The 72,089-nt window shown below is 42.4% G+C and overlaps 1 protein-coding gene across 3 annotated transcripts; it reads left to right on the forward strand.

Annotated features, from left to right (window-relative positions):
• The first annotated feature begins 3,502 nt into the window (after nucleotides 1-3,502).
• On the forward strand, nucleotides 3,503-38,069 carry LOC110508851 (phospholipid phosphatase-related protein type 4). 3 transcript variants are annotated; one of them, XM_090224972.1, is made up of 7 exons: nucleotides 3,503-3,721; nucleotides 10,937-11,122; nucleotides 15,727-15,856; nucleotides 16,089-16,287; nucleotides 20,869-20,926; nucleotides 22,628-22,801; nucleotides 31,420-38,069. In XM_090224972.1, exons 1-7 carry the CDS (start codon nucleotides 3,689-3,691, stop codon nucleotides 33,046-33,048), a joined length of 2,409 nt encoding a protein of 802 aa, XP_090081098.1. In that variant the 5' UTR covers nucleotides 3,503-3,688; the 3' UTR covers nucleotides 33,049-38,069. The 3 variants fall into 3 exon arrangements, with proteins under 3 accessions (XP_090081098.1, XP_036822598.2, XP_090081099.1); XM_036966703.2 differs by lacking the exon at nucleotides 3,503-3,721 and adding an exon at nucleotides 4,013-4,515; XM_090224973.1 differs by lacking the exon at nucleotides 3,503-3,721 and adding an exon at nucleotides 4,079-4,519.
• Nucleotides 38,070-72,089: the final 34,020 nt, after the last annotated feature.

The raw sequence follows: 72,089 nt of genomic DNA on the forward strand, positions 1-72,089 counted from the left end.
TGTGTGTGTGGCCTCACCTGGTGTCCACACTAATTGGCTGCAGAGTACTTTATGCTGAAAAACATGAGCAGACACAAGGACAAGCAATATAGCGTAGTTATAGAAATAATGAAGTGTCTTACTATTCTCCATGGTTAGCACTCTTGCCGTTCTTTGAAGGTGGAAGGAGCCACAGTTATACACCTGAGCCTGCTTATTGCACAACACAATCCATCAATCAGATTGATACATGAGTGTGTAGGTGTGGGTTATAGGGTGTCTAATTGTTCTACATTGTTTCAATATGGGTGACTTAAAATAGCCTGTTTTGTTTTTGTACAGACATCACACCCTTACCTACACAACACCCTCACCTGAGAAGTAGAAATCAAAGGGAGAGAAACTGGAAATTGAATAACTGCAGTTGAAATGGAAGAATACTCTTATTGCAATATGGATGGCTCTTAAAAGAGCCTTTGGTTGTGTATAGTGTAGTCTATGGTGTTGCCAGGGAACAGCATTATCTTCGAAGAAGTAGGAGGTGAAGATCTCCCGTACACGGATTGCCTATCTTGCTGCGTTGTTGGACCCCATCCTTGAAACATCCTGCTGTGCAGCAGACTTCTCCTCTGGCACACGGCGTCGAGCTGCAGATCCCCTCCTGGTCCTCGTTTCCATCCTCATGAAGTTAATGCATGCAGGACACAGGTATCAAATCAAATCAAATTGTATTAGTCACATGCACCGAATACAACAGGTGCAGACCTTACAGTGAAATTATTACTTACTTACCTAACCAACAATGCAGTAAAAAAAAATACGGATAAGAGTAAGAAATAAAAGTACCAAGTAATTAAAGAGCATCAGTAAAATAACAATAGCGAGACTATATACAGGGGGGTACCGGTACAGAGTCAATGTGCGGGGGCACCGGTTAGTTGAGGTAATATGTACATGTAGGTAGAGTTATTAAAGTGACTATGCATAGATGATAACAACAGAGAGTAGCAGCGGTGTAAAAGGAAGGGGGGCAATGCAAATAGTATGGGTAGCCATTTAATCAGGTATTCAGGAGTCTTATGGCTTGGGGGTAGAAGCTGTTAAGAAGCCTCTTGGACCTAGACTTGGTGCTCCGGTACCAAGAGAACAGAGAGAACAGTATGTGACTAGGGTTGCTGAAGTCTTTGACAGGTAACCTTCACAGGCCTGAATTCCCCCAGGAGGCAGTCCCAGATGTCCCAGGTCACCCAACCTTGCAGTGCCCTACACGGTAACTCTAGACAATCGTTTTGAAGGAATCTCCAGTTACAAGGTATCTGTAGTAACAGTGGCGGTTCTAGCTTGTATGGCTCCTGGGCTAGCCCCCCCCCCCCCCCCCCCCCCCCGACCCCCTGAATTTTGGCACCACACGGACAGGTCTGTGACCTCATCCCTATAGGCTGTCTCGTCGTTGTCGGTGATCAGGCCTACCACTGTTGTGTCATCGGCAAACTTAATTATGGTGTTGCAGTCGTTCCTGGCCGTGCAGTCAAGAGTGAACAGGGAGTACAGGAGGGTACTGAGCACGCACCCCTGAGGGGCCCCTGTGTTGAGGATCAGTGTGGCGGATGCGTTGTTACCTATCCTTACCACCTGGGGGCGGCCCGTCAGGAAGTCCAGGATCAAGTTGCAGAGGGATATGTTTAGTCCCAGGGTCCTTAGCTTATCGATGAGCTTTGAAGGCACTATGTTGTTGAACGCTGAGCTGTAGTCACTGAATATCATTCTCACATAGGTGTTACTTTTGTCCAGGTGGGAAAGGGCAGTGTGGAGTGCAATAGAGATTGCATCATCTGTGGATCTGTTAGGGTGGTATGCGAATTGGAGTGGGTCTAGGGTTTCTGGGATAATGGTGTTGATGTGAGCCATGACCAGCCTTTCAAAGCACTTCATGGCTACAGACGTGAGTGCTACGAGTTGATTTCTCCATTGTGTTATCGACTGTACGTTTGTTTATCTCATGTGTAACTCTGTGTTGTTTGTGTTGCACTGCTTTGCTTTATCTTGGCCAGATTGCAGTTGTAAATGAGGACTTGCTCTCAACTGGCCTACCTGGTTAAATAAAGGTGAAATAAAAAAATAAAAATGAGCCGTCCCACGTTCGCACCGCCCAACGGTCCCACGTCCTCTCCGCTCCTCACCGCTATCCTTCCATTGAAAATGAATGGGAAGCGGTGTTTCACTGCGCGGCATCGTTTGCTAGTGTACACGGAGAATTAGAGGGTAAGGTGGAGGTCCCACCATGTCACCACCCATCAATTCCTCTCAGATCTCCACAAATGTCTATACTCTTGGCAGTAAGGACTAGGGGTTGTTTCTGGACAGGCCATGTGTATTGTGATTGCTCAGCCAGTCAGGCAGTCTGTAATAGCTGTCAAATAAAAAAATGTAATAGCTGTCAAATACTTGCTTTTTCTGTCCTTGGAAGATTATCTCAATTACATTTCCTTGATTCGTTGCATCCTCATCTCCTCTTCTCCTTCTCATAACCCATTGGATGAGAAGGTCAGGGTTCACTCCCCTTGATGCAAATAATCAAGGAATGCAATTGAGATTCTCCCCTAACAGAGGGAGTTGAAGAGACGTGCGACTGCCTGCCTGCCTGCCTGCCTGCCTGCCTGCCTGCCTGCCTGCCTGCCTGCCTGCCTGATGTGGTTATTCTGAGCTATGAATTTGTGGGTTTTAAGGACCTTACAGGTTTTATAGCACACCATTAGCAATATTCCAGTACTATATAATAGCACTATTTCCTAGTTAATCACCGACAGTTGAAATGTCTGGAATGAATCTTTTCAATAATACTTTCAGTTAGAGCCCCTGGATTCTTCCTGACCATGTTACTTGACCAGGAAAAACTCTGTGTTATGCAGTAGTTGTACTCTATCACAAGGACAGTGTGTCTGGTCAGCTCACATGTCTCAGAAGAACTCAGGGCATTGTTTTATCAGGTCCTTGAAGATAATTGGTCGTCAAGGTACAGTACTAAGGCAGAAAGGAAAGGAAGCTTTTCAAAACAATTGGGATGCTGTCTTCCCTTCTATTGTAATATTAAAGCTCTACCATTAGATGGCAGCAGTTATCTGCTTTGACTTCTGGACACCTGAGGTGAAACACATCTCATCAAACTTTTCTGCAGCCTACACTACAGCAATGGTTAATCCCCAAGTGCTTTTTTATCTCATATCTGAAGTAATTCAAGAGAGAGTTAAACTGGAGATGAACGTGTGGGGGGTTTCCATTTCTGTCTGCATGAAGCTACTGTGGGTTATAAATAAGCTAATTGGCCAGTGTTTATTGGAAGGAGAGGGCAACTGATGGTGTGCTCTGAAATTCCCAAATGCCTTCCAGATAATGAATAAAGCTGAAATGACAGTCACAATACCATGATGATGCAACTGCCACCACCACATAAGAACATGAAGTGAACTCACTGACCACATGAAGGAGTTAACAGACACTGTGGTTGAGCTGAGAGTTTCAATCCCAGATGGGGTGACACATTTCAACTAACTGTCTCAGTATTCACTAGGTTGTCATAAGAAGAGGTGGAAGATGGCAGGATTCTCACACTTAAAGACATGTGTGGAATAACACAGAGAGCAAGAGAAAACCAGCAAAACTGGATTGGAAAGCATTCTGTAAAAAGGGGAAAACCAGAGGGAAGTTGAGGATGTGTTTGTGTTGTACAGCAATGAAGTTGGAGGTGGGTATGTGTGTGTGTGTGTGTGTGTGTGTGTGTGTGTGTGTGTGTGTGTGTGTGTGTGTGTGTGTGTGTGTGTGTGTGTGTGTGTGTGTGTGTGTGTGTCCTCTGCATCCAGCTCTCTGCCTGCAGCTCTCTGATCTAGACACTTAGGCTACAAAGGCAAAATGGATTTTGTGTTGACATGAAAATTAACAATTAGTGGTGCAACACTAGAGTGTCGACTCTACAATAGTTATATGTGTAACACATACAAACACTTGTCATGCACCCAGTATTCATTCGGGTATGCGCGTACTCTAATGCGCGCCACCCGTACGAAAAATAGGTTTTAAGTACATTTGTTCTGACGTCACTTGTATCGATCTTTTTAGCATTTTCCTTCTCGAGTCGTTCCACATCGTTGTCACCTGCAAATACTAAATACTCACAAGGAATGTAATGTAATATTTGGAACATGTTTCTGCCCTCTAGATATCTAAATACGCACAATGTTTTGAATTGTATCATTTGGTTTTGTGGCTGGTTTCGATACAGTGATTTTTTGCGCGAGTGACTGACTGCAGTGGAGCGGTTCCTTCAACACAAGCGCGACACTTGGCGATGGAGCAGAAACCACCAGCTACAGAAGCATAATCTCTTACATTGCCAAAATTACGGGCGGAATTAAATACAACTCTCTGTCTCCGGCCTCTCAAAGGAGAGACAGGAGGTTCATCATGTCTGCAAAAGAGAGATTAAAAGGGAAGATGACCAAAGACAGCGTTACCTTACTGCCATGTTTCTATTTCGTTGAGGTAGGTGAGTTAATACAATTAGGAATTAGAACACTATAATAATAATATAATTTAATAGAATATCTATGGTTTTGAATGAATATGCGGTCACTGACAGCGGAAATGCAACAAAATGCAGCTGTATCTTATTGTATGCATCTCATTGCCTACAGGTAGCCGCGCAAAATGTGCGTAATTTTCAGTCACGGCGCTGTGCATGGCAGTCACGATCAAAGCTAGGATTAATGATGAGGTTGCCATAAAGCTACTTATTCAAGGTTAACGAGCTCTCCTCATGTCTTTCTGTCATTTGTGTCATATCACAGATTCATACAGTAGCGATGATGTAAAGTGGTGAACATGATAGAGAATAAATCATTTTAATCTTGTGACTCGAATAGTCACATCTCTCTTGTTTAATCTCTATTTTATCGATCATATAACTCAACACCCACATAATTTAGAGAATGTTCGTCCAAAACTAGTTGGATTATGCAAAAATGACTCCCAAGGGTGCGTTCAAGAAAAAACAGGAAGGAAAAAATATTTAGCCCTGTTAGTTTTCTCCCACGCAGTGATTATAATGAAACTGCAAATCATGAATATTGATATGCCATGCTAGTTTATGCAGGATTACTCTGTTATACAGCATGTGACGCCTATGTAAAATGACATAAGCCTATACAGCCAATGGATTAATACATGCATTAGCATTTTTTGTGACTAGAGGCCTAACTGACAAAGACAGTAATGTCATCTGCTGAATCTGGGAGCTCTCCATAGTACTGAAGACTGCTGCGTGGTTTCAATGCATTATTATGAGTTTGATGATGCTCCAACAAATATGTAGGTTTTATCATTCATTATAGATCAAGTGGAGATTAACCATAGATGATTACCTGAAAGAGCATCGGGTGGGTCTAATGTTTTCCCCTACATAGGCTACATTTATACAGGCAGCCCAATTCTGATATTTTTTTACACAAATTGATCTTTTGACCAATCAGCTCTGAAAAAGATCTGAATTGGGCTGCCTGTGTAAATGCAGCCATTGAAGGCTGTATGGCCTGGTTCTTGGATGTACACATGGGAGAGGGGCACGATGCCCATATTAAGTAGGACAAGCATTCTCATGGGGCTTCTATAGTGCAGGTAAGGAGGGTTGCAATGCAAACCTATGTCATTGACAAGCAGAGGTCCTCTCTTCTTTGTCTGTTAACGCTGACTCTTTTGGTTTTACATTTACATTTTTTGTCATTTAGCAGACGCTCTTATCCAGAGAGACTTACAGTTTGTGCATTCATTTTACGGTACAGTTGAAGTCAGAAGTTTACATTCACCTTAGCCAAATACATTTAAACTCAGTTTTTCATAATTCCTGACATTTGATCCTCGTAAAAATTCCCTGTCTTAGGTCAGTTAGGATCACCACTCTATTTTAAGAATGTGAAATGTCAGGTTTGTAGGCCTCCTTGCTCGCACCTGCTTTTTCAGTTCTGCCCACACATTTTCTATAGGATTGAGGTCAGGGCTTTGTGATGGCCACTCCAATACCTTGACTTTGTTGTCCTTCAGCCATTTTCCATGACGTTGGAAGTATGCTTGGGCACATTGTCCATTTGGAAGACCCATTTGCGACCAAGCTTTAACTTCCTGACTGAAGCTTCAATTTATCCACATAATTTTCCTCCCTCATGATGCAATCTATTTTGTGAAGTGCACCGGTCCCTCTTGCAGCAAAGCACCCCCAGAACATGATGCTGCCACCCCCGTGCTTCATGGTTGGGAAGGTGTTTCCTCCAGCATCTTCACAAGGTCCTTTGCTGTTGTTCTGGGATTGATTTGCACTTTTCGCACCAAAGTACGTTAATCTCTAGGAGACATAATAAGTCTCCTTTCTGGAGCGGTATGACGGCTGCGTGGTCCCATGGTGTTTATACTTGCGTACTATTGTTTGTACAGGTGAACATAGTACCTTCAGGCGTTTGGAAATTGCTCCCAAGGATGAACCAGACTTGTGGAGGTCTACAATTATTTTTCAGAGGTCTTGGCTGATTTCTTTTGATTGTCTTATTATGTCAAGCAAAGAGGCACTGAGTTTGAAGGTAGTCCTTGAAATACATCCATAGGTACACCTCCAATTAACTCAAATTATGTCAATTAGCCTATCAGAAGCTTCTAAAGCCATGACATCATTTTCTGGAATTTTCCAAGCTGTTTAAAGGCACAGTCAACTTAGTGTATGTTAACTTCTGACCCACTGGAATTGTGATACAGTGAATTATAAGTGAAATAATCTGTATGTTAACAATTGTTAGAAAAATTACTTGTGTCATGCACAAAGTAGATGTCCTAAACGACTTGCCAAAACTATTGTTTGTTAACAAGGAACTTGTGGAAAAACGAGTATAAATAACTCCAACCTAAGTGTATGTAAACTTCCCACTTCAACTGTAGCTAGGTAAGACAACAAGATATCAGTCATAGTAAGTATAACTGTTCATCAATAAAGCAGCTATCAGCAAGGTCAATGCTGCTCGATAACAACACAAATGTCCTGCTAACTTGTGAGTGAGAGGAAAACAAGATACGAGTAATGAAAATGGAGAAACCACACAGTGGTGCACGATGTCTAATTTGAGCACCAAGCAGCGTTCTCTGCTCCATCCTCTACTTCTTCCTCTACCCTCTTTAGCTGAATATGTCGAGTGTGTTTGCTATGCTTCAGTAAACATAAAGAACCTCAACAGGACATGAATGCAGGCTAACTCTCTGTCTAAGTGTGACATCAACAAGAAGGATGGCCCTTGGTAGACAATGGATCTGCTCCCTGAGAGAGAGAGAGAGAGAGAGATAGAGAGAGAGAGAGAGAGAGAGAGAGAGACTCCATCTAGGGAGAGTATGAGGGATCATTGGATTATAAAAGTGTCAAACCCTGGGACCTAAATCACTGGCCTCGCTAGCCACTTGATCTTGCGAGCTGCCCTGGTGGCCCAGTCTCTTCTATCATAGGATTGCAATGAAATACAAAACATTATCTCTGGAAACAATGAACTCAAGTTATGTTGAATAACTTAAAAATAGTGTATGGTCATAGAAATAGGATCGCTAGAATGCCATCCATCATGGCGTTATTGACTTGAATGGGGATTCCTATTTCTATGGTTATGGTTAGTATTCGACTTTTGCTACATAACTACAGCAGCAGTGGCTAAAAACAATGGTTGCTCAAACAGAGCCTTCCAGATTTATTGGAATTGCATTTTTGTAATTTTCCCTTTGGTGGGGGACAACCTACTGTTCCTCCTTACCTTCAGCCTATTCAGATAGATGTTCCTTTACAACTGCTTAGTGACAGGCAAGATGGTCGTGCAGATCATCATTCAGTTATTTGCTTCATGGAGCTCAATTATATAGTAAATTAACTGGTGTCATCACAACAAGCAGTAAGCCTACACATAACCTGGATGTCAGTAATCAAACAGATGCAGGAACAGACTTGCATGATAAGCTCTTATTAAACGAGCACAAGGTTGCAAAGTGCTATCAGTGTGGTGGGCAACCAGGCAGCATCCATGTAGCACAGCTTCTAAGGTGTTTGTTTGTGATTAGGTTCATACCAATAGTTTGCTAGGCATTATTTTGATGCCATTGTTTATGTCCGTTTATTCTTTTGCTCATAAATAGTAGGTCAAAATTCTGGTTTTGGTTGTTTTAGTAGTAGTAGTAGTAGTAGTGGTATAGTAGTAGCAGTAGTATAGTATAGTAGTAGTAGTAGTAGTAGTATAGTAGTAGCATTATTAGCATCAGTAGTAGTATTAGTAGTAGTATAGTAGTTGTAGTAGTATAGTATTAATAGTACTAGTAGTAGTATAGTAGTAGTAGTAGCATTGTCAGCTGTTGTGGTCATTAGTTGAACCAGTTATTGTAGCATTATATCGATCATGATGATCCTCTTCATTATTTTGTTAATGCCAGTATAATTTTAAGCAAGACCTTATCGTTTATAGCGCTGGTATATTAGCAGGTTGGAAACTGCATGAAGAAATAACCCATTGACCCATACTGGGTTGGCTCCAAATTCCTTCTGGTTGGAGTCTTAAATGACCTGAATTAGTCTAATTTAGAACTAGTGATTCAATCAGATCAAAAGTTAACGGGCAGTAGGCGACACCTACATAGCTGATGTTTTGGCGGTGTCAGAGGTGTAACTGCAAATCGGGGAACAGCTGCTTGTCACGAACCTACACCCGTCCCATTCGCGTTACAAGTTCAGAAAGAGAAAGTTTAGGCTATATAGAAATAGTTATTTATTTAACCTTTATTTAACTAGGCAAGTCAGTTAAGAACAAATGCTTATTTACAATGACGACCTACTCCGGCCAAACCCGGACGACGCTGGGCCAATTGTGCGCTGCCCTATGGGACTTCCAATCACGATGGGATGTGAAACAGCCTGGATTCAAACCAGGGACTGTAGTGACACCCCTTGCATTGAGATGCATGAGATGCAGTGCCTTAGACCGGTACGCCACTCGGGAGCCCTAATAACGAAGATCAAATCATTCAATGAAATAATTAGGATTTCTATCAGCCTATTGGAAGTGTAGAATACATCTCAAATTCTAGTTTGCCGAGAGCCCCTTGTGGATTTGACATCTCTAACGCAGTTCCACCTCCGACATGTGGATATCGGCTAAAGCAGATCTGATTGAATTGAACCCTTAGTCTCCATCATTCAGTGCATGATGGAGAAAGCCTCAGGAGGGAGGAGTTGTATAGGGCCAGGAGTTTTTCCTTACCTTGTGACCTGGTGCGAGAAACTCCTGGTGCGAGAAAGTCCCATTTGTGTACATTTACTTTAAAGAGTTCCGTACTGTAACCCCCGTCCCCAACAGAGAACATTGATCTCACTCATGTAAGATCTGTAAATGTAGCTCCTGAAGATGCCTTTGGTCAGCTGTAGTAAGATAACCTTTCCCTTCAAATGTTACATTTCCATCGTTTTTGATCGCTTGCCCATACTGATCCTCAACAGATCGTATGCTATCCCGTTCTGTTGCTGTTGTAATCATTTGTAATCACCATTGGCAAGAGGCATATGGAAACTGTCTGTGTAATTGCTGTAGAAATTCAGTTCTCACAGAACACTCAGATAATTGCTTTTCTTTGCTGAGGTAGAGAGAACTATAAATGGAGAATGAATGGAAAATCCACCCTGTGTAACCACTGTGCTTTTATAAGCCACTGTAAGCCATTGTATGTTCTCTATGTTCAGGTCATATTTTTGTGCTTGGGTAACAGTTTCAAGTTTCAAGTTGTATTAGTGGTATGTACTTGATACACATGGTATACACCGTCCAATGAAATGCTTACTTGCAGGTTCCTTCTCGACAATGCAACAACAATAAGAAAAGATAAGAGTACAAACATTAAGTAACTCAGTTGGTCATCAACAGGTGCTAGGGGTAAATCTTTTATATAGAGACTTCCATTCTGTTATGTTAGCCATTACAAGTATAATTGGGGTCCAATCACTCTTACCACAATTGTGTATAATATAGAACCACTTATTCCTATTGTATCCTTTATGTTTTTTAGTTTGCCAAATTAAATTGTAGTTCAAGTTATTAAGTCACTGAATGGAAGCATTTTCTGATCCTTTGAGGCCCTGTCTGGAAAGAGAATTATAGTTTAAAAGTCCTCAGCACTCAGGAAGGATGAGGATCACTCAGGAAGGATGAGGATTACCCAGAAAGGATGAGAATAACTCAGGAAAGATTATGATCACTCAAGAAGGATGAGGATTACTCAGGGAGAATGAGGATTACTCAGGAAGGATGAGGATCACTCAGGAAGGATGAGGATTACTGAGGAAGGATGAGGATTACTCAGGAAGGATGAGGATTACTCAGAAAGGATGAGGATAACTCAGGAAAGATTATGATCACTCAAGAAGGATGAGGATTACTCAGGGAGAATGAGGATTACTCAGGAAGGATGAGGATCACTCAGGAAGGATGAGGATTACTGAGGAAGGATGAGGATTACTCAGGAAGGATGAGAATTACCCAGGAAGGGTGAGTATCATTCTGGAAGGATTAAGATTACTCAGGTTAAGATAAGGATCAATCAGGAAGGATGAAGATTACTCAGGAAGGATGAGGATTACTCAGGAAGGATGAGGATCACTCAGGAAGGATGAGAGTTACACAGGAAGGATGTAATTTTGAAGAATAGTGGGTTGTCTTTTGGATGGCTTGTCTGACAGTGCTCTAATGTTAGTCTGTTTTCGGTCTGCTGCTTGCCATATGTTCTTAAGACAGCTTCTAACCTTTCCCCCTCTTTGTCTCTCATCTCTCTCTCTCTCTCTCTCTCTCTCTCTCTCTCTCTCATCTCTCTCTCTCTCTCTCTCTCTCTCTCTCTCTCTCTCTCTCTCTAGCTTCCCATCCTGGCCTCCTCTGTGGTCAGTCTGTATTTTCTGGAGCTGACAGATGTGTTCAAACCGGTGCGGTCAGGTTACAGCTGCAATGACCGAAGTCTGAGCATGCCCTACATCGAGCCCGCTCAGGAGGCCATCCCCTTCTTCATTCTCTTCAGTCTGGCCTTCGCTGGACCTGCAGCCACGGTCAGTGTAACCACAAACCTCATTCCTGTGGTGGAATTATTGTAATCAAAAGGAGAGACTTTTAGATTTCTTCAAAACAATCAAACTTTATTATTTAATTAGTGCAGTAATGGAGCTGGTCGGTAAACACCCCTGGAGGTGATCACTGAGAACTCAACGATGGGATTTGAGCCACAGCATTTTATAGCAAAATCCATCCTCCTGGATGTTCATGACAAACAACAGATGTATGGAATGGATTTAAGAATTTTAACTCACATGTAGAAAATGCATACATTCTTCATAAAACAAGAAGCATAAAAGCAATAACTCATTGCATGTGTTCCTGCATGTGACCAGCTGCTATAGCACTGGCTCAGCCTCCTCCCAAGAAATGTAGCACTGTCCCCCATTTCAACCTCCAACACATATTCTAACTATTCTACCAATTTGTCTGGGGAGGTCATGATGCACAGTCCCCTGCACGAACCCATGAAGAAAAACATAAGATGCATACAGATTATGAGGTTCAAAGCTATATCTTCATAGACAGTGAAAAGCACATATTTAATGCATAATGCAGTGCATGCAACAATGGAGTTTAATAAAATAAGCTTTAGTTATCTAGCACACTCCAATGGATCAGCATGGTGGAAATAGCTATTTCCATCCCAGAAACAGAAATTAGCATATCTTGTTGGACAAATCCAGATAGTGACTCCTGGTTTAAGTTAAATGTATTCCGTTGGTGCCAAATGAACATGACCCAAGACAAGCATCATGATTCCAATAGATCAAATAGATTAGGATCAGTTTTACTCTCCGGATCAGAGTTCACGCTCTCCATTCACCAGAGCATGCTGAGAATAGTGTCAACATCTTAAATTCATAACAGCAGTGTGCTCTTACTCTTAAGGGACCCTAATTGCACTACCAAGGGATCACATCTAAGGCTTTAGGGCCTGTTTGCTGGCAAACTCACTCAGTCCTGGTTTACTCTCTGTGAGTGTGGATAGTCCCCCTCTAAGGGTTCTATATTTAGTGTACCAGCAAAATTCACTCTTCATATTTCACTTCTAAGGGTTACTCACGGCCAGCATGTCCTTATACTCAGTGTGTTCCTTCCAAAGGGTTCATCCACTTATCAGTGCTCACATCTTATGGTTTATTCATGCTGAATGAGAGTTCACTCCTAAGGGTCCAGGGAGAATCCAAAGGGTTTGCTTACAATGTCTGGGGTTCATTCCAAAAAGTATCACATTTAATAATTTAGCATTCTCATTTTCCTGGATTAATCAGAAGGGTTTTCTCCCTAAAGTATGCTCAGATGTGTTTACTCATGCAGATGAATTCGCTCATAGGCAATGGGATCACTTCTAAGGGAAGTGTATGCTCCCTAGAGTTTTTTCTTGTAGAGTGGTTCCGCTTTTAGGGTCTAGTTAAGAATATGTTTTCATTGTTTTAATATTTAATATCTCACTCTTCCAGAAGTGTTCTGCTCTTGGGTGTAGGGGTCAAGTGTCATCATTTTGCTAAAGGTCATGGTTTTGTAATAGTATCTTCTATAAAGATAACATCTCTATGTTGTTCTGTCTATGGTGTCTTCTGTATTCTAAACACTAGTAATGTGAGAAAACAGCTAAGGTGTCTGCGAGACAGTTTCCCATGGACTTTTATGAAAAGTGTTGGCCTAAAATATAATGTCCTGATTTTGCTGATTGATGATCACCCCAAATTTTCATTAATTTGACATGTTATATTCATACAATTCTCCATTAATTTGACGTGTTATATTCATACAATTATCCATTAATTGGACATGTTATATTTGTACAATTCTTAGCATCACTCTGTTGCTGCTCTCTCTCAATGCTCCTCAGCAAATATTCCCCTGACTGCGTCTCGCTCCGCGACACATTCTCTTTCTCTCCTTCGACTGTTATCACCTAGGCAACCTGCGGGTTGGTGCTTCTTGCAGTGTCATGCCTTGTCTTTCAGGCCCGTACAGTTTGGCTGGCGCTGTCAGCTTCAATCGGACTGCCGCCCACCTAGGGCCACTGTCAGAACATCAACACAGGCAGACAGAGGGACAGACAGACAGAAAGACAGACAGACAGATTTTATGACTAATAAAACAGCTTCCCAGTGAAGGGTTTTCTTGTTTTTGTTTATGCTTGAATGACTTGGTTTTGATGTTTGGTCGAAACACACAGATTACACTTGGTTTCTCTATGTTGCTTTCTTTGACTTTTGCTATGACAACGTTATCGCACTATGACACTGGCTTCGCAGGCAACTTGGATACGGTTAAGATATTTAGCTGCAACTTGTAATCTAATTCCTTTTGTTGAGAAGAAATAGGTCACTAGGTCATCTTTAGTATTACACACAAAAACTACAGACAGCCATATAATACAAAGCCATACTAAAAACCTTTCAGTATAATGGCTTTGCCCCTAGCAACATGTTCTATGATGGTTAATGCAACTTCAATCGCTCTCCTTGAGTCATTAACTTCATATTGGGTCCCTTCTTTAAGAAATGCAGTATCATCTATATAACATCACTACACTGCAGCAGGAGATATGATTGCCTTGACTATATACACTGCCTGTTTAATTTGTTCCCACTCACTGATCCTCTCATCATTAAAGTAAATGCAGGCAATGCCCTATTAAATGTCATGTGCCTCATACTGTGCCGAACGCACATATTTTTCTGTACAGTATAGGCTATACAGTAGTAATTTATCCTAGAATCAAAATAAAAACATAGGCTGTTAAAGAACAGTAACAAAATTTGACAATGAATACTAAGTTGTTCAGCAAGGGCGTGCCTATGTGTACCTTCTGTATACTTCTGGCCCTTCCTTGGACACTGTGTTAACTAAGCTCTAAACGAGCTTAAATGCCATACAACACTCCTTCCGTGGCCTCCAACTGCTCTTAAACGCTAGTAAAACCAAATGCATGCTTTTCAACCGTTCGCTGCCTGCGCCCTGCCCGACTAGCATCACCACCCATGGACGGTTCCGACCTAGAATATGTGGACAACTATAAATACCTAGGTGTCTGGCTAGACTGTAAACTGTCCTTCCAGACTCATATTAAACATCTCCAATCAAAAATCAAATCTAGAATCTGCTTTCTATTGCACAACAAAGCCTCCTTCACTCACGCCGCCAAACTTACCCTTGTAAAACTGACTATCCTACAGATCCACGACTTCGGCAATGTCACTCTACTCAGCAAACTGGATGCAGTCTATCACAATGCCATCTGTTTTGTTACCAAATCACCTTATACCACCCACCACTGCGACCTGTATGCTCTAGTCGGCTTGCCCTCGCTACATATTCGTCGCCAGACTCACTGGCTCCAGGTCATCTATAAGTCTATGCTGTACTGCAGCGCCAGCTGTGCCACCAGAGACTCTGGGTTCGCGCCCAGGCTCTGTCGTAACCGGCCGCGACCGGGAGGTCCGTGGGGCGACTCACAATTGGCCTAGCGTTGTCCGGGTTAGGGAGGGTTTGGCCAGTAGGGAAATCCTTGTCTCATCGTGCACCAGCGACTCCTGTGGCGGGCCGGGCGCAGTGCACGCTAACCAAGGTTGCCAGGGGCACGGTGTTTCCTCCGACACATTGGGGCGGCTGGCTTCCAGGTTGGATACGCGCTGTGTTAAGAAGCAGTGCGGCTTGGTTGGGTTGGGTTGTGTATCAGAGGACGCATGAATTTCAACTTTCGTCTCTCCCGAGCCCGTACGGGAGTTGTAGCGATGAGACAAGATAGTAGCCACTAAACAATTGGATACCACGAAATTGGGGAGAAAAAGGGGTAAAAATGTAAAAAAATATATATATAAAAAAAGTCTATGCTAGGTACAGCTACGCCTTATCTCAATTCACTGGTCATGAAAACAACACCCACGTTCCAGCAGGTATATCTCACTGATCATCCTCAAAGCCAACACCTCATTTGGCCGCCTTTCTGGTTAAATAAAGGTGAAATGAAAAAAGATATACATAAAGAAATGTGCCAAGGGAAATCTCACACGCTGGTTAGATGGTTCGACCGAGATGTTTAGTGTTTCCACACAGGTCAGTTGTTTCTCCCCAGCAGGTGAGATGGTACGTGCTAGCTGTCTAAGGTTTGTCGCAGCTTCCGTCCTGTTGTAACAGATCTCTACCTCAGCATGGCGTCAGGTGTCACAGGCAGACAGTTAGTGTAGCTGCCCCACAGGCAGACAGTTAGTGTAGCTGCCCCACAGGCAGGCAGTTAGCGTAGCTGCCCCACATGCAGGCAGTTAGTGTAGCTGCCTCATTGTCAGGCTGTCATAGGCACATACTGTAGTTGTTTTAGCTGATTCACAACAGAAGGCTTAAGTGGTGGAGCAGCCCTGCATTGACTTTAGCTATCTCTTCTTCCCTAACAGCTGCTGCTATCCACAGGCAACTCATAACTGAGATTATGAATAACTTATCTGTCAGTTAGTGTCATTGCCATTTAAATTCCAGTCAATTCAGGAAGGGAATTGCACTCCTATTAATAAATTATTTGGTCCAATTATTCAACATACAGGAATTAAACCCTCACTCTGTCTGCCCTTTCTGTCAAATCTCTCCATAGATAATGATAGGAGAAGGTATCCTGTATTGCTGTCTGTCCAGGAAAAAGAGTGGGGTCAAAACAGAGGCCAATATCAACGCAGCCGGCTGCAATTTCAACTCGTATATACGGCGAGCTGTTCGGTTTGTTGGTAAGTTTTGATATTTTCTCAATCATGACAATTTGAAAACATATGGTGTATCTCACTTCACAAAACATAAACTATGTGGGACCTAGCTGTGTAGTGAACAGCCACATGTTTTGTATAGTCTTTTGTCTTGTCTTTTGGTGATTAGCTGAGTAATATCTCCCTTGCTCTCCCTCTTTCTGTCCCCACCTTTGCGGGTTGTCTCTCCCCTCTTCCTCCCATCTCTCTCTACCAGGGGTTCATGTATTTGGCTTATGCATCACGGCTCTCATCACTGACATCATCCAGCTGTCGACGGGTTACCACGCCCCCTACTTCCTGACAGTGTGTAAACCAAACTACACCATACTCAACATGACCTGTGACGACAGCTCCTTCATCATAGAGGACATCTGTTCTGATGGAGCAGACCCAGCCGTCATCAACTCTGGCAGGTTAGAGTGCTGATCTAGGATCATTTTTACGTTAATAAACAAGTAATAATAAATAAGATTACATGGACAGAGAAAATCTGATCCTAGATCAGAATTCCTACCCTGGGACAGTTTATGGATACGGGCCCAGTAACTGAGACTGTTCTGAAAATGTATTTAAAATATGCATAGAGGTTTGAATGACGCATGCACCATCACCCTCAGGAGAAACTAGATGGTTGGTAGAACATGTGGTTGACCATGGCAGTCAGCATTTATGAATAATCTCCACTGTGTCTGTGGAAACAGGTGTAGGGTGAAGTTGCACCTACGGCCCGCGGGAAGTATGACTATTTTTATTTGAAGGGGGAGGTATTATTAGAAAAACACTCCAGGCCACTCTTGAATGTCTAAAACTTGACAGAAATTATAATGGACCTGTATATTTTAAAATAACTGCCCTTTTTCTGGCACGCAAATTGCTTTTGATGAACAAATCAGCCCAAATATAAATCTGTGCGGCCCTCCTCTAAATTTTGAAATCCTGATGTGGCCTCTTCAGCCAAAACATTTGCCCACCCCTGCCCTAGACAGTTTTGCATTTTCCCCACTAATGGTTACGATTAGGACTAGTGGAGGGGAAGCTGATCCTAGATTAGAACCTAGGGCAAACTTAACCTTGGAGCTTGGCCTGCAAGGTCATCTCTAGTGGGTTACCACATATGGTCATTAGCATACCTCTGTAATGTAGTAAAGTTTGAAACAGTATACAGTGCCTTCAGAAAGTAAAAAATATTGTAGTAGTATACAGAAACTGTAGTATACGGTAGGATACTTTACTACATACTGTAGTATCCCTCGATCATGTGTTGTACTCATTATAGAATGTTGTATTATACTGTGAAATACTAAACACTACAGTATTATCCACAAAATAAAATATCTGCAAAAACACTACAGTCCACAAAAACACTGAAAGACTATAGTAAATACTAGTATTTAATTTGCATATACCATGCTCATTCCACTCTCCCATATCCCAATTTGTGCCATCCGTAGATGAGAAGCCTGCATGCCAAGTATAGACAATATATTGTGTTCCCTACAGGTTATAGAAAAGAGCAGAAGCTATGAACTATCCATTCAGAACAATTGTTTATGGAAGATTTGCTCTTTTTGTATTTCTTCACTAGGTTTCCTCAAGGAGAAAGCACCCCCCTCACTTCTATGCCGAAGATAATAAAACAAAAACACTAGTAAATACTACAGTAATGTCCCCAAAAACACTAAAGTAAATAGCACAGTATACTGTACTACAGTCCGCAAAAACACAACAATAAATACTACAGCATACTACAGTCCGCAAAACACTATAGTAAATATTACAGTATACTAAAGTGTGCAAAAACACGACAGTCATTTCTATAACATACACTACAATTTCTTTAACTACAGTACTTATACTATAGTAAACTGTAATACTACAGTATACTACAGTAAATATTGTAGACTTCATTCTGCAAAAAAAACTAAAGTGAATACTAAAGCATGAGGGGTGACGTGGAAACGACGTTGATTCAACCAATTTTTGCCCGGTGGGATGTTACAAAATGCTCATTAGCAATGTTAACAACAGCGTAATGTTAACAACAGCGTAATGTTAACAACAGTGTAATGTTAACAACAGTGTAATGTTAATAACAGTGTAATATTAACAACAGTGTAATGTTAACAACAGCGTAATGTTAACAACAGTGTAATGTTAATAACAGTGTAATGTTAATAACAGCGTAATGTTAATAACAGCGTAATGTTAATAACAGCGTAATGTTAATAACAGTGTAATGTTAACAACAGCGTAATGTTACTAACAGCGTAATGTTAATAACAGCGTAATGTTAACAACAGTGTAATGTTAACAACAGCGTAATGTTAACAACAGTGTAATGTTAATAACAGCGTAATGTTAACAGCGGCGTAATGTTAATAGCAGTGTAATGTTAACAACAGCGTAATGTTAACAACATCGTAATGTTAACAACAGTGTAATGTTAACAACAGTGTAATGTTAACAACAGTGTAATGTTAATAACAGCGTAATGTTAATAGCCGTGTAATGTTAACAACAGTATAGTACTTATACTATAGTAAACTGTAATACTACAGTATACTACAGTAAATATTGTAGACTTCATTCTGCAAAAAAAACTAAAGTGAATACTAAAGCATGAGGGGTGACGTGGAAACGACGTTGATTCAACCAATTTTTGCCCGGTGGGATGTTACAAAATGCTCATTAGCAATGTTAACAACAGCGTAATGTTAACAACAGCGTAATGTTAACAACAGCGTAATGTTAACAACAGCGTAATGTTAACAACAGTGTAATGTTAACAACAGAGTAATGTTAACAACAGTGTAATGTTAACAACATCGTAATGTTAACAACAGTGTAATGTTAACAACAGTGTAATGTTAACAACAGCATAATGTTAATAGCAGTGTAATGTTAACAACAGTGTAATGTTAACAACAGCGTAATGTTAGCAAAAGCGTAATGTTAATAACAGCGTAATGTTAATAGCAGTGTAATTTTAACAACAGTGTAATGTTAATAACAGTGTAATGTTAACAGCAGCGTAATGTTAATAGCAGTGTAATGTTAACAACAGCGTAATGTTAACAACATCGTAATGTTAACAACAGTGTAATGTTAACAACAGCGTAATGTTAACAACATTGTAATGTTAATAACAGCGTAATGTTAATAGCCGTGTAATGTTAACAACAGTGTAATGTTAACAACAGTGTAATGTTAATAACAGCGTAATGTTAACAACAGCGTAATGTTAACAACAGTGTAATGTTAATAACAGTGTAATGTTAATAACAGCGTAATGTTAACAACAGCATAATGTTAACAACAGTGTAATGTTAATAACAGTGTAATGTTAACAACAGCGTAATGTTAACAACAGTGTAATGTTACTAATAGTGTAATGTTAACAACAGTGTAATGTTAATAACATTGTAATGTTAACAACAGCGTAATGTTAACAACAACGTAATGTTAACAGCAGTGTAATGTTAATAACAGTGTAATGTTAACAACAGTGTAATGTTAATAACAGTGTAATGTTAATAACAGCGTAATGTTAATAACAGTGTAATGTTAACAACAGCGTAATGTTAACAACAGCATAATGTTAACAACAGTGTAATGTTAATAACAGTGTAATGTTAACAACAGTGTAATGTTAACAACAGCGTAATGTTAACAACAGTGTAATGTTAATAACAGTGTAATGTTAACAACAGCGTAATGTTACTAACAGCGTAATGTTAATAACAGCGTAATGTTAACAACAGTGTAATGTTAACAACAGCGTAATGTTAACAACAGTGTAATGTTAATAACAGTGTAATGTTAATAACAGCGTAATGTTAATAACAGCGTAATGTTAATAACAGCGTAATGTTAACAACAGTGTAATGTTAACAACAGCGTAATGTTAACAACAGTGTAATGTTAATAACAGTGTAATGTTAATAACAGCGTAATGTTACTAACAGCATAATGTTAATAACAGCGTAATGTTAATAACAGTGTAATGTTAATAACAGTGTAATGTTAATAACAGTGTAATGTTAACAACAGTGTCATGTTAATAACAGCGCTAGCTTGCAGAAAAACACCCAGAGTAGCCTCTACCTCAGGAGTGACTCACTACCAGTCTCAGAGACATTAGTTTGTTAAAGGCACTTAATGTCTCCACTCTCTACCAAGTCACTGGCTTAACCTAATGAATACTGTGTCTGACTCACTGAACAATGTAGCAGTCCTAGCTACGGTCTGCTGGTACCGCAATGAGAAGAGAGCGAGGAAAACTGAAGATGGTGTTTCTACAACCCACTCAGTTCATCCCCCGTGCACTTACGAAACAGGGAATGTTGTGGCAGACCTGCCTGCACCCACACACAGCCCAGGCAGCTGAGCGTTTCACAGCTATCATTTTCAGATCTTACCACGGCTGTCACTTCCTGTTACTCATCAATATGTGGAAAATGTACTGTGTGTCTTCTATTCTGTCCAGCCTCTCATGAAGGGAAGTTGGCCTGTTAACATTTGCCCTAACTACGGCATCGATATTAGAAAGTCCCTCAGTTGTCAGACAAAACTCGCTTTTAAGTTCTTTAAGGGTGCTGTTTTTGTATTGTACAAATGATGTAGGGTTTGGAAAACTCTAGTAGACAAGTGGGTCTGGACCATAGACAAATGGTGGCTACAGCACAGCCCTGAAATCAGATTGGCTGTCATTTTATTATTAAAGTACATAAAGGGCTATTTGTTGACTTTATTCCTTGCTGGAAAGCTAGCTCAGGCTTGGTATATAACAAAAGCCTGCTATGCGCCTGCTATGCGTATGTGCTAAAACTGCTTATAATATGGTCAGTGATTTCAGGGGCAAATAAAAACCAACTCACTGCTGTGGCAATGCGATCATGGGTTGTACCCTTTACGGTGGATTTCCTTTCAGAGTCTGTCTCACTATCTCTCAAGCAGAAGATTAAAATGTCTGTCTCCCTCCACTGTCGTTCTAGGAAGTCCTTTCCCTCGCAGCATGCTACTCTGGCTGCCTTCGCTGCTGTCTATATCTCTGTAAGTAATCCAGCTACAAGCACACACACACACACACACACACATACTGTAGGGGTACACACGCATACACACACACAGAAACACACACACACACATACCTCCTCTGTCTACTGCCTCACAGCAATCTGGTATAACTGGTTCTCATCAAGTGCACTGGATGCTGCTCTATGATGATTTTCACTGTGCTTCCTGCAGTCAAATAACAAAATCACCCTCTAGAGGCCTCATGGGCATAATTTCAGAATTAAATAACATTATAAAAATAAGAAAACGCAGGAAATCCGGTGTTTATGTCAAACGGTTTTGTTATATTTAATTATTCTGTGATGTACACTACATGGCCAAAAGTATGTGGACACCTGCTCGTCTCATTTCAAAATCATAGGCATTAATATGGAGTTGGTCCCCCTTTTGCTGCTTTAACAGCCTCCACGCTTCTGGGAAGGTTTTCCTCTAGATGTTGGAACATTGCTGCGGGGACTTGCTTCCATTCAGCCACAAGAGCATTAGTGAGGTCGGGCACTGATGTTGGCCGATTAGACCTGGCTCGCAGTCTGCGTTCCAATTCATCCCGAAGGTGTTCGATGAGGTTGAGGTCAGGACTCTGTAGAGGCCAGTCAAGTTCTTCCACACCGATCTCAACAAACCATTTCTATATGGACCTCTCTTTGCGCATTGTCATGCTGAAACAGCAAAGCACCTTCCCCAAACTGTTGCCACAAAGTTGGAAGCACAGAATTGTCTAGAATGTAATTGTATGCTGTAGCGTTAAGATTTCTCTTCGCTTGAATTAAGGGGCCTAGCCCGATCAATGGAAAACAGCTCAAGACCATTGTTCCTCCTCCACCAAATGTTACAGTTGCCACTATGCATTGAGGCAGGTAGCACTCTCCGGTTGAGCCAATGTTGCTTTGAGACGTTTCCACTTCACAATAACAGCACCTAGAGTTGACAGGGGCCATTCTCTAGCAGGGCAGAAATTTGAGAAACTGACTTGCTGGAAAGGTGGCATCCAATGACGAGGCCACGTTGAACGTCACTGAGCTCTTCAGTAAGGCCATTCTACTGCCAATGTTTGTCTATGGAGATTGCATGGCGGTGTGCTCGCTTGTCAGCAATGGGTGTGGCTGAAATAGCCAAATCCACTCATTTGAAGGGGTGTCTACATACATACATTTTATATATATGGTGTATATAAAGTGTAATATTGGGATGCAAACTCAAAATAGAGTACATTTCAACTCTATATCTGACATGGTACAAGCCCATTACCATGTGTGTGAGGTCTATACTTTTTTTTCAAAGTAGATTGGTTTAAGACTACCAAGAAACACTCCATGTGACGCTGATTCAGCCCACTGCAGTAAAAGGTTGTAATGTTTTCCAAAACATGAGTCATCCTTGTAATGATTGAATTGGACTGCAGTCGTAATCCAAATCAAGTTTCGAACAAGGGGCTACCTCCGTTTGAAGTTAAAAGTCCTTTGTTTATAGTATATTGATTCCAGGCCTCTCTACAGACAAGAACAATTTGTTCAGAGTAGAATCCTTAATTAAACTGGATGTACAGTGTCTATAGATAACTGTATAGAAGACAGCTGAATTATTAGCTGTATGCAATCCATACTAGGAAGTCTTTAGTTAGTTAGTTGGTGACTTCCTGATATGGATACCGGAGTGTATCGCTCCTCTCTTCTCCAGATGTACTTCAACGCGACGTTGACAGAATCCTCCAAGCTGCTGAAGCCCCTGTTGGTCTTCTCCTTCATCATGGGTGGCATCATCTGTGGGCTGACCCGCATCATCCAGTTCAAGAACCACGCCATCGACGTCTACTGTGGCTTCCTCATCGGAGGAGGGATCGCCGTCTACCTGGTGAGATGCTCCAGTAGATCTCTAGTAGAGCTACAGATGTCGTATTTAATTTGATCATGCTGTTGTTTCAGGAATTTACCTGAACAGCAGGAAATGCAAATTTGTAGTCCATTTGAGATATAAAAGGCTAATTTTCCCTTAAAAATGTCAGACTTGGCCTCCCGGGTGGTCTAAGGCACCAGAGACTCTGGGTTCGAGCCCAGGCTCAGTCGCAGCCGGCCGCGACCGGGAGATCTATGGGGCGACACACGGCCTAGCGTTGTCCGGGTTAGGGAGGGTTTGGCCGGTAGGGACATCCTTGTCTCATAGCGCACTAGCGACTCATGTGGCGGGCCGGGCGCAGTGCACACTGACCAGGTCGCCAGGTGTACGGTGTTTCCTCCTACACATTGGTGCGGCTGGCTTCCGGGTTGGATGCGCGCTGTGTTAAGCAGCAGTGCGGTTGGGTTGTGTTTCGGAGGACTCTTGACCTGTTGTAGCGATGAGACAAGACAGTAACTCCTAACAATTGGATACCACGAAATTGGGTAATCAGACTTGATTAGCCCTAACAAATATTTTATCAACCCCCCCCAAAAAATTTCCATTAATTATAATTAATTTATAATCTACAGGATTATTTTCCTTTTGTGAGAAACTGGGTAGAGTTTAAGGTACAGCATCTGCAGTACATCTCAAGTAAATCTAGCATATCTCTATTAGATCACTGATCTTCTAGGTCTTGGTCCATGGACACTACCTGGTGATACTATTGTACTATTGTAGATATAGGATGCTCTGCCAGTAGCACCGTAGCCCCTATAAAGGGCACTATGTTTTCTGGTCAAAAGAAGTGCACTATATAGGGGAAATGGTGCCATTTTGGACACATCCCTAGGTTCTTCAGTCCTGGTCCTGGAGACCGACAGGAGGTGCAGGTTTTTGTTCTACTCCATGTTGTAACATACCTCGCTGATTCATCTAGTCAATGAAATAACAGGTCAAATTGATTAATTGAATTAGGTGTGTTAGTACTGGGATAGAACAAAAGCCTGCATACCCAATAGGTTACTAGGACCAGGATTGGAGAGCACTAATCTAAACATTAATCTTATTGAAACCATTCAAACGAAGGAGCTGATCGTGGACTTCGGGAGACAGCAGAGGAAGAACACCCCTATATACATCCACGGGGCCACAGTGCAGTAGGTGAAAAGCTTCAAGTTACTCTGTGTACACTTCACTGACAATCTTAAATGGTCCACCCACAAAGACAGTGTGGTGAAGAAGGTACAACAGCGGCTCTTCAACCTCAGGAGGCTGAAGAAATTCGGCTTGGCCCCTAAGACCCTCACAAACTTCTACTGATGCACCATTGAGAACATCCTGTCGGGCTGAATCACTGCCTGGTACGGCAGCTGCACAGCCTGCATGTGCTGGGCTCTCCAGAGGGTAGTACGGTCTTCCCAACGCATCACCGGGGGCACACTACCTACCCTCCAGGACATCTACAGCACCCGATGTCACAGGAAGGTCAAAAAGATCATCAAGGACATCAACCACCCGAGTCACTGCCTGTTCACCGCGTCATCATCCAGAAGGCGAGGTCAGTACAGGTGCATCAATGTTGGGACCGAGAGACTGAAAAACAGCTTCTATCTCAAGGCCATCAGATTGTTAGATAGACATCAGAACGTGTCTCCTTCCTGAGTGGTATGACATCTGCGTGGTCCCATGGTGTTTATACTTGCATACTATTGTTTGTACTGATGAACGTAGTACCTCCAGGTGTTGGGAAATTGCTCCCAAGGATGAACCAGACTTGTGGAGGTCTACAATATTTTTTCTGAGGTCTTGGCTGATTTCTTTAGATTTTCCCATGATGTCAATCAAAGAGGCACTGAGTTTGAAGGTAGGTGTCACGGTTGTTAGAAGAGACGGACCAAGGCGCAGAGTGATTTGAGTTCCACATATTTTATTTGCAGTGAAACTTAACTAAACAATAAACAAACAACGAAACTTGACTTATGTGGTGCAACAAGCACAAACACAAACAATATCCCACAAATGCAGGTAGGTACAGGGAGACCTTAAGTATGATCCCCAATTAGAGACAACGATAATCAACTGCCTCTAATTGGGAACCATACTAAAACCCAAACATATAAATAATTGACACCCCCTAGTCACGCCCTGACCTACAACACCATAGAGAACCAAGGGCTCTCTATGGTCAGGGCGTGACAGTAGGCCTTGAAATACATCCACAGGTACACCTCCAATTGACTCAAATACTGTCAATTAGCCTTTCAGAAGCTTCTAAAGCCATGACATAATTTTCTGGAATTGTCTAAGCTTTTTAAAGGCACAGTCATCTTAGTGTATGTAAACCTCTGACCCACTGGAATTGTGATATAGTGGATAAGTGAAATAATCTGTCTGTAAACAATTGTTGGAAAAATTACTTGTGTCATGCACAAAGTAGATGTCCTATCCGACTTGCAAAAACTATAGTTTGTTAACAAGGAGGTTGTGGAGTGGTTGAATTTTTTTTTGAATGACTCCAACCTAAGTGTATGTATACTTCCGACTTCAACTGTATATACTGTATTTATACTCCGGACTCCGACATTGCTTGTCCTAATATTATATATTTCTTAATTCCATTTGTGTGTATTGTTGTGAATTGTTAGGTATTACTGCAATTTCGGAGCTAGGAACACAAGCATTTTGCTACACCTGCAATTACATCTGCTAAATTACATTTGATTTGATTTGATTATTCTCTGACATAAGGTGATATAAAATTGTCTGTCTGTATATTGATGGATGTAATGAATAGTGACATGTTTCGCTATCTTGTTTGTTGAGTCCTGTTGCACTTTTGTATAGGGTGTTAGAGATATTCAATTATCTGTATGAATGAGAACAGGATGCTCTAGTTTTGAGCAATATGTTTCATGCTATTATAAACTCAGTAAAAGTCAACTGCGTTTATTTTCAGCAAACTTAACATGTGTAAAATTTGTATGAACATAACAATATTCAACAACTGAGACAAACTGAACAAGTTCCACAGACATGTGACTAACAGAAATGAAATAATGTGTCCCTGAACAAAGGGGGGTTCAAAATCAAAAGTAACAGTCAGTATCTGGTGTGGCCACCAGCTGCATTAAGTACTGCAGTGGATTTCCTCCTCATGGACTGCACCAGATTTGCCAGTTTTTGCTGTGCGATGTTACACCACACTTCCACCAAGGCACCTGCAAGTTCCTGGACATTTCTGGGGGGAATGGCCCTAGCCCTCACCCTCCGATCCAACAGGTCCCAGACGTACTCAATGGGATTGAGATCTGGGCTCTCTCAGTGGCAGAACACTGACATTCCTGTCTTGCAGGAAATCACGTACAGAACGAGCAGTATGGATGGTGGCATTGTCATGCTGGAGGGTCATGTCAGGATGATCCTGCAGGAAGGGTACCACATGAGGGAGGAGGATGTCTTCCCTGTAACGCACAGTGTTGAGATTGCTGTTACACGTGGTCTGCCACTGCGAGGACGATCAGTTGTCCGCCCTGTCTGCCTGTAGCGCTGTCTTAGGCGTCTCACAGTACACACATTGTAATTTATTGCCCTGGCAACATCTGCAGTCCTCATGCCTCGCAGCATGTCTAAGGCACGTTCAGACAGGTGAGAAGGGACCCTGGGCATCTTTCTTTCTGTGTTTTTCGGAGTCAGTAGAAAGGCCTCTTTAGTGTCCTAAGTTTTCATAACTGTGACCTTAATTGCCTACCGTCTGTAAGCTGTTAGTGTCTTAACAATGTTCATTAATTGTTTATGGTTCATTGAACAAGCGTGGGAAACCCTTTATAACAAACCCTTTATAATGAAGATCTGTGAAGTTATTTGGATTTTTACGAATTATCTTTGAAAGACAGGGTCCTGAAAAAGGGACGTTTCTTTTTTTGCTGAGTTTATGACTTTATCAATGTTTGAACATTATTTCAATATTGTAGGCTATATGGTAAGTAGGCAATACGGTAATGGATATGTGAGAAAATGAAATGTGCATTGAATTAGCTTAATGTGCAGATACATAACATGATTACGATTGGGAAAGATACTGTCCATTTCAGCAATGTGCTGTAAAATCCACTTCCATCTTTGACTGTACTGAATCATAGCAAGTTATAAATATCACAGATGCACATCCCACACACACACACCGCCTACACAAACCCATGCAATATCCTCACATTTAATATTCTTCAATCAGAGGTGCTTGAGGCTATGATCGTGCTACTGGTAATTTACCCCAACAGTAATGCAGTTTAGTTTGGACTGCTGCATTCTATCTGACTCAATGACCAAGACAAATCCACTGTCACAATCTTGCAGTCCTCCTGTTGAACTGTCACGACTGCTGCCGAAGTCGTTGCCTCTCCTTGTTCGGGCGGTGCTCGGCGTTCGACGTCACCGGTCTTCTAGCCATCATTGATCCTTTTTTCATTTTCCATTGGTTTTGTCTTGTCTTCCCATACACCTGTTTTCAATCCCATTCATTACCTGTTGTGTATTTAACCCTCTGTTTCCCCTCATGTCTTTGTCAGAGATTGTTTTATTGTCAGTGTAGTGTGATTGTTGTATAGGTGTGCGTCGGGTCCTTGTACCCATGTTTATGTACATTTAGTGTTATGGAGCATACTCCGTGGACTTTATTAAAAGACTCCATTTTACACTCCATTTGACTCTCCTGCGCCTGACTTCCCTGCCACCTATTACATCTACGCTTGACAGAATCTCTGACCCTAATATATGAAGTCAGCAGGAGAGGACACTATGCCCATGGAGCTGGAGGAACGCGTTCAGGTACAAGCTAGGGAGATTGACGTTATCAGCTCCGTCATGGATCACATTGCCATGACAATGGATCGCTGGGAGAGACAGGGAGTTTCTCCAGCGCCACCACCACCACAACCGGAATCTCCCGTGAACGATTTTTCCTCTCCGGAATCGAGGATCCATTTATCCCTACCTACGGGATACAACGGAGATACTGCCGGCTGCCAGGGTTTCCTCCTTAAACTGAACTTGTATCTAGCCACGGCCTCCCCAGTACCATCTGACCGTGAGAAGAGTTACGCCCTCGTCTCATGCCTCACCGGGAAAGCCCTGGAATGGGCCAGCGCTGTGTGTAGTAGGGAGGTTGCGGCGCTGGACCATTTTGAGGAGTTCACCCGCCAATTCCGGATAGTATTCGATCACCCACCTGAAGGCAAAGGAGCGGGTGAGCTTCTCTATCATCTGAGGCAGGAGACGAGGAGTGCACAGGATTTTGCCTTGGAGTTTAGGACCTTGGCTGCCGGCGCTGGATGGAGCGACAGGGCCCTGATCGACCATTACCGTTGTAGTCTACGCGAGGACGTCCGTCGGGAGCTGGCCTGTAGAGACACCACCTCAGGTCATTATGAGTACCTGGTCATGCCATATGGGTTGATGAATGCTCCATCAGTTTTCCAATCATTTGTAGATGAGATCTTCAGGGACCTGCACGGGCAGGGTGTAGTGGTGTATATCGATGATATTCTGATATACTCTGCTACACGCGCCGAGCATGTGTCCCTGGTGCGCAGGGTGCTTGGTCGCCTGTTGGAGCATGATCTATATGTCAAGTCTGAGAAATGCTTGTTTTTCCAACAATCCATCTCCTTCCTAGGGCATCGGATTTCCACTTCAGGAGTGGAGATGGAGAGCGACCGCATTACAGCCGTGCGTAATTGGCCGACTCCAACCACAGTAAAGGAGTTGCAGCGTTTTTTGGGGTTTTCCAATTACTACCGGAGGTTTATCCGGGGTTTTGGTCAGGTGGCAGCTCCCATTACCTCACTGCTAAAGGGGGGCCCGGTGCGCTTGCAGTGGTCGGCTGAGGCGAACAGGGCTTTTGAGCACCTGAAGACTCTATTTACTTCTGCGCCTGTGCTGGCTCATCCGGATCCCTCTTTGCCATTCATAGTGGAGGTGGACGCATCCGAAGCTGGGATAGGAGCAGTGCTCTCTCAGCGTTCGGGTACGCCACTGAAGCTTCGCCCCTGTGCTTTCTTTTCTAAGAAGCTCAGCCCGGCGGAGCGAAACTATGATGTGGGGAACCGGGAGCTGTTAGCTGTCGTAGAAGCTTTGAAGGTGTGGAGGCATTGGCTTGAGGGGGCTAAACACCCTTTTCTCATCTGGACTGACCACCGCAATCTGGAGTATATCCGGCAGGCAAAGAGATTGAATCCTCGCCAGGCAAGGTGGGCCATGTTTTTCACTCGTTTTGTGTTTACTCTTTCTTACAGACCAGGCTCCCAGAACGTTAAGGCAGACGCATTGTCTCGGCTGTATGACACAGAGGAGCGGTCCATGGATCCCACTCCCATACTCCCAGCTTCGTGTTTGGTGGCGCCAGTAGTGTGGGAGCTGGACGCGGACATTGAGCGGGCGTCACGTGCAGAGCCTTCTCCCCCTGAGTGTCCAGCTGGTCGTCTGTACGTTCCGTCTGCTGTACGCGACCGATTGATATATTGGGCTCACACGTCACCCTCCTCTGGTCATCCTGGGATAGGTCGGACGATGCGCTGTCTTGACGGGAGATACTGGTGGCCCACTTTAGCTAAGGACGTGAGGATTTATGTTTCTTCCTGCTCGGTGTGCGCCCAGTGCAAGGCTCCTAGACACCTGCCCAGAGGTAAGCTACAACCTCTACCCGTTCCTCAACGGCCGTGGTCACACCTGTCGGTGGATTTTTTGACCGATCTTCCACCTTCACAGGGTTACACCACGATCCTGGTCGTTGTGGATCGGTTTTCTAAGTCCTGTCGTCTCCTCCCTTTGCCCGGTCTCCCTACGGCCTTACAAACTGCAGAGGCCCTGTTTACACACGTTTTCCGGCACTATGGGGTGCCTGAGGATATAGTGTCTGATCGGGGTCCCCAGTTCACATCAAGGGTCTGGAAGGCGTTCATGGAGCGTCTGGGGATCTCGGTTAGTCTTACCTCAGGTTTTCACCCCGAGAGTAATGGGCAGGTGGAGAGAGTTAACCAGGATGTGGGTAGGTTTCTGCGGTCTTATTGCCAGGATCGGCCGGGGGAGTGGGCGAAGTTCGTGCCCTGGGCAGAGATGGCTCAGAACTCGCTACGTCACTCCTCCACTAACCTTACTCCCTTTCAATGTGTATTAGGGTATCAGCCGGTTCTGGCTCCTTGGCATCAGAGCCAGACCGAGGCCCCTGCGGTGGACAATTGGTTTCGGCACGCTGAGGAGACCTGGGAGGCAGCCCACGTCCACCTTCAGCGTGCAATAAGGCGCCAGAAAATTGGCGCAGACCGTCGCCGCAGTGAGGCCCCAGTGTTCGCACCAGGGGACAGGGTCTGGCTCTCGACCCGAAACCTGCCCCTTCGCCTTCTCTGCCGGAAGCTGGGTCCGCGGTTTGTGGGGCCGTTTAAAGTCCTGAGGAGAGTGAACGAGGTATGTTATAGGTTACAACTACCCACTCATTACCGTATTAACCCCTCGTTCCATGTGTCTCTCCTCAGGCCGATGGTGGCTGGCCCGCTCCAGGAGGCTGAAGTGCGTAATGTTCCTCCGCCTCCTCTAGACATCGAGGGGGTTCCGGCGTACTCTGTTCGATCCATTTTGGATTCGAGACGTCGGGCGAGGGGCCTTCAGTACCTCGTGGACTGGGAGGGGTACGGGCCGGAGGAGAGATGCTGGGTTCCGGTGGAGGACGTGTTAGATCCTTCCATGTTATCAGAATTCCACCGTCTCCATCCGGATCGCCCTGCACCTCGCCTTCCGGGTCGTCCCCGAGGCCGGTGTCGACGCGCAGCTGGAGCCGCGCGTCAGGGGGGGGGTACTGTCACGACTGCTGCCGAAGTCGTTGCCTCTCCTTGTTCGGGCGGTGCTCGGCGTTCGACGTCACCGGTCTTCTAGCCATCATTGATCCTTTTTTCATTTTCCATTGGTTTTGTCTTGTCTTCCCATACACCTGTTTTCAATCCCATTCATTACCTGTTGTGTATTTAACCCTCTGTTTCCCCTCATGTCTTTGTCAGAGATTGTTTTATTGTCAGTGTAGTGTGATTGTTGTATAGGTGTGCGTCGGGTCCTTGTACCCATGTTTATGTACATTTAGTGTTATGGAGCATACTCCGTGGACTTTATTAAAAGACTCCATTTTACACTCCATTTGACTCTCCTGCGCCTGACTTCCCTGCCACCTATTACATCTACGCATGACATGAACAAATGTCTCTTGGCTCTTGGTTAGGCTATTTATGTCTTATTGTGTCAGATACTGTATATTCACTGTGCTTCAATAGTGCTTGAAAAAACGTCATGGAATCCTGGAATGTTATACTAATGTCTGTCTTGAGACGCCTAAGACCATTTTGTTATAGGTAGATATAGACATAGTAGGAATGGAAAGGTAGGTAGAGGTAGTTCAGGATAGGTCATTCAACCTATAATGAATGCTGTCTTCCCAAAAGAGACTTATTTTAGACAGTTGTAGGTAGATAGATACAGTAGGTAGAGGTAGATTTAGGTTATAGATAAGTTGAACCAATAATGAATGCTGTCATGGTCTCTCCTCTTCTCAGGGTCTGAATGCAGTGGGTAACTTCCAGCCCAGTGAGGACACATCCAGACAGCAGCCCCAGCCTCCCCCGCTCCGAGAGCCCCCCAGGAGCAACACTGTGCCCAACGTCAGCCAGAATGCAGGTCGCCACCTGCAGCCCAACAGCCTCAACAGCATGAACAGCCTAAATAGCGTGAGCACAGCGGACGGCCTCACCGCGGCCCACCCCGAGACCATCCTGACCCGGGTGCCCTCCTGCCGCGAGTCCAGCTCCCTGAATAATCTGAAGAGGGCCAGCGCCGATTTGGAGTGCATCACCCCGCCGAGTCCCATGGGGAAACAGGACTGTCTGGTGACCTTTAACAGTAGCACGTTACCCAGGTCACATGGTGGCTCACTACCCGAGGAGCACCGCGTCCCTCGCCGCCACGCCAGCATCCACTCCTCCATGGACTCCACGCGCTCCAAGCAGCTGCTGTCTCAGTGGAAGAGCAAGAACGAGAACCGGAAGCTCTCTCTTCAGGTGATGGACAGCGGGGTGGTTGTGGGACGCCACCATTCAACATCCTCCTCCTCCTCGCCTCAGAGGACCATGGAGCTGAGGTGCAGCTCTGAGCCATCCGCCATGGGCCTGGAGGCAGAGCTTCGTGCTCAGGGACACATCCCCGCCCAGTACATGAAGCTGGCAGCCAGCACCGTGCCACTGTCCAACCACCTCCCCCACAACGGGGGCAGCAGTGGCCTGGCAGGGGGGGCCCGCGTGTCCATCCAGTCCCGGCCAGGCTCCTCCCAGCTCGTCCACATCCCAGAGGAGACGCAGGAGCACGTCAACAGCGGCACCTCCAGTAGGGAGGACGAGGATGATGACGACAGGGAGGATAACTATGGCGGCGGTGGGATTCCTGGTGGGGGAGGCTCGGTTCGCTCCAAGTGGCTGAAGGAGGGCGCCCCCTGCAGGACTAACAGTCTAACTAACCAGCCACGCATCATGCAGGTCATCACCATGTCCAAGCAGCAGGGTCTGCTCCAGCACGGCAGCCCCAAGAGCTCCGAGGACGGCAGCGTGGTCAGCTGCACAGGCTCCATCCAGTACAAGGCCCTGATGGACCAGGAGGCCGGCCAGGGGATCGTGAGGGTGGAGGCCCATCCAGAGAACAAGCCTGTGATCAAGCCTCCGGACGGCAGTGGCTCCTGGAGGTGGAAGCCCCAGGAGCAGCGTGGCAGCATCCGCCAGGCCTTCGAGCTCAACGACCTCAACCGTGACACGGAGAGCTGCGACTCGCTCAAGGACGGCTACGGCTCCTTCGATGGCAGGAGGAGCCAGACAGGCACCGACACCGGCAGCGAGCATGGCGGTGGCAGTGGGGGAGGCGGTCACCCACACGTGCACCACCCTCACTACCACCACCACCACCACCCCCACCAAGGCATCACCACCATCCGTGTGACCCCTGTGGAGGGACTAGGAGGAGGAAGTGAGGCCGCCTCCGAGACCCTCTCCATCGCCTCCAGCAGGGAGTCCACCCTGCGGAGAAAAGGCAACATCATCCTGCTCCCGGATAGAGGTCAGAGTCCAGACAACTCCAGGAACTATTTCAAAGGGACCTCCCCCACACCGCCCCCCACCCTGGGACTGGCCTATAGAGAGTGAACAGCTGCCCCAGTCATCCCTTACCCTTACCATTCCCCCTTACCGCCCATGTGGTGGCCTATCTGTCCCCCCATGAGTGGCCTTCTACACTGGGTCTAGTCTGGAACCCACAATAGGACCATTGAACACATTCAGCTACGACTGTATATTATCAAACCCATCATGGATTCAGTGGTGTTAACTGGGCTGGCTTACCTTTTCCAGTGCCATTCTGAAGGTCATAATTCATTAGCTAGCTCAGTGTGTCTAGTACAGGAAGGCCACTACAGTGTTTTTCCATTCTGCAAAAATCTGTTTTTTTTTTTTGTTTTCAGCAGTTTGTTGTTAGACTTGGTTTGATAGGACCGGATTAAATGTATGTGTGTGTTCTTTGAGAAATGCAGTAAAAATATATATATTTTAATGAAGTAAGCTTTATGTGACAGATTTTTGAGTGCAGACCCATTTCACCTCGTTGTTTGTCTGAATTCGTGGTTTTTACGCACCAGCCAAGCACCATGGTTCTTTTTTGATTTGAAAATGAAACTCTATCACACACAATGGTCCTTTAAGAATGCAGGAGATGCTGGAATAATCGCCACAAAGTCATTTTGCGCACACCTTTCAAACCTTATTTCATTACATAAACTTCCATTTGACAAGCACAAGTACTAACTCTTTTAATACAATGGCTATAGTGGTTTTAACTTCGAATTTGATACTATTTGTTATCAAATTGCAAGAGGCTTTGATGGCAATGAACCATGCAGGTTATGTATTAAGTTGATGGACATGATGTTTTGTAGGCCTTTTCCATTGATGTACTGTGCGCTTTCTCAGCAACATATAAATGTCCTTGTGTAATGTGACCATGATTGGGTGTTGCACTGCATAGCAACACTGGAGGGGCTTTTCATAAGACGACGAACCATGACAATTGTGAAAATACATTTTTATATTTTTTGCTATGTACATATTTATAGTTCCCCCGATTGATCTGCAACAATATTCAGATGTCTTCATTGGCTTATTACTAATTATTGATAGTCTATTTTAACAAATATGGGTTTATTCAATGTTGTTGTTTTTAGAACTTTTGCGGGATATGAATTTGTTTGGCAGGTGATTTACAACAGAGCAATGTTTTAAGAAATCACCAAATATTATCCATGGGTTGCAAAATTCCGTTAACTTTCCACAAATTTCCTGGTTGTCCAGAAATCCTGGTTGAATTCCCTCACGACTCCAGGGTTCTTCCAACTGGGATTTCTGTAAAACCTGGGAATTTTGGGGAAATGAACATCATTTTGCAACCCTAATTATCGCTGTGAACACACCAGTCTTTCCCTGTGCTTTAGCCACACATTGTATCCCTCGAACAGTATAACATGCTTTTCTTAGCTTACAAGGGCAGCAAATGAAGTATGTTAATAGGGGCAGTGGATACAGTATGTAAGACAATATATTTCTAGGAGCAGTGGATTAACTATGTAAGATAATTACTTACCAGGAGCAGTGGATACAGTACCTTAATCAAATTAGTTTTGCTTAAAGACTGGAAATTCAAGAGGGACTTTACACTTTGCATCCTGTATTGCCTTTGACGAAGTATACTAACAAGTATTCGCTGTTTTTTGATACATACAGTGACCTTTTTCCTATTAGCAACCTGTATGGTAGTTTAAGAAAATGTTTGTTTTTTTCTGCAAAATGTTTAACAGCTGTACAAGTTTTTAATGCTACTCAAATATGTTTTAAGTAAATGTATCTATTGATGAGTGACATAAAAGGGAAACCACTCTCGGTAGAGGCTGCTCTTCCTGGTACATTGATATGTGCACAATAATTGATTTAATTGTCCAGTTTGATTTTCCCGATTGGACAATGTGGCAGCAGAGCCTGTGCTGGGAACTTTGGTTATGCTGTTAGATTAAAATCAATCATACATTAGTGTTCCTTGGGCGATAATGAACCATGCACGATTCAGGACTGAGGAGAGGTTGTATAATGGCAATAGCATCCCTCTCCCTCCCACAAGAGAACAGTAAACAAGTGAGTCATACTCAGTATCCAAACTATGTAAGTGCAAAAATAACATTACAAACACTACCATTGATTAGTGGCACTGTAATTCTAACATTACTCTATGTGTGTTATATGCTGCCATTGAACAATATAATTGTTCAATGAAAACCTTTCAATGATTTTTATCCCGTTTGTTGTGCAAAGGTAGGGCCAATCAACAATACATGAATGAAAGTGTGGCTTTTACAGTACATATTTATTTATTTTTTATTTATTTCACCTTTATTTAACCAGGTAGGCAAGTTGAGAACAAGTTCTAATTTACAATTGCGACCTGTATAGTATACTATGCTGCAGAGGAAGCTGGTGGGAGGAGCTATAGGAGGATGTGCTCATTGTAATGACTGGAATAGAATAAATGGAATGGTATCAAACACATCAAACATACGGAAGCATATGGAAACCATTTTTTTCATTCCAGCCATTACAATGAGCCCGTCCTCATATAGCTCCTCCCACCAGCCTCTGATACGCTGATACCTTTATAAAACTGCCAATAACTTACTGTTCATATACATCAGGGGTCTCAAAGACATTTCACCCAGGTCCACATTCTGTCTTTAATGAGGCCTGCGGGCCGTCAGTTTGAGATCCCTGATATACAGTGCTATGTGCATAGAACACTAGCTTTACTCATGACACCTGAGATAGCTACAATAGTGTTTACACTCGTTTTTACAGTGGTCATAATATGCCAGTTGCATTTGGATTACCAATATAATTCATGTATTGAGCTTGTTTGTGTTTGTACCAGAGGTTGGAACTGAAATTCTTTTCCAATCGTTTCGTTCTGAACAGTACCAACCATTCTTTTTTTGTTGTTCCTTTATACTGTTCCGACCAGCTAAATAAAGTTCTGAAACGGTTCGAACCCCAAAAATGGTTAATATCGTTTCTGTTCCTTTTTAAACCTTTTAAAATATATATATATTTAAATGACTTAATCAATCAGTGGATAGAGCAGCTTGCTATGGAGCTATAGGTGTTTACATTGGACAAACAACTGTAGGTTGTGAGATGTGACAGAAATTTTGCGGGTGGGGAGAGAACAAGAGAGGGTGGAGGTGGCTTGGCTTGAAACACTGGGCATCTTGTTAAGACATGCATGATCTCAATTAGGCCTACAGAATTGTAGGAGGGGCTTCTATGGAGGAACATTGAATGTCTTTGAACTTCCGAGAGTTGGTTTAACGTTGGACCAGAGCTAGCTTGTAAGCTTGTGTGTGCAGATCGGCACCAGAATAATAAATAACAAACACGTCCTACCTTTTTGTAGTTAATAAATCCAATGTGAAACGTAATTACTATAGTATCCTTAACAAGCATTGAAATAGTGAATCCATTCTTCTCCAATTAAAAATGTTTCTCCCTAATTTATGAATCACTCTAGTAATGTAAGTAGGCTGCAGTAGCCTATGCTTCAGATGGGAGGGGCAGGTAGCCTACACACGTACACACACAGGCAAAGATTTTCATCTGTGTCTCCCGATGGCATGGTGGTCTAAGGCACTGCAGTGCTAGCTGTGCCACTAGAGATTCTGAGTTTGAGTCCAGGCTCCAGACCCATAGGGCGGTGCACAATTGGCCCAGCGTCGTCCGGGTTAGGGAAGGGTTTGGCCGGGATATCCTTGTCCCATCACGCACTAGCAACTCCTGTGGCGGGCCGGGCGCAGTGCACGCTGACACAGTCACCAGGTGTACGGTGTTTCCTCCGACACATTGGTGCGGCTGGCTTCCGGGTTAAGTGGGCATTGTGTCAAGAAGCAGTGCGGCTTTGTTGTGTTTCGGAGGACGCACGGCTCTCGACCTTCGCCTCTTTCGAGTCCGTACAAGAGTTGCAGCGATGAGACAAGACTGTAACTACTAATTGGATACCACAAAGTAAAAAAATAATAATTTAAGACTTTCAGCTGGCAGTCAGGCAGACACTGGAATGTGTTTCTGAGTGACAGAGTGAGGGCTTTGTATAGGCACTTTGTAGCATTTTTTGGTGGGACAGAAAAAAACATGCCTGGAGCATAAAATAACGTTATTAAATGGTTCCCATCCTTTTAAAATAAGAGTTATGTTCCGGAACCATATAAATCACTTTCATTCCCGGTTCTGATTCTGTTCCTTGAAAAATGTTGTTTATTTCCAGTTTTTGGTTCTGTTCCCTGAGCTGGTTCCAACTCCTGGTTTGTACACAATAATACAAAAGTAAGACTGGATGTATACATTTTAGATATTGTTGAACATTTCTATCAATAATCAAGGTTTTCTTTTTTTTCCATTGAAACTGAATTGATATTATATAAATATTACACATATTTTTTACTTCTCAAAGGGTATATTAGCAGCGACAACTGAAGGGAAAAATTGGTATATTTTCCTGTATACTTGTACCTTCGATGATGGCTTTAAACTGTGGTCATATCTGCATGGTAATTTTATATGTACTGTATCTAAAGGCTTATTTTCTGTATATGACACCTTTTGAAAGTTATGGCTGGTACCTTGATTTATACCTACTCAATTCATCAATCAATCAACCAATTGATTAACTCTTCATTCTTTCTATCACTGTAAATACAATCTTTGTAACTTTGCCATGCAGACAATGCTGTTACAGTGTAGAGTAGGTAGGACAACATATCTACAGAAAGAAATCAGGTTTGGCAGAAGAAGATGTTTGACGTTTAGGCAGAGGATGTATTTATATAGACTTGAGAGCATAGAAATAGAATTTATAGAAATATAATCTAGTCATTATATTTCCATGGTTGCTAGGTCAGTTGGCTTCATTATACATCTGTAAGATTGGCCTGTGTGCATTCAGAATAGACGTGGTGATTGGTGGATAGCGTGGTTGCTAACGAAACAGACGTCTCCGTCAGAAGTCACTCTGTATTTCACCATTCTATGAGGTCGACTATGTCTAAATATTGAAATAAATGTTTGATATCAAACTAGAGAAAGGTTTGTTAATGGTGATGTATTTTTCTGTCTCCCTCTGTGTCACAGAGATGCATAGTGATATAATATACTTTTGTCTCACAGGTATACATTGTGGTGTAATGGTATATCTCTGCATCACAGTAACATTTTGTGATGTACATTTTCTGTGTCACAGAATCAAATTCTTTGTGATGTGATTTCTTTGTGTAACAGCAGGACCAAATTATGACATCACTGTGTCATGGTACATTGTGATATGATGTCTCTGTGTCGCAGAGGCACATCATAATGTAATGTATCTCTGTCACGCAGGCATTTCAAACTTTCAGGTCCCTGTGACACAGAAGCACAGACAGTATGTTGACATGTAAGGCCTTTTCACACTGCATTGTTCTTAGCCCCAGGCTAAGACTGGTCCTGGGCTAGCTTATCCTGTGTTCACACAAGCATTTGTTAACCTGGCACTAAGCTTTAGCCCTAGGCTAAGGATTCACACTTGTATTCCAAAGCCCTGGGCTAACGGACAAACACAATATGCGACCAACAATCTATCTCTGCCATGCGACCAATGTTATAAGTAAGGCATTTATTAACAAATGATGTCCTCTTGCTTCTAGCCGAGCATTTTATTTCCAACAGTGAAGGTTTGTAAACCTTGCTGTCTGCCTTTCTGACCTCGGAAACAATTTCTCACTTTTGAAATGCGGTCTTGCCCATCTACGGAGAATGCTGTGCACGGACGAGACAAACTTTTCTTATCCAGACAAAATCATGCAACAATATCATTATCATGGATAGCTATATCTAATTAAATGGCAATAGAAAAGCAATGAAAATATACACTTATTTTGCTGCCCTTCCAACTGTAGAGTTTGTGGCTTCAGTTGACTAGTGTATTTGCACAGATGAAAGTATTGTGTTTTTAGTAAATAGTAAATAGTAAATAGTATAGCTACATTTACTTATCAAAATGGCTGCAGAACGCATCACAATCATATTAAAATTAAGTGAAAGTGGAGTTTTTGTGATTGGACAGTGAAAATGATATGCGTTGTTCTTGACCCCGTTTCACACTGCTTCATCCATAAACAATGGTGATCCTCTTCACTGCCATGACTTGTTCAAGCCTCTGCATCTCCATGACCCCACAGTCAATATTGACTGTTCACCCCTTAACATCCTATTGTCAACTCTTTATAATGACTAATTCATAGCATTGCTGTATATATGAAACACATGCGCGTGCGGACATGTGATGGTGGAAATGGACCTTGTTATCACGGCACAGAGAGAGAGAAAGAGAGAGGGAGTAATAATCATCAGGAGGTCTTAAGTAGGGCAAGGAGTTGACCTAAATTGAAAGAGAGATATCCTGCTCGTCTCCAGCTTAAACAGCATCCCTGAAGACCAAATGGAATGCGCTGAGGGAGAGAGGAAAGAGAAAGAGAGAGAGAAGGGGAGAGAGCGAGAGAGCGAGAGAGAGAGAGAGAGAGAGAGGGAGGGAGTGTAACGGTTGTCGTCTTCCTCTTCTGAGGAGGAGTAGGAAATATCGGACCAATATGCAGCGTGGTAAGGAAACAAACGAACACGCGAATAAAGAAAAAACGAAACAGTCCTGAATGGTGAAAAACACTAAAACGGAAAATTAACACCCACCACCAAAGTGGGGAAAACCGGCTACCTAAGTATGGTCCTCAATCAGAGACAACGAACGACACCTGCCTCTGATTGAGAACCATACTAGGCCAAACACATAGAAATATAACAACCTAGAAAAAAGAACATAGACTACCCACCCCAACTCACGCCCTGACCAACCTAACACAAAGACATAGAAAAGGAACTAAGGTCAGAACGTGACAGGGAGAGAGAGAGAGAGAGTGAGAGAGCCTGGTGATAGACAACTATGGGAAAAAGAGAGACAGCGTGGAACAGATGCGCATGCATTTGAGAAGCTTTAGGTGGGAACTAAGGAGTCCAAGAGTTGACACTGAGTTAGAGACTGGCCACTACAGCTTTAGAAGAGATGCAGAAATCTACCGATTTAGAGACTGGCCACTACAACTTCAAAAGAGATGCAGAAATCAAAAGAATTAGAGACTGGCCACAACAGCTTTAGAAGAGAAGCATAAATCTATGTCCACCTCTCAAGACAGGTAGCGGGCTCTGAAACGGCGCTTGGGGACAAGGAGTGGGTTCTGTGGTGGAACAATAAAATAAAATAAAACTACTTCACCTTGATTTAACCAGGTAGGCTAGTTGAGAACAACTTCTCATTTACAACTGCGACCTGGCCAAGATAAAGCAAAGCAGTGTGACACAAACAACAACACAGAGTTACACATGGAATAATATGGAATAAACAAGCCAATAACACAATAAACAAGTCAATGACACAGTACAAAAAAGAAAGTCTATATACAGTGTGTGCAAAAGGCATGAGGAGGTAGGCAATAAATAGGCCATAGTAGCAAATAATTACAATTTAGCAGATTAACACTGAAGTGATAAATGAGCAGATGATGATGTGCAAGTAGAGATACTGGTGTTCAAAAGAGCAGAAAAGTAAATAAAAACAGTATGGGGATGAGGTAGGTAGATTGGGTGGGCTATTTACAGATGGACTATGTACAGCTGCAGCGATCGGTTAGCTGCTCAGATAGCTGATGTTTAAAGTTGGTGAGGGAAATATAAGTCTCCAGCTTCAGCAATTTTTGCAATTCGTTCCAGTCACTGGCAGCAGAGAACTGGAAGGAAAGGCGGCCAAATGAGGTGTTGGCTTTGGGGATGATCAGTGAGATATACCTGCTGGAACGTGTGCTACGGGTGGGGGTTGTTATCGTGACCAGTGAACTGAGATAAGGCAGAGCTTTACCTAGCATAGACTTATAGATGACCTGGAGCCAGTGGGTCTGGCGACGAAATTGTAGCGAGGGCCAGCCGACTAGAGCATACAGGTCGCAGTGGTGTGTGGTATCAGGTGATTTGGTGGCACTGTGATAGACTGCATCCAGTTTGCTGAGTAGAGTATTGGAAGCTATTTTGTAGATGACATCGCCGAAGTCGAGGATAGGTAGGACAGTCAGTTTTACTTGGGTAAGTTTGGCGGCATGAGTGAAGGAGGCTTTGTTACGAATAGAAAGCCAATTCTAGATTTGATTTGGATTGGAGATGTTTAATATGAGTCTGGAAGGAGAGTTTACAGTCTAACCAGACATCTAGGAATTTATAGTTGTCCACATATTCTAGGTCAGAACCGCCCAGGATGGTGATTCTAGTCGGGCCGGCGGGCAGCGAACGGTTGAAAAGCATGCATTTGGTTTTACTTGCTTTTAAGAGCAGTTGGAAGCCATGGAAGGAGTGTTGTATGGCATTGAAGCTCGTTTGGAGGTTAGTTAGCACAGTGTCCAAGGAAGGGCCAGAAGTATACAGAATAGTGTCGTCTGCGTAGAGGTGGATTAGAGAATCACCCGCAGCAAGAGCAACATCATTGATATATACAGAGAAAAGAGTCGGCCCGATAGCATGCCTTGTGATGGAACTATGTAATAGAGCAATAGTATGTCCTCTCATGGAACTCTGTGACAGAGCAATAGTAGGTCCTCTCATGGAACTCTGTGACAGAGCAATAGCAGGTCCTCTCATGGAACTCTGTGACAGAGCAATAGCAGGTCCTCTCATGGAACCAAAGACAGTGATAACTGCCCTTGTGTGTTAGAACCCTAAAACCATTATGCCATCTGAGATTGGAAAATGATCAATTATTTTCCACTGTGAGTGTGAACGGCCTTCAGTTTGATAAAAACATTTTTGCCATCTTTTTTCCTCAGGCACATTAAATGGCGTAGCAACAGGACAATTGCAAAGAGCATACGGTATATCCTCTCAACACATCAACATCATATAACATAGATGAATGCTTTATTATTTCAAATCTGTTGTAGGTGCAACGTTCGTCGGAAGAAGTGGACCAAGGTGCAGCGTGGTACGTGTTCATGGTTCTTTATTTAACCCGAACACCAAACAAAACAACAAAAGACCAACGAACTTCACGTTCTGAAGGCTACACAGAGCTAACAAAAAACAACATCCCACAACCTAAGGTGGCAAAACAGGCTGCCTAAGTATGATTCCCAATCAGAGACAACGATAAACAGCTGTCCCTTATTGAGAACCATACCCGGCCAAAACATAGAAACACAAAACCTAGAAATAAAGAACATAGACTGCCCACCCAAATCACACCCTGACCAAACCAAATAGAGACATAAAAAGGCTCTCTAAGGTCAGGGCGTGACAGTAGGGATTCCATGATTGCAGCAACATTGCAATAGACACAACCCACTGGGCACAGATGTCAATTCAACGTCTATTCCACATTGGTTCAACATAATTTCAATGAAATGACACTGGAACAACGTTGATTCAACCAGTGTCCCCAGTGGGAGGGTATTGTGTCTAAATCATGCATTCATATTTCAGATCGATTTCAAATGGGTTATTCTGTCAGGACCAGTACATGATTAGTTGGCTCCAGTATCTGAATCAGCCGTGTGGAACAATTTAGTCCTGTCTACATCATAGAGGTACAAGAAAAACCATGAATGTAATAATGTACAACATTAATACCCAATCTACAGTACATGGAGCTCCATTGGACAGGACTCTTCTTCACTGCATTGTGTGCTTTCTTTTTTCTCTCCCCAGCAGAGCACACACACACACACACACACACACACACACACACACACACACACACACACACACACACACACACACACACACACACGCTGGTGTCCTATTTAACCATCACCAGCAGCCTCTGAATCTGTGCAGAGAGAAGTACCGCAACTTTGCTGTCTCACCCGCGTTGCCATGGTAATTCCGGAGAGGCGAGAGCGGGAGCTCTAGTCCCTGTTCTCCAGATAGAAGAGAGTAAGCGTTACCAATCAATGCTTTTTGTCAAAAGATGGGCATGAGTGTTCAGCATTGTGGACTAGACACACACACACATCCAAAAGCAAAACAATCTGACAGTAGATCATGTTTCATTACATCCTTGTGATTAAAGCTGGATGCCCGTCAACACACAGTATTAAAACACCAAGACTATCTTGTTGTTTGTAGTTCAAGATGGGGGAGCTGTCAGTCTCTCTGTGTTGCTATGTGTGTTTGAGCTGATGTCACCAAGAAATAGAACCAGACAGTCATCCCTGTATTAGCCTGATCCATCTGTGGCTTATTATTCTCCAACTCTATGTGCTTTTCAAAATCAGAGGCAGGGAGGGAAGGGAGGGAAAAGAGAAAAACAACCCAAGAGCTCTAATGTGCTCTCTGGCCCTGAGGTGGAAAACAAAATGAAAACCCATGTCCAATATCTCTCCTGAGGGGATATGTTGTTTAGTTTCTGAATTTTTGACAAGCCGCTACAAAGTACTGTATAATGTTGGAGCCTAGGGAGGTATATAAACAGAAGGATATTGGTGCGTAGACAAGTCATAAAAGCATAATAGTGATGGCTAGATCAAGGCCAGGGGCGTCGATATGACAACCTACTCTAATTAGTTTGTTTCATTCACTGCTTTTATGTGTCTGGGGCATTCCTTTGAATGTTGAATTAATGGTTGATACGACACTGCAGGGCTTCACTTTATCTTTCTATCTACCTCTCTCTCTCTAGCTTTTTATTTTCTCTCTCTCTCTCTCTCTGGGGTATTCCCAAATGGAGCACTAAGGCAAATGTTCCAATTAGTCGACATGTTGGAACTGCTAATGTGGGTGGGTCTGCTAATGCACCCAATAATTTATAAATTTCTCTTAATATTTATTTATTTATCCCTATATTTAGCCACCCACGACCTCTGAGCCAAACAAATGTGGTCAGGAAAATCTAGCCACTCATTTCTCAATGAGACTTCTCTTCCCAGGTAGAGAGTTGGCACTAATATTGAAATACTATGCTCCACTGACAAAATAATTTTCCAATATATCTAGTGTTCTCCTCAAGGTAATTTGATGGAGGTCGGCCACAAACATACAAAACATAGCCTAACAAAATATCTCAGCATTCACTGTCAGTATCGTATAACTTGTTCCTTAACGCTTGTGAATAATGTATCATTTTTTTCATTGCTAAGTGATCAGTAGGAATATAAATGTACAGGGAAATGGTGAGAACCTTCTTTCGATTAAAGCCAGTGCACAAGTGTGATATTTCTCTCTCATACATGACACACTGTAGTGGAATCAGTTTACTACAGTGTAGGAGACGCAGTTATGACCTTGCCATTGCACTTATGAGATGCTGAACAGCTGAGTGAAATCATCCGAGCTCTGCAATAGGGGTCATTCTATGGGTGTGACCTGGGTGCAACACAGAACCATTAAAATATTTTTTCCTGTCAGAGAGTTGAAGACACTGTACTGGAAGGTCTTTAGGTTCAACTCTATGGTCGTTAATTACTCACTCGCTTTCGACAGTTTTATGTTAGCACACATGTTGCTCTGAATTTAAAGAACTGGATTAAGCCTATCCTTGACTAAAAACCAATGGAGAATCTCCAATAAAATCACTTTTTGGTCCAGGATTAGGTTTATGAGTCCAGGATTAGGTTTATGAGTCCAGGATTAGGTTTATGAGTCCAGGATTAGGTTTATGAGTCCAGGATTAGGTTTATGAGTCCAAGATTAGGTTTATGAGTCCAGGAACCCCAAAATGGTCCAAATGTAATTCAACATGTTAGGATAAAGCACGTTGTCTTGGTGAATAGGTTTTAACAGCCGTATTTAAGTAATGCATGTCCTTGTTAGATTTTTACTGCTAATTTTAAATTATGCTGCAACTTTGATGCACCACTGCATCATCCGTTCAGTCTGTCTCTCCTCTTAGCTTAGCTCAGACCTTACTCAGCTATCGCTTAGCTATGTAGCTTTTATTAATTTTTTTTATATTGTTTTATCCTTTTTAGTTTTTACTCTCTTGCTGTAGAGTGTCCTTGGGTTTCTAGAAAGGCTCTTTAAATCCCATGTATCAACTCTGTTTATTGGGCTTTTAACTCTGCACTATTGAGTGATTGTTAACTGCTCCAGGTTTGGAAATCTTATAATAAAGTTGTTATTTGAAGAATCTACAGTATCTCTTCCTTTTGGTTAGAATTTCCAAGACATGACTTGAATTGGTTTTGGATTTGGGGACTGTGAAGAGACCCCTGGTGGCATGTCTGGTGGGGTATTTACGGGTGAATGTTATTTGATTATGCATCTGTAATTTTTATCACAGTAATATTTATCATAAAAACTAGAAGAGAAGCAGTTCATCTCTCGTCAATCCTCAATCAGGAAAGACTGGCATGTTGTTGATGTTAGTTCTATATGTGCAGTTAAGGGAAAGATGTGCTGCTTTGTTTTGAGCTTTCTTTGCTGCTCTTGGCTATATGCTTTTCATTTTAGATGTATTTAAGACCAGTTTGTTATTAATCACCTATTCTGATACTGACTGTTACTTCTTACTTAGAATTTCAGTGAGCTCATTGGCTTTGGGTGCTGACATGTAGAGTGTGGAATCCTCCGCATGCGTAGTCATTCTAGCTTCTTGTAAGACCAGGCTTGTTATTCCCCTCTCAGTGTGAGGTCATCAACACAGACATGACTGAGAATATGATCCTTCCACTTCCAAGATGGCTCCCCTCTGGGCAGATGTGTGGCACCATGTCTGCCACCTCTTAACCCCCAATCCACAATACAAATCTACAGAAGGCAGGTGTCTGCTGACCCCCAAATACAGTCCACTCTGCATGCATTCTACAGAAACACACACACACACACACGCACACACACACACACACACACTACATCATTGCCTGAACTTGTCTGACACTTTATGTGGAGCCATTTCAGTCTCAGAGTCCAGTCCTCTGTTGTTTAGTGAGGTCTATAAGAGATAAGGGCCTCAGAGTCCAGTCCTCTGTTGTTTAGTGAGGTCTATAAGAGATAAGGGCCTCAGAGTCCAGTCCTCTGTTGTTTAGCCTCAGACTGAGTCAGTAATGAAGTGGCACACTCTATCAGACGTCAATCAAGCTCAACTCTGACTTGATGGAGAGAGAGAATGCAGAGCAACAGGCCCAACCCATACTATTACACCCGCCCAAGCCCTATCCTGCGACCTAAGAGGTATGTATCAGATGCTCAACATGCTCTGCTCACACCTACTGTGATGGTCCAGGCCTAAAGAACACAAAAACAACACTAGACACTATGGAACACAACGTTTTTATCTTTGGCCTAAAGAGCAGGAACCCAGACGTCATCAAAAAAATTGGAAATACAGACATTGTCATCCTACAAGAAACATGGTATAAAGGAGACGGACCCACAGGATGCCCTCTAGGTTACAGAGAGCTGGTAGTCCCATCCACCAAACTATCAGGTGTGAAACAGGGAAGAGACTCAGGGGCCTGTATGCTAATTTGGTATAGAGCAGACCTAACTCAATCCATTAAATGAATCAAAACAGGAACATTTTACATTTGGTTAGAAAATCAAAAGTCTGCTGTACAAACTGATAGAAAGTGGTGTTGGGGGAAAAACAAACATTATAAAATCCTTGTACACAAACACACATTTGTGTGGTTAAAATAGGCAAAATAGGCACAAACATTTCTTCTAAATGGTGTTTGTTCTTCTCTGGTTGCCCTTTTCTTGTGGCAACAGGTCACAAATCTTGCTTCTGTGATGGCACACTGTGGTATTTCACCCAGTAGATATGGGAGTTTAGTCAAATTCGATTTGTTTTCGAATTCTTTGTTGATCTGTGTAATCTGAGGAAATATGTGTCTCTAATATGGTCATACATTTGGCAGCAGGTTAGGAAGTGCAGCTCAGTTTCCATCTCATTTTGTGGGCAGTGTGCACATATCCTGTCTTCTCTTGAGAGCCAGATCTGCCTACTTTCTCAATAGCAAGGCTATGCTCACTGAGTCTGTACATAGTCAAAGCTTTCCTTAACTTTGGGTCAGTCACAGTGGGCAGGTATTCTGCCACTGTGTAGTCTCTGTTTAGGGCCAAATAGCATTCTAGTTTGCTCAGTTTTTTTTGTTAATTCTTTCCAATGTGTTAAGTAATTATCCTTTTGTTTTCTCATGATTTGGTTGGGTCTAATTGTGTTGCTGTGCTGGGGATCTGTGTGGTCTGTTTGTGTTTGTGAACAGAGCCCCAGGACCAGCTTGCTTAGGGGACTCTTCTCCATGTTAATCTCTCTGTAGGTGATGGCTTTGTTATGGAAGGTTTGGGAATTGCTTCATTTTAGGTGGTTGTAGAATTTAATGGCTTTTTTCTGGATTTTGATAATTAGAGGGGATTCGCCTAATTCTGCTCTGCATGCATTTGGTATTTGGTGTTTTACGTGGTACACGGAGGATTTTCTGCATGCAGAGCCTGCATGCAGAGTCTCAATTTGGTGAATTGTTGGTTGGTGAGCAGACCTCAGACCCCAGACCTCACAACCGTAAAGGGCAATGGGTTCTATAACTGATTCAAGTATTTTTTGCCAGATCCTAATTGATATGTCGAATTACATGTTCCCTTTGATGGCATAAAACACCCTTCTTACCTTGTCTCTCAGATCGTTCACAGCTTTGTGGAAGATAACTGTGGCGCTGATGGTTAGGGCAGGGCATGTATCGTTTAACTGTGTCTAGATGGAATTTGTATTTGTGGTCTTGGTGACTGGACCTTTTTTGGAACACCATTATTTTGGTCTTACTGAGATGTACTGTCAGAATCTGTGCAGAAGATCTAGGTGCTGCTGTAGGGCCTCCTTGGTTGGTGACAGAAGCACAAGATCATCAGCAAACAGTAGACATTTGGTGATGCCGGGTGCTGCAGAGTTTTCTAGTGCCCTCGCCAATTCATTGATACATATGTTGGAGAGGGTGGGGGTTAAGCTGCATCCCTATATCACCCCACGGCCCTGTGGGAAGATACAACCCATATTTATGTTTATATATTTTCCCTTTTATACTTTAACCATTTGCACATCGTTACAACACTGTATATATATACATAATTGGACATTTGTAATGTCTTCTTTTGGAACTTCTATAAGTGTAATGTTTACTGTTCATTTTTATTGCTTATTTCACTTTTGTATATTATCTACTTCACTTGCTTTGGAAATGTTAACATGTGTTTCCCATGCCAATGGAGCCCCTTGAATTGAATTGAGAGAGAGACAGAAAAAGAGAGAGACAGAAAAAGAGAGAGAAAGAGAGAGAAAGAGAAAGAGAAAGAGAGAAAGAGAGAGAAAGAGAAAGAGAAAGAGAAAGAGAGAAAGAGAGACACAAAAAGAGAGAGACAGTAAAAGAGAGAGACAGTAAAAGAGACAGAAAGAGAGAAAGAGAGAGAAAGAGAGAAAGAGAAAGAAAGGGAAAGAGAGAGAGAGAGAGAAAGAGAGAGAAAGAGAGGGAGAGAAAGAGAGAAAGAGAGGGAGAGAAAGAGAGAGAGAAAGAGAGGGAGAGAAAGAGAGGGAGAGAAAGAGAAAGGAAGGAAGAAAGAAAGAAAGAGAAGGGTTGCTCTCTACCAATAAAGACTGAGACAGACACGATAGATCATCGCTGCATTGTGAGCTATAGCCTAATTTTGTCAAAGGTAGGGAGGAGTGTTATGGGTGCTATAACCGAGATGTTGTGTTACTGGTGTCTATATTCAGTATTGGTGGAATAAAACAGCAATCGTTATAAGCAATTGTTGTGACAAACATATTTTCTATTGCCCTGAAGCACCCCCCCATAGACTTCAGTTCTCCATAAAATAAATGGAAAACTATTCCTATTGAGATCTCTATTATAGCGCTATCATGTCTTATTCTGGCAGAGAAATTCACGGGGGCTTATTCTCTCTGAAACGAAGAAGAGGGTTGGTCTAGAGAATGTAGGTCAGGCCATGAGAGAGAGATCCTGTGAATGAGTAGAGAAAGAAGGAAAAATCTGCACATCCGTTAACTGATCTTCAATTACCGCTAATATAGCCATTACAATCATTGTTCCTGGTCCCTTTGTGGGTTAAATTACTGAGTGTTTGTCTGTTCTTGTTCCCACTGGTTATTCCACTCAGAGAACAGAGAGAGAATGTGAACCATTTTGATTTTGAGCACAGTACAATGATACATGCTACCCAGAAGCAGGAAGACCTTACTTTATTGCCCTTATGTAATACAATAAAACATCTCAACAACTATGAAACAGCATTGTTACTACATAGTATAACAACCATCAGTGGTGTAAAATACTTAAGTAAAAATACTTTCAAGTACTACTTAAGTAGTTGTTTGGGGGTATCTGTACTTTACTATTTATATTTTTGACAACTTTTACTTTTACTACACTACATCTTTAAAGAAAACAATGTACTTTTTACTCCATACATTTTCCCTGACACCCAAAAGTACTTGTTCCATGTTGACAGGAAAATGGTCCAATTCACACACTCATCAAGAGAACATCCCTGGTCATCCCTACTGCCTCTGATCTGGTGGACTCACTAAACACAAGCGCTTCATTGGTAAGTTATGTCTGAGTGTTCGAGTGTGCCCCTGGCTATCCATCAATAAAAAAAAAAACTGTGGTTTGCTTAATATACCGAATTTTAAATGATTTATACTTTTACTTTTGATAAGTACATTTTAGCAATTCCATTTACTTTTGATCCTTAAAAGTATATTTAAGACCAAATACTTTTAGACTTTTACTCAAGTAATGTTTTACTGGGTGACTTTCACTTTTACTTGAGTCATTTTCTATTAAGTTATCTTTACCTTTACTCAAGTAGGACAATTGAGAACTTTTTCCACCACTGACATCAATATCAAACATCACCGGTGACAATACAGGTTAGGAAAGGTGACAAGTGAAATGTGACCACACATCAATGTCAAATGTACTGTGTATATCGAGTGACATGTTCTGCCGATAGCAGTCACAAGACACCAGTGACGACATAATGCGCTCGGGTTCATGTACGGTTCAGCGCTCAGCCAGGTTTTACCGCAGACATGAAATTAACACAAATGCTCCCACGGCTATAGAATGTCTTTTGCCCGCAGTAATGCAACGTGACTTTCTCAACAGCCCCTCACAAACTAATACCTCAGCTGAATTTCATCCCACAGGGCAAAATGAAGGTTCGATGCTCAAGCTTCATTACATATAAGGCTGGCAGAGATTCAAACACTACCCTGTGGAGCTGCTTCTGGGGATCTGTGGGACGAAGTTGCATCGGGACGGATTGAAGTGAAAGTGAAGTTCTGTCCCAATGCAGGAGTGCTAGAATAATACTGTAAGAGGAAAAAGAGAATGTAAGTGATAGGGGTAAGTGAGTAGTAGCAGTTTCCCACACTGTCACTATAAATAGGTATGTCGGCGTTACTACTAACCCTGGTTTCGTCCCAGTCAAACTGCATGGCCAGGTTGGAAGTAGGAAAAGTGAGGAAAACTAAAGAAATGGCTTACGGGTTGACTATAAACAGCCAGGTCAGCATTTGTGTTCAGTAATCAGGTGATCTCCACAGGATGAGCTCCATTGCAGGAGTTCCTCAGGGGGAGGTGCATTGGTGGAATCCCCATGGAGAGGCGCCCCTAGGCAGGTAACCGAGGCTGAAGGTGATGGAGATGACAGGGGATTGATTGAACATGTCAGGACCCTGGTGCTCTACAGGATACAGTATATGTTACAGGAATTAATCAGATATGATGCAATATGCTTCAATATGTTTTATGTCATTTTTTGGCATTGAGTGATTTCAAAATGCAATAATTTGTATATACACCATCTACTGATACAGAAACAGTAGCAATGCTAGTCAACCCTGTTTTCTGCATTTGGCCACAGCTTCTCATCCACATCACATCTTATGGCAATACTCCTAGGAAATAATCTTTTGGCATACCTGGTCCGTCCCTGACAATCTTCTGCAGATATGTCCAGGTATCCAGCGATCATTGCATCCAGGAGGGACATTTGATCATGTGGATGGTGGTCATAAACCTTCCACCTCCATGAGGAAAATAATTACTCTATGAGGTTGAGGAATGGAGAGTAAGGTGTAAGGAGGATGGAGTAAGGAGGATGGAGGAAAAGTGACACCATCCTGGGATCGGTAGCAAACCCTGTGACTGCATGGGAGTGGTGAAATGCCACATTGTCCCATTCGATTACAAACTTTGGCCAATTTTGCCTCGCTGCAACCCTTTCCTCACCTGGCACAACCCTTCGATAGAGGTCATCCAGGAATGAAATGCGCTCGGTGTTGTATGGCACAACCCTTCCATAGAGGTCATCCAGGAATGAAATGCGCTCGGTGTTGTATGGCACAACCCTTCCATAGAGGTCATCCAGGAATGAAATGCGCTCGGTGTTGTACGGCCCAATTAGCGGTTTGTGTAACAGCCATCCATCAGAGGATATTGCTGCATACATTGTGATGTTGTCCCCTCTGACCCGGGACATCCACTGTGGCTCTTTTCCCAATCACATTCCTCGCCACCGTGTTTTGGCCAAGCTGAAACCAGCCTCATCCGCAAAGATAAATATGTGGGGTGTTTCCCTGGCTTCAATCTCCATGACTCTCTAAAATAAATCCACAAGGCAACATAAGAGTTAGGCTATTACGGTAGTTTACATTATACCTAAAAACATCCATTGTGTTTCTCTGCCCTGTTTGGTTTTGTTTAAAACCAGTTCTGTATTTTACAGTCAACTTGCCTGGACATATTGAGTTGCTTGACTCGTTCAGAGTTCCTCTCAAAGGGGCCAGTGTATGCCATTGTTTCTGATGACCATATCAATGATTGCACGGCAGTGAAAATCCTACCTCTCCTGCCTGTGGGATGTAACCGTTGGGTCATAAGCAGAAATACAAAAACAATTACACACATTACACAAGTGGGTTTGGAGGCTTTGCTCAATTTACTTCTGTAATGTGCAGTTCAGTCAGATGTCCTTGCAGAATGCACATATTACCTGTTGTTTTGCCGGAAATGTCTCACAATAGATGCCACTGTTGAGCATTGCAAATTTGGCTGCACTCTCAGACCAGCCTCTCTCAATGATTGATCATGTAATAAATCATGGTCTATTATAGTAGTGCTAATCTCATCTGACACTACAGCTCTTGATCTTCCTCTCAGTCTTCTTCCACCACGAATACTGTACATTCTCCTCTCCCTCTCCCACTCCCAGCCACTCTTCTTACTCTGTCAGCCACTTCTCTATCTCTGGCTGGGTCCATGTTTACATTACAGTACAGAATTATTCCTAAGATGTCCCCTTTTGTATAGATGGTAATGGCATTGAAAGACTACCTGTGTAGGTGTTCAGCTACAATGGGAATCAGCTGTGGTTGGTCTAATTGTTTTGATAGTATTTAATTTTTTAGATTTGGAATATATTTCAATACGGTATTACTGTAGAAATGTAGCAAATTGCTGTCTTATTCAATTTTGTGTTATGTTAGGTTCTGAACTTAAGTTTAACAGTTTTGAAAAGAGTATGTAAACATGTGCAAATTGGCCTGTAGGTACATAGAGTTTTGGTGGTGGTTGTGTCTGAGTGAGAAAATAATTCATGAAATTTGTAAGATGTAGTCATTGAATGCATTTTGAGCCAAAGCAATGAAAAATGATCCACCGTTTATCCCACATAGACTGCTGTTGTGCTCACTGTGTGGAGAGTTTTGAAAAAGTGACATAAAAGAAAGCGAGAAAGAAAGAGAGTTTGTGTCAGACGAGACATCGTAATAAACACTCATATGCAATAATTACTCCAACAGTGTAGAGGAACATTGGGTACGTAGCAAACAGCATGTTGCTTGGGAATATTTCATGTATAGCTAAATGAATGTTTTCAAACATCTGACACATCTTTCCACAATAAGTACAACACTATCAAAGCCACATTAAACCTCCGTTTGATATAAATGCATATGTGATTGAAGACAATCCCACGTGGATCTAAGTCACTGTGGAGTTTCACTGAGCAGAAGCTGGTCTCAGGAAGACCTGTGTGTTTCGATACTCTCCGTCAGCTCAGCCAGGCATTATTACTACCACACACACACACACACACACACACACACACACACACACACACACACACACACACACACACACACAAACAAACACAGTCCTCCAGAGGGAGAGTCACTTTAATTTCTTTAATCAATTGATTGTGGGGACTTTTGGAGGTCTGGAGGCTGAGTTAAAGATGACACATAGAAACACTGATGTGCTAAACTGACATTTTGGGCAAACGTTTTAAAGATGTCTTGACCTGCTGTACTAGAGAGTTTTCTCAAGCTCAAAGAGCCTACGCCTTTTAGAGTCTCAGAGTAGGAGTGCTTATCTAAGATCAGTTTTATCTTCTAGATAAAAACATTTTAACGCTATATGGACAAAGGGGGACCTGATTCTAGCTCATCACTCTTACTATCAGACTTTATTACATTTTTTTTCGATTGCTAAACGACAGTGGGCACAACTGGAGTCACATGTGCAAAACTCTAACTACAGTCTGCACTACCAACAGTCACCTGAGCTAAACAGTTCACATCACCTGCAAAACTCATTCCAAGCAACACAACTCTTAACACATGGCTCAAAACACGCTCAGTGCAGCCAAACACTATGCACAACCCTCACTGAGATAACACACACTGTCACTCAGAACACACTGAGAGTAAAAACACTAGCATCAAACACCAATACAGAAAATACAAACTTTTCATCTTTACAGTTTGAACAATTTCAGTGACTTCATACAAAGTAATATTTTCTTCAAAGAAAAGAGTGACATTCTTTCACATGATTTATTAACATTTTTAGAACATAACAATTCTTTAAGGTAAATTAAAATTATCAGTTTGCTTCATTAGTCTGTTGTAATTTACGGAATTACAGTAATGAGAAAAAAAGGTAGAAACTAAAAGTACATACTGTAATTCGAACAAATAATTGAGGGGCTAATCCTGCCTCTCTCTAGCATCAGGCCACAGGTTTTCTTCAACATCACATCTGTTTTCTCTTGCCATGCACCTGGGGAAGAACCTTCTGGAGTGCCTTATCCATCCCTGGCAGTCCTCTGGACTCGTGTCCTCACATCCGGCACGCATGGCTTCCAAAAGAGACATTTGGTCATGTGGGTGGTGACCAAACACTTTCCACCTCCAGGCAGAGAAAAACTTCTCTATTGGGTTGAGGAAGGGTGAATATGCAGGCAGGTACAAAACCATAAATCTGTGATGTGCTGCAAACCAATCTGTGACAGCTGCAGAGTGGTGAAAAGCAACGTTATCGCAAACTATGACAAAAACTTGGGGGTTTCTTACTGGCTCCCCCTGTTCTGCTGGCACTAGCTGAGCATAGAGCTGTTCTAGGAAAGCTATAAGCCTTTCTGTGTTGTATGGGCCAATGAGTGGTGTGTTGAGAAGCAAACCATCATTGGCCATTGCAGCACACATGGTGATATTTCCCCCCCTTTGGCCTGGAACCTCCACAGTGGCCCTTTGACCTATAACATTCCTTCTTCTGCGCCGTGTTTTGGCAAGGTTAAATCCAGCTTCATCGATAAATACAAATGAATGTGGTCTTTCCAGCTGTGTACGTAACCTCAGACGTCTTACCTGGACATATTGGTATCTTTGCTCTTTTACCCGTTCACTGTTTCTCTCGAACGGTACAGTGTATAACTGTTTCATTGTAACTTGGTGTTTCTTTAGGATTCGAGCAATAGTTGTTGTGCTGACATAATTAATATTTTCAAATATATCATTATCAGCCAGCACTCTATCTTGAATCTCCCGCAGTTTTATTGCATTGTTGACAACAACCATGTCAACAATAGCATTTTCCTGCGCATCTGAAAATATTTTTCCTCTTCCCCCTGTTGGGGGCAGCCTTTGGGTCCTGTTGTAAAAATATATTTTAATATACTGTAATATATATCTGTGTAAATATTCTATAATTGCAATACAAAATAGATTCCTGTAATGTTTTCATTTACTGTAAGGATGTAACTCTCACCTGTTTGCATGATGGAAAATTCGCATTACAGATGCCACTGTGGATCTTTGCAGATTTAGTTGCACCCTCAACCCTGCCTCTCTCAATGAGAGACCATGGTTCACGACATGGTCTATAAGTGTAGCCCTTATTTCATCTGAAATAACAGCTCTTTGTCTTCTTTGTCTTCCTCCACGCATCCGCCCTCTCCCTGCCACCCTTCTCCCTCCACGAACCCATCTTCCTTGTTCCATTTCCAAAATGAGTCTTTCTGAGCTCTACCTATATATACTGTAATATGTGTGTGTGTTCACTAACAAGTCTAAAACAAGACACCTGCTTAGCCTTTCAGCTGAAATTGCAATCAGCAGTGTTTGAAAGGCACACAAGGCTGAAATCTATTCCGTTTTGAATGTGTGGTTCACAGTTTTGACAGCAGTGTGTTAGCATTTGAACAAAGTGCTGTAAATCCACAGTGTTGTGCAGGTTGTGGTTAAAGTCATGGGATAAGTGTGTAGAGTTTTGAAAACTGTGTTCAAGCAATGAAAAACGAACTAGAGTTTGGTCCACATGAACTACTGCTGTGCAGACTGTAGTTAGAGTTTTGCACATATGACTCCAGTTGTGTCCACTGTCGTTTAGCAATCGAAAAAAACTGTAATACAAGCCCGATAGTAACAAGAACAAAAACACTTCTGCTTTATTACGGTTTTTCCCAATGGTTTACACACTAAAACTAGCCCATGAGGCACAATGACCTGAATCTGTAACTCATTTGGTAGAACCAGACACCAAATCTGCAATACTACTGGCAAATGTTTTGCTTTACACTCAGATTGTAATTCTGTAACAAACATTTGGCAAAACACAAGACACAATTATTTACCTTTGGCACAACCTAAAATATATTGTGTGTGAAAAGCAACACTGTTCAACAAGCTAAACTCAATTACCAATAGATCCCTTACACTCTTCATATGTGCAAACACTATTTGCGTAAATGTTCACTTTGAAATCAGACTTTTGGTATGGATTACAGTTTTTCTCAATTGCTAAAACACTAAAATCCATTGGCTGAACAAAGTTCTCAGTTGCCTGGACTCATTTAGCTAATTATGCAGTCTGTTGTCAATACCTTAAACCATTTCACATGGTAAAACACAATTTGCAGATCTCACTTAGACTTTTCAGCAAAACTCTAAACACATTCTCATTCTCAAAACACATTCTGCACTCTAATGCACATGTCATCCATACTGGTAAGCACAAGTGGCAACAATCAAATACAAATAGAGAAGACTTGTCATTGATTGAACACAACCACTCAAAATTGATATAACCTGTTTTAAATTATGCAACACAACCACTATAAGCCAGTTCAGAGAGCAAACAGGTTGTTGAAGGTGGGAAGGAGAAAGTCTGAAAATGGATAGAAGAAACAATGTGAGAGGACGAGGACGAGTGCGTATGCAAGGTGGGTGACTAGGAGGAAGAGGAGGAGGAGGGCAAGAAAGAGGAAGAGGACGAGGAGGAAGAGGAAGACAAAGAGTGGAAATATCTGATGAAATTCGAGCAACAGTTATAGACCATGTTCTTGTCCACGGACTGACAATGAGGGAAGCAGGACTTAGAGTGCAACCCAATTTGAGCCGATTTTCTGTGTCCACCATAGTAAGGACATTCAGAGAAGAGAACAGGTACAGTATACTACTGTATTTTTGTAATTGCAAATTTACTGTACTACACTATATGCAGCTGTTTCAATAGACATTTGTAAAGTTAATCACTGTATGTATTGTACTGCATGAATATGTTTTGTAACTGCACTACTACGTTTTGTAGAATTGCAAGGCTGCCACATGCAGGTGGAAGGACAGCTATATTCACTCAGGAGCAAGAGGCCGTTATAGTTGGCATGGTCCTTCAAGATAATGCAATACGACTCAGAGAACTCCAGGAACGAGTGATACAAGACAACACACACTTCCAGGGAATCGACAGTGTGAGCATTTCCACAATTGACCGTGTCCTCCATTGTCGAGAAAGCAGCCTTCAATCTAACAAAGAGGAGAAGGGGAGGCCGAAACATGATTGGACAGCGGGCCATTGTTGAAGTCCCTGGTCAAGTCCCTGGTCAACGAGGTGGCAATGTCACAATCTGTGCTGCTATCAGCAACCATGGTGTTCTACATCACCATGTTACATGGTACACACAGCACCTTCTAACATTTATTGCCAATCTAAGAGATATTTTATTTGAGCAGCAGGTTCAAGAGCAGCAGGGTCAAGAGCTAAATGAGAATCCCATTCCCACCTATGTGATAGTGTGGGACAATGTCAGTTTCCACCAAGCTGCTCAGGTAAGGGAATGGTTTAACATCAATGGGCAGTTTATGAACTTGTACCTCCCTCCATACTCACCTTTCCTGAATCCGATTGAGGAGTTTTTCTCCTCTTGGAGATGGAAAGTGTATGATAGACAACCCTACACCAGAGTGAACCTGCTGCAAGCCATGGATTTAGCCTGTGGCGATATAGGTGAGGAATCATGTCAGGGCTGGATACGGCACACAAGAGGCTTCTTCCCCCGTTGCTTCAGGAGGGACAATATAGCTTGTGATGTCGACAAAGTGCTCTGGCCTGACCCAGCCCAAAGACAAGAAGAAGCACATTGATTACATGTTTACTCCTTTGATTTTTGTCCCTTTTAGTATTGTATACTGTAGTACAGTGCATTGTGGGCTGTATACTGTACAATGGACAAATTGTATGGCCCTGAACATTGTGCTTTCCATTTATTAACAGTACTGACTGCGCAATAGATTTGTACTGGTTGCAGGTTCATATCAACAAAGAACAAGAATTACAGTATCACAGAGACAAAGGACAAGTTTGTGAGATGCAGGGTACAGTACTGTAAAAATAGGGGTACAAGGAGGAGGAAGAACAAAAAACAAAATTGCAAAGAGCAAAGCAGAGTAGTAATTTCTGATAAATTTTGAGCTACTATGACTCATCAAAAGACATTTTATAAAAAATGTACTTCTCCCTGAGAATTGTATGTTTTGAACAATGTGTTTTCTATTTTTCGCTGTATTGTTTACTGACTGCTTGAGAGTGTATATCATTTTGATCACTTTGTTTATGATTTGAGAGCAGTGTTTGATTTTGAACACAGGTAAAACTGTTTTGAGGCGAATGTTTCACTTTGCGAGAGGAGTCAGAGGTTATGGAAATAGTGCTTGAAGATGAGGTTTTGTGTTTAATGTTTTCAGGAAATGGAGCAAGGTTTCAGAAATGGTGTTTTAGCAATTGAGAAAAACTGTAAAAGGTTATAGGTGAGGACTCCTGTGTTTGGAGAACAATGGAAGCAAACTTAGCAGGGAGAAGTTGATGTGGAGATAGAGATAGAGATAGAGGTAGAGGTAGAGGTGGTAGAGATGGAGGTGGAGGTAGAGGTAGAGGTAGAGGTAGAGGTAGAGGTAGAGGTAGAGGTCGAGATAGAGGTGGAGGTTGAGGTAGAGGTGGTGGAGGAAGACCAAGATGTGGTGGACCATGTGGTCAATCATGGTTTGACCTTGAGAGAGGTTGGGCAGTGAGTGCAGCCCAATCTTAGCCGCTTCATCGTAGCATCCATTATTAGCTTCCGGACGTTCCTAAATGATAATAGGTATGTACTGCAGACATTGGACCTATCTACTTCTTTTACTACCTGAAAGTAGTACACCATAAAACATAGTAAAGACTGTAGATTCCAATTCATACTTTAAGGGGAAACAAAGTAAATGTTTCAAGTATAACTGTATGTATGAAATTGTAGGTATACTATTTTGTAACATGTATATCTTGTATACCGTATTACTGTAGTGTTTACTGTACTGTATGCTATTTTGTTTTTGTAGAACTGAAAGACGACCACCACGTGGTGGTACAACATATTTACAAGCAAACAGGAGGCTGCCATTGTGCAAATGGTAGTGGAAAATAATGTCATAAAACTGCAGGAAATCCAAAGACAGATTATTGAAATCCCTGCAATCTTCCATAACATCAGAGTGAGCTTATCAACCGTAGCCCACACCCTTAGGAAATACCATCTCCAGATGAAGCAAATCTGCGGAGTCCCATTTGAAAGGAATTCAACCCCATTAAGGAGGTTTTTTCAGCATGGCAGTGGAAGGTGTATGATCGCAAACACTGTAACGTTCTGGGTGTAGTGGGTGAGAAGTCAGGCGCAGGAAGCAGACAGTTCAGGGTAATGCTAATTTAATGCACAAAACGGCGAACATAAGCCAACCCCACGAAAACACAGGGCGTAAAACAAAACAAACGCCCCAAACACGGGGACTTAAACTGTCCAGCAAAACCCACGAAATGGGAAACACGTAACCCACAGATGTGCACACAAGTTACACAAAACAATCCCGCACAAAGAGCAGGCGGGCCGGCTGGCTAATAAAGCCCAACTAATCAGCAAATATACAACAGGTGTAACCAATAAACAGACAAGGAGGGGGAGAAAAGAATCAGTGGCAGCTAGTAGGCCGGTGACGACGACGACGAACGGGAAGGGGAGCCACCTTCGGTAGGAGTCGTGACAAACACCATGAATGTCTTACCCTTCTCCAGGCAATGGAGGAGGCCTGTGGTGACATTCCAGCAGGGGTGGATGCGTCATGCCAGAAGATATTTCCCCTTCTGTCTGGCCAGGGAGAATTTCACCTGTGATGTTGATGAAAATCTGTAGCCGGACCAAAACAACAGACCTAACTGATTTTGTTGAAGCAATAGAGTATTTTTTTTCTGTGACTTACGATTTTGATTTTACTGTATTTTGACCGTTTTTTTAATCTATTCCATACAATTGATCTAACGTGCAGTACAGTAGTACAAATAGGTCTATTTTTCTTCCTTTGCATATGCAAAATATTGTAGCAACCGGGGGATTGGGCAGGGGGATAGAGCATTGGAAGTTAAGACCATGTTAAGCCATTGAGCTCTCTCTTACGTCTGGTCTTCACAAGAGAAGGTCAAGGTTGTTTTACAGGATATATTTCATTTATTTGGCGTGGGCTACAGCCAGTAGCCTGTGTGGAGTTGGGTTAATAAACCATACATTCGTAAACTCCCCTGTGTGGACAATTGTTTCTTTATGATCTAGCCAGGTCATTACAATGCATTTACTGTATGTGTGCTAACAGTATGCTGTGTGGCATGTATTGAGTCATGTTGAAATACAAAACTAAAATGTTTACATTTGTGTTCCTTTCTGGTTTGAGTACACAAACAATATACGGTATAACAACAAAAACTTAGTCTACACTGAAATAGGTTCTGATAGTAGTGTTTAGAATATGTCACATTAGTGTGATCTCGGTTGTCACTAAGTTAGATTCATTCATAGTGTGTGTATGTCTCATTTGTTTGCAGAGTTTAATTTTGAGCAGGGAGTACATGATTTTGATTGCTGTGTTTCATTTTGCTAGATGTCTGTGGGGTTTGGCAAAAATTGGTAACTGTTTTGAGTTTTGAGTACTTGAGATGTAGTTTCAGCAAACGTGTGTTAACAATTGGGAAAAACTGTCATTAAAACCTGGAGTCGATGTTCACCAGCCTATGAAAATGGAATTAGCATAATACTACGTTTTTCTTTTTAATCGCCTTTTTTTTTACCTCCTGCTGTGTTTAACCCTCCTGTTCTGTTTAACCCTCCTGTTCTGTTTAATCATCCTGTTCTGTTCAACCCTCCTGTTGTGTTTAACCTCCTGTTGTGTTTAACCCTCCTGTTCTGTTTAACCCTCCTGTTCTGTTTAACCCTCCTGTTGTGTTTAACCTCCTGCTGTGTTTAACCCTCCTGTTCTGTTTAACCCTCCTGTTCTGTTTAATCATCCTGTTCTGTTCAACCCTCCTGTTGTGTTTAACCTCCTGTTGTGTTTAACCCTCCTGTTCTGTTTAATCCTCCTGTTGTGTTTAACCTCCTGTTGTGTTTAACCTCCTGTTGTGTTTAACCTCCTGTTGTGTTTAACCTCCTGTTGTGTTTAACCTCCTGTTGTGTTTAACCCTCCTGTTCTGTTTAACCCTCCTGTTCTGTTCAACCCTCCTGTTGTGTTTAACCTCCTGTTGTGTTTAATCCTCCTGTTCTGTTTACCCTCCTGTTCTGTTCAACCTCCTGTTGTGTTTAACCCTCCTGTTGTGTTTAACCCTCCTGTTCTGTTCAACCTCCTGTTGTGTTTAACCCTCCTGTTGTGTTTAACCCTCCTGTTGTGTTTAACCCTCCTGTTCTGTTTAACCCTCCTGTTCTGATTAACCCTCCTGTTCTGATTAACCATCCTGTTCTGTTTAACCCTCCTGTTCTGTTTAACCCTCCTGTTCTGTTTAACCCTCCTGTTGTGTTCCTTTCATGTTAATTCATTCTGTGTTCCCGGTCCAAAATGACCGCCACCATTATAGCTGATTGAAAATCTATAATAATACATATATTATCATCTAATGTTGTGTTAGATCTTTTTATCAACTTAAGTTCTTGTGAACATTACACGTTTTGAACTTCTATTTGCTATTTATGGCCTGTAGGCCTCATTGACCTGAGCTCATAAAAATCGCTTTTGAGTTTAAAAAAGCATAATGTATGGATTATTTTGACAATAACAAATACTCAGATGAAACATATTGTGCTATTTATCACAGACTACTTTGAGTTAAAGTTTAACAAGGACTCTCTCCTCCTCACCAGTGTCATGATCAAAGGTATGATCAACAGCCTCACATACAGTATATCATTTGGTCATTGTGCTGCCACAGAATGAATTGTGAGCAAGGCCTCAAAAAAAACTTATATACCAGAGTTGCGAGAAAAGTTCTATATATTATTGAAACAATGTTGTGATTATTTATGAGAATGCCAACAAGTATGGTTCCCGTAGGGGAAAGATTCTATTGGGGAAAGGTTCCCGTTGGGGTTGCCATGGAAGCCAAGAAGGGGAGTGAGGTGTGTGTGTGTGTGTGTGTATGTGTATATGTGTGTGTGCTCAAACACACATTCATGTGGGGGTCTGGGAGAGGAAGTGTGTCCATCTGATGAATGGGCATGTATGTGCTTGAACTCAATTTTATACACTAATTGTAGTCTCACCCATTCATTTCTAATGACCGGTCATTTTTAACCGGGAACACCACAGGTGAACAAAGTTAAGTAAAACACCAAAAATTCTGGGAAAATCAATAAAAATCATCAACATTTTGTGTGTTCAGATGCCCTGTGTGGACAAAGTCATAGAACCTAATGACAATCAGATTAAATTAACTACATTTTGAGAAAACTTTGTCCAATTCGACTGGAACACAGCAGGAGGGTTAAACTAGACATATCTTGTCTCAATCCACCGCATCCGCCAATGGCCTTCCGCATCTGCAGTGGAAGGTGGCCAAGCTACAGTGGTGTTTGTCAGACCATGAGACATCCCGAGAATCGGTCTTCTCACAAAAACGCCTGTAGCGCCCGAACGGTTTGGCCTACAAATCTAATATCACCCATCTATGGAAAGATGAAAAGACTCATCTGAAGGTAGCCGGTATCAGTTTAAGTACATATGGAAGTAGTTTAGTGCCAAAACAAGTTGGTTAAATATGGGCAAAAAAATTTAATAATAATTTTCTCATCTTTCTTATATCTCCTCTTAAGGATCGGACCGGACCCTTTTTTGAAATTTTTGCCTAAAATGACATACCCAAATCTAACTGCCTGTAGCTCATGCCCTGAAGCAAGGATATGCATATTCTTGGTACCATTTGAAAGGAAAAACTTTGAAGTTTGTGGAAATGTGAAAGGAATGTGGAAAATATAACACATTAGATTTGGTAAAAGATAATACCATCATCTTTGGAATGCAAGAGAAAGGCCATAATGTATTATTCCAGCCCAGGTGCAATTTAGGTTTTGGCCACTAGATGGCAGCAGTGCATGTGCAAAGTTTTAGACTGATCCAATGAACCATTGCAGTTAAAAAATGTGTATCAAGACTGCCCAAATGTGCCTAATTTGTTTATTAACATCTTTTCATGTTCAAAATGGTGCACTCTCCTCAAACAATAGCATGGTATTTTTACACTGTAATAGCTACTCTAAATTGGAGAGTGTGGTTATATTAACAAGAATTTAAGCTTTCTAACAATATCAGATATGTCTATGTCCTGGTAAAACTTCATGTTACTTACAACCTCATGCTAATCGCATACGCCTCCATTAGCTCAACAGTCCCGCAGGGGACCCACCAATCCTGAAGAATATCTTTTAGATATAGGACAGACACTTTAAAACAAACTTAATTAAAATGCATTTATTTTTCCATGTATGAATCGGTTATTCAATGCATTTCTATGGGCTAATAGCAGTAAGGCCAAATTAAAATTTTCATCAAATAAATGTGTTTTATATATATTTTTTAATGCCTAAAGTGGTCCTAAAATTATAAATCAAACACCTAAATGATCCTTGGCATGACCATTTTAAAACAATTCCATGTGTCAGTTTAGTAGAACCCCCAATCCGGTTTAGACTCTTAGGGATTAAGACATGAAAGCAAATGCAGTAGCTACACATTGCATGACTGCCTGTACCTCCAATGTTCTGGCATACAGTGCATTCAGAAAGTATTCAGACCCTTTCCCTTTTTCCTCATCTTGTTATACAGCCTTTTTGATTAAATTACATGTTTTCCTCATCAATTCCTCACCCCATCATGACAAAGCGAAAACAGTTATCTTTGTGTGTGTGTGTGTGTGTGGAAATAACAGAAATACCTTACTTACATAAGTATTCAGTCTGTTACGTCTCTCGTCAGAATGAGGATCGGACCAAAGCGCAGCGTGGTAAGTGTTAATGATTCTTTATTACTCAAAAACACTCTAACAAAATAACAAAGTGAAAAAACGAACAGTTCTGTATGACAACTAAACTTTACAAAAAACAACTATCCACAAACACAGGTGGGAAAAAGGCTACCTAAGTATGATTCCCAATAAGAGACAACAATAGACAGCTGCCTCTGATTGGGAACCACACTCGGCCAAAAACAACGAAATAGAAAACATAGAAATAAAGAAACTATAATGCCCACCCTAGTCACACCCTGGCCTAACCAAAATAGAGAATAAAAGCCTCTCTATAGCCAGGGAGTGACAAAGACCCTTTGCTCTGAGACTCAAAATTAACGTTTTATTTAACTGGGCAAGTCAGTTAAGAACAAATTCTTATTGAACCCGATCGATCGAACATCTCTAGAGAGACCTGAAAATAGCTGTGCAGAAACACTTCCCATCCAACCTGACAGAGCTTAAGAGGATCTGCAGAGAATTGTGACAAGCTTGTAGCATCATACCAAAGTCAGTTAAGAACTAATTCTTATTTACAATGACGGCCTACCCCGGCCAATCCAGGACAACGCAGGGCAAATCGTGCACCGCCCTTTGGGACTCTCAATCCCAGCCAGATGTGATACAGCCTGGATTTGAACCAGGGACTGTATTGATGCCTCTTGCACTGAGATCCAATGCCTTAGACTGCTGCGCCACTCGGGAGCCAAAGAAAATGAGGGGGCACTGAATTTCCATTGATCATCCTTAAAATGTTCCCACCTGTGGTAAATTCAATTGAATGGGCATGATTTGGAATGGCACACACCTGTCTATATAATGTCCCACAGTTGACAGTGCATGTCAGAGCAAAAACCAAGCCATGAGGTCAAAGGAATTGTCTGTAGAGCTCCGAGACAGGATTGTGTCAAGGCACAGATCTAAGGAAATGGTACCGAAAAATGTCTGCAGCATTGAAGGTCCCCAAGAACACAGTGGCCTCCTTCATTCTTAAATGGAAGAAGTTTGGAACCACCAAGACTCTTCCTAGAGCTGGCCTCCTGGCCAAACTGAGCATACCAGGGGAGAAGGGCCTTGGTCAGGGAGGTGACCAAGAACTCGATGGTCACTCTGATAGAGCTCCAGAGTTCCTCTGTGGAGATGGGAGAACCTTCCAGAAGGACAACCATATCTGCAGCACTCCACCAATCAGGTCTTTATGGTAGAGTGGCCAGACAGATGCCACTCCTCAATAAAAAGGCACATGACAGCCCGCTTGGAGTTTGCCAAATTGCACCTAAAGGACTTTTTGGCCTGAATGCCAAGCGTCACATATGGAGGAAACATGGCACCATCCCTACAGTGAAGTATGGTGGTGGCAGCATCATGCTGTGGGGATGTTTTTCAGAGGCAGGGACTGGGAGACTAGTCAGGCTTGAGGGAAAGATGAACGGAGCAAAGTACAGAGAGATCCTTGATGAAAATCTGTTCCAGAGTGCTCAGGACCTAAGACTGGGGGCGACGGTTCACCTTCCAACAGGATAATGACCCTAAGCACACAGCCAAGACAATACAGGAGTGGCTTCGAGACAAGTCTCTAAAGGTTCAAGCCCGGACTTGAACCCGATCGATCGAACATCTCTAGAGAGACCTGAAAATAGCTGTGCAGAAACACTTCCCATCCAACCTGACAGAGCTTAAGAGGATCTGCAGAGAATTGTGCCAAGCTTGTAGCATCATACCCAAGAAGACTCTAGGCTGAAATCGCTGCCAAAGGTTCTTCAACAAAGTACTGAGTAAAGGGTCTAAATACTTATGTAAATGTGATATTTCCGTTTCTTTTTTTTATACATTTGCAAACATTTCTAAAAACCTGTTTTTGCTTTGTCATTATGGGATATTGTGTGTAGATTGATGAGGAAAAAACTATTTAATCCATTTTAGAATAAGGCTGTAACGTAACAAAATGTGAAAAAATTCAAGGGCTCTGAATACTTTCCGAATGCACTGTAGAACATATAGCAAAGCAAAGCATAGCATCATGTCTCCTGTGTCTTCTCCTCTGACGTAGAAAGAACATTCTATTCAACAGCGAGATTATCCACCGAAACAGCTTTTCAATGAGGAAATCTCTCCTCTCATTTCTTCACCAGCCAACCCACCGTGTTATACTACGATACCAGTGGTCTATTCAGGAGAGTGCATCGTTGCGGACCATTGAAATAGAAATGTATTGTGTAGAAAATGCATTATTCTCTGTCATATACAACAATGAATTGTGTCAGCTTTATACATTGTATTTCTATCAGGTTGCACTACACTGAATAATCCCTACGTGTAGATTTGTCATAGTTCACAGGCTGATGTGAAATAACACTGTGCGTGTGTGAGTGTATCGATTGAAGGGGTGCTTACAGCTGAATGCTGATTGTTCTTTTCTATTTTTCACAGTTCTATCTTGGTTCTTTATTTTTGTGGGTCTCTCCACAGAAAGCTGCTTGACACACAGTGGAGGGCTGCGGAACATGCAATCCTCGATCGCCCATGTAGAAATTCACCATGGCAACCATGCCACGAAGACAGTGTAAGCTCAGCAAGTTTGAGCGGTCAACACAACGAGCTCACAAACACATACGCACACACTGCTTGTGCATGCACAAACACACATACAATTTCACAATTAAAGTGTGTGCGTTTGCGTGGATAGGTAAGTATGTGCATGCAAGACAGTTAGAGAGAGAGTGAGTGCGTGCGTGACTATTCAATACAGCATGGATTTAGCTGCGTGAGAAAGTGGTTCTGAGTTGATTAGATGTCAGATTAATGTTCTCCACAGCAAAGAACACAGTATGAGCACAATCTCTGTATGGGGTCTATGCAGGGGTGGACTGGCCATCTGACATTTCAGGCAAATGCCAGATGGGCTGGTCTGTCTCACTTGGGTATTTTGTGCAAAATGATAATTATCTGGCAAATAATGAGGGCCTCAAAGGAAAAAATGGGCCGGTGTGGAACCCTCAACATCAGAAATTGGGCCAGTGTGGGGGCCTAAAGGAAAAAAATGGGTGGTGTGTTAGATATGCCAGGACCAATTTCTGGTCCCAGCCCACCCTGGTTCTGTGGTTGCCTGGTGGTTAACATTCAACCTCCAGGCAATCCCAAATGAACCCCACTCTCCCCTGCAGCCACAGACTCTAATCCCAGGGCTTAATCCCATTTTATTTCAGTTTGACTGAACCCAGAACAGTCAACAACAAGGGTGAGACATTCTCATCAGACAGTGTCAGAATTCACACGCTGATCCACAGACAGACTGAAAGGGAGGATGTACAATAACTGTAGCTATCAGGCTGCCAACAATCTGTCTCCCCTGATAGATTATGTTTTCCTTTTCAAATCAGTTTTGATTGCTATTATGACACAAAATAAGAGTGGTATAAGGGTTCGTTGTTTGTCCCCATAGCAGAAGCCTTTTTTAGTTCCAGGTAGAACATTTGGTGGTGAAAAAGCTTCCACTTAGATCCCTTTAGAGGCGAAAGGGTTCCACGTAGAACCTTGTATTAGTGAAAGTTTCCACTTGGAGCCAAAAAAAAATATTTGCAGAGGTTTCTCGTATAGGCACAACTGAAGAACCCTAAATGGTTCTAGGTAGCACCATTATTTTAAAGAATGAAGCCCAGAGGTATTCAACTTTAAGCCAGCAGGGCTAAAGTGCTGTTGGTTTTCACAGAGTCCACTCCCCTAGCCTCCCAGTTCTAAATAAGTTCCTGATTAGAAACAAAACAAAGAGTGTTTTGGCCCCTGCTCTATTCATTCACCCATGCTGAGTGGATTTATGACTGACACTTTGAGAGGTCTTCTGCCTCTGTCGTATCCTCCTCTCTGGTGTCACTCAAAAGAAAAAACCTCTGGAGATGTGACCTGCCATCCCATATGCCTCACTGGATTAGTCTCACTCTCCAGTTTTAAATTAGATGTATCATACTGCCACCTGCTGGTCCTAAAGTATCACCAATACCTCATTAGATTGAGTTTGCTTCTGAAGGTGACAGCAGCCAAAACGTGTGGCCCAATTGGCAAAGTAGGAAGCTTCAGGGTATGCTTTGAACTTCAGCTTGTGAAAAAAATAACAATCATCCATCATTCTCTCTTAATAAGCAATAATATATGGTGGGGGGGGGTTATTGTGATTTTAGCACAGCTGTGATGCGGTTGGTCATAGGTAGGCTACGAGGTGCTAGGTCATAGGCTACAGCAGCATTTCCATTTGGGATCGCCTGATTTGAAAATGGGGTCGTGTGAGAAACTTTAAAATAAAATGTAAAAATTGTGCTCGTAATAAACTGTAATAAATTGTGCTTGTCATAAACAGAGCGGTTTTTCTTCCTACAAATGTGGCACTATTTCTTTACTGTTTAATCTACAATCACTGAAAGATAAGATTCTCAGGAACATGTATGTGTCTTCTGTTTCCCTCTACAATGCCCACAAGCCTCACAGAGTGGACAAGACCAGGCACTAAATCAGACTGGGGGGAAAAGACCATCAATGGTAATGTACTTTTCTATACAGAAGATCATACAAAATGATTGCCTGAAGATCTTCTGATAACTTTCCAATACCTTTTGGATGCATTTCGGTCACTTCAAACCGTACTTCCTTCAGATTGAAATACTTTCAAAAGTACTGTCCGACTGATTTGTAATAGACTGTCATAGGCCATATTAAAAAAAGTAAACATTGGCCGTTGATTCCATCACTTTTTTTACATGGTGGATCACAAAACAATGTTGATATCAAAATGGGGTCTCGGGCCAAAAAACTTTACAGTGGTGTAATGATGCAACTCTCAGAAGTCACAAGGACCTGTGTCTGACGAAGTAACTAGAAACGTTGCTCAAACGTGTCTCACAAAGTGACATTCACTCACATGTACGGGGCACACACGCAGAAGAACCTGCTAAAACTAGAGCCAGACACTAATTTGCAAACAATAGATTAGTTAATGGTAAGTTGCTAGAATTCAGTATCCATGACAACACAACAGAGCCTACACTGCACATGAACTTGAGGTCGAAAGACACTTATAGACAGTGGAGGAAAAGTACCCAATTGTCATACTTGAGTAAAAGTAAACATACTTTAAAAGAAAATGACTCAAGTAAAAGTGAAAGTCACCCAGTAAAATACTACTTGAGTAAAAGTCTAAACTATTTGGTTTTAAATATACTTAAGTCTCAGAAGTAAATGTAATCGCTAAAATATACTTAAGTATCAAAAGTAAAAGTATAAATCATTTAAAATTCCTTATATTAAGCAAACCAGATGACATGACTTTCTTGATTTTTACATTTACGGATAGCCAGGGGCACACTTCAACACTCAGACATCCTTTACAAATGAGGCATTTGTGTTTAGTAAGTCTGCCAGATCAGAGGCAGTAGGGATGACCGGGGATGTTCTCTTGATGAGTGCGTGAATTAAACAATTTAAAATGTAACTAGTACTTTTGGGTGTCAGGGAAAATGTAAGGGGTAAAAGTACATTATTTTCTTTAGGAATGTAGTGGAGTAAAGTAAAAGTTGTCAAAAATATAAATAGTGTGCTAGCTGTGCCACCAGAGACTCTGGGTTCGAGCCCAGGCTCTGTCGCATCCGGCCGCGCCCGGGAGGCCCATGGGGCAGCGCACAATTGGCCTAGCGTCGCCCGGGTTAGGGAGGGTTTGGCCGGCAGGGATATCCTTGTCTCATCGCGCACTAGCGACCAGGTCGCTAGGTGTACGGTGTTTCCTCCGACACATTGGTGCGGCTGTCTTCCGGGTTGGATGCACACTGTGTTAAGAAGCAGTGCAGCCTGGTTGTGTTGTGTTTCGGAGGACGCATGGCTCTCAACCTTCGCCTCTCCCGAGTCCATGCGGGAGTTGTAGCGATGAGACAAGACAGTAACTACTAACAACTGGATACCACGAAAAGGGGGGTAAAATGTTGTATTTATTTTTAAAATAAAAATATATATAAATAGTAAAGTACAGATACCCCAAAAACCGACTTAAGTAGGACTTTAAAGTATTTTTACTGACGTACTTTACACCACTGCTTATAGACAGTATATAAAATGATCTGATATATACAGTAGATGGCCTATAGATAGTAGAATGTGTCTATTGACTCAACATTTTACTCATTTTCATATGGTTTGTGCGATTTCATTCCATTGGGGTTTACTTCTGCTGCTAGCCATGTAATCACACCAGAACTTTGATTGAGGGATTACACAATTTTGCATGTAAACAGGCAGTCTACAAATAATATATTTCTGTTTAGACCAAATATTACAAATGTTTTATCAGACAACTGTTTCTTTCAGTCCAAAATGTTGCTGCATCATCATCAACAATACAGAGGACGTGCCTGCTTGATGAGGCAACAGAGTGGGCGTCACAGTTGTTACGCAACCCTCCTTAAATTCAGTTAGAAAGAGTCTATTAAAAGACCAGCTTCCAGATGCTGGATGTTTTTATGGGAATGACCACACCATATGGTGTGTGGTCATTCCCACTAACCTGATACATACATCTCTCATTAGGTCAGTCATGACACAAAGCTTTATGGTAAGAGTACTAAGATAGCATTGGGACCTAGAAGCTAGAAGAACCGCGCATCAATTCAATTCAATTCAACTCCCATTACACATTGGTTCAACGTAATTTCATTGAAATGAGGTGGAAACAACATTGATTCAATCAGTGTGTGCCCAGCGGGTAGCAATTGTGGTTCTCAATGTTCAGCAAATTTTTACTATGTACAGGTCATGAAGTAAAAGATTTTTTCAAAATGTACTTCTTCATCAGATATTCAAGCCGAATGGACACATTTGCAACTATGTTGACTTGTCTTCTAGAGCCTAAACCACTGGGATTCTCTGCCTCTAACCCTATTACAGGGGCTGAGTCACTGGCTTACTGGTGCTCTTTCATGCCATCCCTAAGAGGGGTGCGTCACTTGAGTGGGTTGAGTTGAAGATATCCCTCTAGTGGTGTGGGGGCTGTGCTTTGGCAAAGTGTGTGGGGTTATATCCTTCCTGCTTGGCCATGTCCGGGGGTATCATCGGATGGGGCCACAGTGTCTCCTGACCCCTCCTGTCTCAGCCTCCAGTATTTATGCTGCAGTAGTTTATGTGTCGGTGGGCTAGTGTCTGTTTGTTATATCTGGAGTACTTCTCCTGTCTTATCCAGTGTCCTGTGTGAATTTAAGTATGCTCTCTCTAATTCTCTCTTTCTCTCTTTCTTTCTCTCTCTCGGAGGACCTGAGCCCTAGGACCATGCCTCAGGACTACCTGGCATGATGACTCCTTGCTGTCCCCAGTCCACCTGGCCGTGCTGCTGCTCCAGTTTCAACTGTTCTGCCTGCGGCTATGGAACCCTGACCTGTTCACCGGATGTGCCTGTCCCAGACCTATTATTTGACCATGCTGGTCATTTATGAACATTTGAACATCTTGGCCATGTTCTGTTATAATCTCCACCTGGCACAGCCAGAAGAGGACTGGCCACCCCTCATAGCCTGGTTCCTCTCTAGGTTTCTTCCTAGGTTTTGGCCTTTCTAAGGAGTTTTTCCTAGCAAACGTGCTTTAACACCTGCATTGCTTGCTGTTTGGTGTTTTAGACTGGGTTTCTGTGCAGCACTTTGAGATATCAGCTGATGTATGAAGGGCTATGTAAATACATTTGATTTGATTTGGATCCACTCACAATGGCTACAGTTGAAAAGCCTCAGTAGCTTTTCTAGTATGTCAGGCCACTGTAGATTAATGAAGAGGAGAAATGATCAAACACAAAGCCTTTGCCTGACCACATCCATCTGTCTGGACTGGAGAAGGGTCATAGGAAAGGGAAACAAGGTAACAGGCAGAGAGCTAATGGAAGGAAGAGATGGATAGGGAGACACAGGTAGATGATTAAAGAGGAGGATAAGACAGAAAGAGAAATATAAGAGAATTGGAAAAGCAGAGGAGAAACAGAGAGAAGGACGATAGAGAGAAAGAGAAAAGACTGTGTGGAAGAGGGTGAGAGAGAAAAACAGAAGGAAGAGGAAGAGGGCGAGGATCTTGTAAGAGTTCAGACTCCCTGGGAGTAGTCTTGAA

This window comes from Oncorhynchus mykiss, chromosome 28 (assembly GCF_057628025.1).
Source record: "Oncorhynchus mykiss isolate SJ-2025 chromosome 28, ASM5762802v1, whole genome shotgun sequence".
NCBI lineage: Eukaryota > Metazoa > Chordata > Actinopteri > Salmoniformes > Salmonidae > Oncorhynchus > Oncorhynchus mykiss.

Excerpts from the sequence above, each read along its gene's own strand:
- LOC110508851 (XM_036966703.2), top strand. The coding sequence starts at position 4,438 with ATGTCTGCAAAAGAGAGATTAAAAGGGAAGATGACCAAAGACAGCGTT. Across the intron at positions 4,516-10,936 it reads CATGTTTCTATTTCGTTGAG|CTTCCCATCCTGGCCTCCTC; the intron begins GTAGGTGAGTTA and ends CTCTCTCTCTAG. Across the intron at positions 22,802-31,419 it reads GAGGGATCGCCGTCTACCTG|GGTCTGAATGCAGTGGGTAA; the intron begins GTGAGATGCTCC and ends TCCTCTTCTCAG.